The sequence below is a fragment of the Cervus canadensis genome, chromosome 27 (assembly GCF_019320065.1).
Source record: "Cervus canadensis isolate Bull #8, Minnesota chromosome 27, ASM1932006v1, whole genome shotgun sequence".
Classification (NCBI taxonomy): Eukaryota; Metazoa; Chordata; class Mammalia; order Artiodactyla; family Cervidae; genus Cervus; species Cervus canadensis.
Window position 1 is genome coordinate 33,133,832 of NC_057412.1, and position 72,089 is coordinate 33,205,920.

The 72,089-nt window shown below is 36.8% G+C and overlaps 1 protein-coding gene across 2 annotated transcripts; it reads left to right on the forward strand.

Annotated features, from left to right (window-relative positions):
* Window positions 1-19,957: 19,957 nt before the first annotated feature.
* LOC122428826 (casein kinase 2 subunit alpha' interacting protein) lies at window positions 19,958-56,794 on the forward strand. 2 transcript variants are annotated; one of them, XM_043448952.1, is made up of 2 exons: window positions 19,958-20,087; window positions 54,078-56,794. In XM_043448952.1, the coding sequence occupies exon 2, from the start codon at window positions 54,362-54,364 to the stop codon at window positions 56,531-56,533; it is 2,172 nt and encodes a 723-aa protein (XP_043304887.1). In that variant the 5' UTR covers window positions 19,958-20,087; window positions 54,078-54,361; the 3' UTR covers window positions 56,534-56,794. The 2 variants fall into 2 exon arrangements, with proteins under 2 accessions (XP_043304887.1, XP_043304886.1); XM_043448951.1 differs by lacking the exon at window positions 19,958-20,087 and adding an exon at window positions 43,751-43,883.
* Window positions 56,795-72,089: the final 15,295 nt, after the last annotated feature.

A 72,089-nucleotide genomic window follows, 5' to 3' on the forward strand; every position in this document is an offset into this window, starting at 1 on the left:
ATGGGGTCGCAAAGAGTCGGACACGACTGAGCGACTGAACTGAACTGAACTGAAGCACTCATTTATCTATCTTGTATATTTTAATCTGTGTTCCATTAGGACAATGGTGGTGGTTTAGTTGCTAAGTTGTGTCCGATTCTTGTGACCCCCATAGACTGTAGCCTGCCAGGCTCCTCTGTCCATGGGATTCTCCAAGCAAGAGTACCGAAGTGTGTTGCCATTTCTTTCTCCAGGAGATCTTCCTGACCCGGGAAGCAAACCTGGATCTGCTGCATTACAGGCATATCCTTCACTGACTGAGCTATGAGGGAAGCCCTATATTCCATTAGGAAGCTTGTAGAATAAGAAGAGCCCCTGGAGAAGAAAATGGCAACCCATTTCAGTATTCTTGCCTGGAGAATCCCATGGACAGAGGAGCCTGGCAGGCTACAGTCCGTAGCGTTGCAAAGAGTTGGACATGATGTGACTTTGCATGCACGCACAGAGTAAGAAATATTTCAAGACTGAAAGTCTAAAGTCTGGTGTCAGCTTTGTCATCTACTAGCTGTGTGATGGTAAGCGGTCATTTATTTTCCCCTGAACCTCATGTTTTTCTTTTTCATTTGTAAAATGAGGAAGGTTATATTAGTTGATTCTAAGATTATCTTCTGGATTTAAGATTCTGCAATTTCATGAAAAAGCAATGTATAATATTTTAATGCCAGTGATTGTTCAACATTAGTCTATGCTTTTTCTGACTTCATATGTATTCTGACTTTTTACGAAAAAATCATTACCTTTTATATGTAAAAACTTAAAATATAAGAAAATAAACCCGAATGACTTTAAGATACAAAAACGCTAGTATGCATATAAAAACACAAAATAAAAGGCTATCATTATTATGTAGCTTGGAGTTTGAAACGTAAACAGTAAAATTCTATTCAAAATAGAAGCAGAAGAAGAAAGTTAAGTGTCGATAGTTATTTAACGCACATTGATTATATACACTTTGAAGGTTTAGATTCAGTGAATACAATTTACTTATATTTTCAGGCATGGGATATGGAAAGAGCAGTTGCTTTCAATGTTATCTATAAAAGGTTTCGCTGTCAATTTTGAACTTTTCCATTTCATTTTTCCCTTATCTCTTTAGAAGTGAAGAGGTAATTTTTTGAAACATACAACATTCTAAATGGGGGAAAGAGGCACTCTACATTGAATGTTCAAATCTCAGGGAATATTTTATCTGTATTTTAGCTGAAGGATATAACACTGAGTAATTTTAAGATGAGTTTTTTTGACCATTGTTTCATTGGACCTGATATTAAAATACCAAACCAATAATGTGATACTAATATTTCCAAATAACACTGCATTTTCCTTTAGCTGGAAGGTGTTTTCTTTCAAAGAAGTCAAACAAATACACCTGTGCTATTAAAATTCTTTATTTTTGAGAGTCCCTGAAAAGAAAAAAATTTACGTAGTGTTTAATATTTAAATTCTATACTGGAGGCAGACCCACGCCGCCATGCAATTGGCTACAGAATTCAGTTTCCGTCACGGAATTCGCCCTGTGGAGATCCTGAGCAGCTCCACTCTCCTGCGGCTGACAGCGAGGTGAGGGGGAGTATTGCATTTGCTTTGCTTTGGCTCTGTCTTAGGAAAATTGCTCAGGCAATTGCTCTTTGTAGCATGTAATGCTATTAGTTCCTATCCCACTGCTAACAGCCTTCCACCCCCGAGTAGACCACAGAGCAGATGGAAGAAAGGAAAACTACTACTTCTACTAACCATATTGGCCCAGGTACCAACAGAGAGCAGCAGCTTTCCAGTCCCGCCTCTTCAGACTCCGTATGGGTTTGAGGCGCCAGCATGGAAGCATGTAGCCCGTGTTGAGCCAGGTATTCCCCAGCACGGTGCCAGCGTTCTTTTCCTAGTTCAAATAGATTGTGAGTTTCAGAAAGAAATAAAGTGAAAAGTTCAGAAAAGGTAGGAAAAGGAAGGGAGAGATTCTGAACACACATTTATGTATTTCTTGAAACAGTTAGTACGCTGAATGTGTGAACATGCATATTTTATGTTTTAAGGATTGATACCAAACAAGATTGTGCTCCTAGATTGAAGCCAGCAAAAGGAGGAACTGATGCTGATATTTGATCAGCTGCTTGGTGGCATGTATAGTGTTGACAATAGTGTCTTCCCATTCTGGCCTCTCAGTCACCGCATCTGATGGCGGTCCGTGTGTCCTGTCCACCCATAGCGCAGATGGCCACGCAGGTGGCCTTGCCGGCTGAGAACTTGTACTTTAGGTTTATGGCTTAGGGCCTCTTCCGTAAGCAAAGCTTTATTTACTGTAAAGATGATATCCTTTGGAAGAGATTCAGGGAAATACCATGGAGTGGATTTATTTTTATATGCAATGGATTAATTTTCACATGTACATTAAAGCAGTGCATTTAGTAGGACAGAATGAGAAAGCAATTCATTCCCAATACTAAATTCACTTCTTAATGGGCAAATTGCTCACAGATAAGAAATAGAAAAAAGGGAGCAGTCAGTCTTCAAATGTTATGCCGATTTCTATAGCTGTCACATAGGCAAGAGGGTGAGAGATATGTGAATTTTTCCTTAATGAAATGTAGATAATAAATGGAGGTTTGCTTATTTTTATTGTTCACCACAAGTCTGACAATGCTCATTTAGCTTCTAATGGTTTGCTTTTTTGAACTCAGTAATGAAGTTCAGTTTCCTTGTCTATCAGGCCAGCTTGTTTTTTCCCCTCAGACTTGACCTTGTGGAAATATAAATCTCTTAAGACTTTGTGAAGATAGAGAAAAAAAGAAAGGTAAAGACTTCCCTACTAAATCAGTTGAATACTCTTAGGCAAATAGTATAATCAAATAAAATTTAAATTTGCCTTGATAATTCAGAACCAAGCCAGTGCCTGAACATGCCCTCAAAACTGTTATTCACATAAAGAAAAGCACCTGTTACTTTATTTTAAATGAAATAAAGTGAAAGTGTTAGCCCCACAGTCGTGTCCAATTCTTTGTGACCACATGGACTGTAGCCCACTAGGTTCCTCTGTCCATAGGATGCTCCAGGCAAGAATACTGGAGTGGGCAACCGTTCCCTTCTCTAGGGGATCTTCCCAACCCATGGACTGAAGCCAGGTCTCCTGCGTTGCTGGCAGATTCTTTACCATCTGAGCCACAAAACACTCCATTAACTGTAACATACAGGGGAGACGGTTAAAATTCTCATCTTCCAAAATGTATATGTTCAAGGTTGACCACTGTAAGGGGAGCTACTGTGATCTGAGAACTGCTCCCATCCCATACCAGACACCTCTTCTGTTTTGAAATCAGGCCAAACTATTTATCTCAAAGATCAGAGCACATAACAAGTTAACTGGTGGGACTCCCTTTTGTTTTAATGTTTTGGTGGATTCATTATCAGAACCGGTTTTCTTTAGCAAACATATAAATTTATCATAACTTCAGACCCCTGAAAGTGATTCAGAATAAATCAGCCATGACCATTACTGCCAACTGAGACCATTGGAAAGGGGCCCTGAAATAGTGTAATTAGTTGCCATTATGTGGCTGCAAGCCTGCAATTTTCCTACTGACTCTGACCCACTGCCTTGCTTAAGTAAGTATTTGCACGCAAACTCATGATAATTGATCCCCTTCTGTGTCAAGTGTCTTCATAACTTTAAAAATTAAAGATGCAGAGTGTCTCAAGTGGTTTGGGTAGGCAATTTTATTCCAATTTTATTATCACAATGGGTCCATAATACGCATGGAGTGTCCCTTCTGATTAACCATGCCTCAGCAGTTATCCACTTTATTTCCATATTTGCCTGTCTTTCCCTCCTCTGTTCTTCCTTTGCTTCCACTCTAGGCTTCCCCTCATTTTCTGAGAAAATGGAAGAGGCTGCTTGCAGAAATTAACTAGCTATTCCAGTTAACTGTCCAGAATCAAGATTGGCTAAGGCAAGGTGGTGTTCCCTGCCAAATAGCTGCCTCTAATACACATGAAAATGATTTATTTCTATCACTTCTGAGACTAGGGTGGCGGTGGGGTGGCCTCAGTGGCCAGGTACAAATGAAAACTTTTCTCTAATTATTGGAATGTATTTTAAAATTCTCTCTGAACCAAATTTATGGACAGTGAGTGTTTTGTGTTCATCTCAGCTTATCAGTGGTGGTGAGATCAGCTAGGAACGCCTGGGGTGCTCACCTGAGCTGGCACTGTTTGTGGTGAGCCCCCCACAGACAGTTCTCTGTCTAAAGGTGCTGTGGCTGGTCTAGGCCTTGTAATAGACACTCCTTGGCAACAAACATCAAGAAACTTTAAAAAGTTTTCTTAATTCACACACGTGTCCTGGAGGGTACATGGCATACCTGGGTCCACACAGATAGAGAGCTTGCGGATCTGGAGCTCTGCCTTTTTTGGGACCAGGGGTAGGGTTCCTCAGATTTCTTCAGTTTACTCTTTGATAAACTTAAGACATAAGGGCTGGAATTAAAGTGCTGAAAGAGAAAAACAAGGTCACTCAAATGGTCAGTTTTCTGAGTCACCTGAGGGGAGCTTCCTGGGTGGGGCAGCCTGACTACTTATCTCCTTGTGTAGCTGGCAGTATGTTTATTTAAGATGGATGTCTTTGAAGTAGATGCCCTAGCAATCAAAAGCTTACTGTCAGACACTTACATCACAATCAAAAAAGTAAATTTTCAGACACTTACACTACAGTGAAGCAAATAGAAAAAAAAAAAATTAGCTTATTTAACAGACTGTTAAGTGACAAAAAATTATTTTAAAACAAATTGTAGCATACATGATCAATATTATATACAGGTTGAATGCAAATAAAGAGTAGTTGATTAGAGGATCGTTTTGTTTTTTTTCTTTCAGGTTCTTTTTTCATATTTCTTTTTTTGTTTCATTTCCTAGTAAAGACTACAATCATGTCTTTAACTATTTATAAGGATGTGTTTTGTTCATTTCATTGGTCACTAATAAAATGAAACACTAAAAACTCAAATCATCCTTTACTACAGGAACAGTTTTAAAATCAACAATAATATCTAACTTCCCTAACCAATGCATCAGGGTAAAGTATTTTTAGCTGCCCTAGGGTTATTATCTGAACTTGAATTGGGACCATTCTGTGTCAAAAGAGGCCTTTTTACTGAACAGTAGTTGAGAACTCCTATCTGGACTGTCAATAAGTCAAACTCCAAAGTCTTCAATAGAAAAAAATCTAAATTTCATCACAAAATGACTAAAAACATTTGGGCATTCATTTTATTTCACAGGCAAATGTGGCTCACTGATATAAAAAAGAAGGCTCTGTGAATAAAATCATGAAAGTTGCACTGGGGCAATAACTTAAATTCCAAAGTTTAAAATATCCTGAAGATGATTTAGACAGCATATTAAGAATTAGAGATATTATTTTGCCAACAAAGTTCCGTCTAGTCAAGGCTATGGTTTTGCCAGTAGTCATGTGTGGACATGAGAGCTTGACCATAAAGAAAGCTGAGCACCAACGAATTGATGCTTTTGAACTGTGGTGTTGGAGAAGACTCTTGAGAGTCCCTTGGACTACAAGGAGATCCACCCAGTCAATCCTAAAGGAAATTAATCCTGAATATTCATTGGAAGGATTGAAACTGAAATGCCAATGCTTTGGCCATCTGATGTGAAGAACTGACTCATTGGAAAAGACCCTGATGCTGGGCAAGATTGAAGGCAGGAGGAGAAGGGGATGACAGAGGATGAGATGGTCGTATGGCATCACTGACTCAATGGACATGAGTTTGAGCAGGCTCTGGGAGTTGGTGATGGACAGGGAGGCCTGTCATGCTGCAGTCCATGGGGTCGCAAAGAGTCAGACACGACTGAGTGACTGAACTGAACTGAAGATGACCCACTCCCATGTATTTCCAAAATTGGGAGGGTCTTCTTTCATGTAAAAATTTATTTATATAACTGTAAATGGAAAGGGTCTGTCCCTTGGTAGCACATGAGAAAATCAATGACAGCATGTGAAAATCAGATCCATACCTGAGATCATTGGGAGGCTGACATTTACAAAGATCTGTACCTGCAAAATCTCATGCTTTCCTTCCGTGATTTGTGGCAGTGTGACTTGCCAGTCCATTCAGGAAGCTCTCTTACCACTAAAGTCCTTAGAAGGAACTTCCCTTTTGTGGCTATCAGATAGACAACTGTTCAGGAAATTTTCAAAATGATTTGTTCATGAGATTACAGACATTGGTTAGTACTTCTGAAACTTGTTCAAGTCAAATATAAATTGTTTAATACAAGTTTAGTTATTATATCTTATTTCTAGTCTCCAATCCCTGTTATTGTAAGATGTTTAATCTAAATATGAGTTTAATTATTGAAAAATGCTGCCATTTCATTACTTCCTGGCTCTAATGATAAGTCAGCTTCACAATGAGTATTCAGGACAGTGGTGGCTTGTATGAATTTTGGTGATAAACACTTGACTTCAGTGCATATGATTACTCATCTGTAAAATACTTTTGTTATGCTCACAGAAATGGCAATAGAATAAAATGCTTCTGTTGTTTTTAAAAATAAAGCTGTTTTGCATTCCAACTGCTGATTTCGGTGATACATGTTTAATGTTTAAAATTGCAAATATTTGTGGTATAGTATTACAAAATAAATTTTATTGCCTTTAATTATTTGCTGTAAATTTTCTTATAAAGACAATTGAATTTATTTATTATTACTAATTTTTAAATAAATAATAAGATAATTTTTCATCATAATTAGAATGAGAGTTTTCTCTTTATTAAGACTAATGAGATCATCAAATGTTGAGGTAAGATTAAAAATGCGTTTTAAAGGTATAGATTTTTGTGGAGCTCAGAACAAATCTGTTTTCTCCTAGTTTTGAAGACAACGTAAGCCATGTTGCTCTTTTTAATTTCAGATATCCTATAAGGTCTACATACAAGTGATGTGAAATTTACCACACATTTTAGTTTATATCTATCTAAAATGATACACTTTGTATCTGTGATAAATGATATCATCTATCATCATTGTTTCTGCCTTGTCTCCTCTAAATGATTAAGTCCTCATGAGAGTGGACTATGAGTTTCTATAACTACATAATAAAGTGCTAAAAAATAATGAGATTCCAAATTGAATATCTGATTAGCCACTAAGCGGATATGGACTATCTAGACTGTCCTGTCTAATATTATAGCATTGAATCTCATGTAATGTTGAGAACTTGAAATATGGATTGTGTGACTGAAAAACTGAATTTTAAATTTTATTTAATTTTTATTAATTTAATTTTAAAACTGATACTTTATTGGAAACTTTTTAAGTTTGGGAAACGACTATGTGAATCTTATAGATTTATTAAATCTCAATACATAGAAAATATTGCTGATAAATATTTAGTATCTGGAATGAGAAGTTTTGTAAATGTAACATACACTCCAGATTTCAAAGATTTAGTATTATTGGAAGGAAGTTTCAGGCCTAGTTGGCTTTTGTTTAGTGATTTATGAATCAGAAATTATCCACTCAAGAAAACAGACAGGTGCTTCAAAGGTGAGGTCAAACAAGACAAAAAAAAAAAAAAAAAAAAAAAAGAGTTGTGCAAAGTAAGAGGGTTTTATAGACCGAAGTGAACAGGAACCAGGAAGTTACACTAGTGATTTGATGATTGGTTAAGGCAAAATTACTTTATTTGTGTGGCTCAAAAGGAAGTCTTGAAGCTGGTCCTATATAACTTGAAGCTGGTCAAGCAGTGGTTGGTTGACCTAGGCCTTCCATTTCTGGGAGAGCTGAGCACAGAAACAGTTAAGTTTTGGTTTGCTGATGTGGGGCTAAGTGTGAAGAGTCCATGTTGATCCTAGTCCAAACACTTGAACAGTATGAAGTATGAACACCAAACAGTATGAAGAAAGAATGTATAATATTTCATTAAGTGAAAGTGAAGTAGCTCAGTCGTGTCAGACTCTTTGCGACCCCATGGACTGTAGCCCACCAGGGTCCTCCATCCATGGGATTTTCCAGGCAAGAATACTGGAGTGGGTTGCCATTTCCTTCTCCAGGAGATCTTCCCGACCCAGGGATTGAACCCGGATCTCCTGCATTGTAAGCAGACGCTTTAACATCTGAGCCACTGGGGAATCTTATTAATCTTATTAATATTTCATCAATAATTTATCAAATAAATGTTGTAATGACAATATTTGGAAAGGTTGGGTTAAGTAAAATATAATATGTTATTAAAATCAATTTCACATTTGTTTAATTTTTTTAATATGGTGACTAGAGGGTTTGAAATAATGTACTTGGTTTGCATATGTTTCTGTTAGATAGCACTGCTAGGAGAATACCCCAAGAGAAAAGCCAATATTAAATGCCCTGTATATAAAAATAAATTTCAAATGAAATAAAAAGTGGTATGAACAAATAAGTAATAACAACTAGATGATAAATATTCGTCTTATTTTTGGATGGGTGATACAGTTTTATTGGCTTCCCAGGTGGTACAGTGGTAAAGAATCCGCCTGCCAATGCAGAAGATGCAAGAGACGTGGATTTGATCCCTGGGTTGGGGAGATCCCCTGGAGAAGAAAATGGCAACACACCAGTATTCTTGCCTGAAAAATTCCTTGGCTAGAGGAGCCTGGTGGGCTACAGTCCAGCGTGTCACAAAGAGTCAGACATGACTGAGTGACTGAGTACACAGTGGTTTTATCACAATTAAGGAAAAAGAAGAAATTATACATAATGTATTGATTGCTTTGACCATATGAAATTAATGACTTGTCTGTTTCTGTGTGTGGTATTTTAAGAATAGGTCATGAATAAATTAAAAACTAACAGTTTACTATGTTAGGGAAAGGTCTCCTGCTCATTTGGCAGAAGTGAAGAACACTAGATCATCCTTTTGAATCCTTCTCCTAGAGAGGGAATGTCTCACTTCATTCTAATTGCATCAAAGATCATCTCTCCTCTTATGAATTGTTCTTTTTCTTTGCTTGGAATAACACATTGTCTTTCTCCATTTCTGTTTTGTGAAAAGTTGCAGTTATTAGAAAATATTTAAGCATGCTTGAACAACTTGCATATGCAAATCTACTTTTTCAATTGTAAATTTATGTAATCTGTATGAATATGAGTGAGGAGAGGGTTACATGGTTTGTCAAGTGTTCACCCACTGATGGATGAAATTTGTACATTTCAATGGGCAGAAGCAGATATCCTTGTTTTGGCTTTTGGGCCAAGTTATAATCTTTTTTAAAAATTTAATTAGGATATAATTAACATTTTATAAGTTTAAGGTGTACAATGTGTTGATTTGATGTACTTATATATTACAATATGATTGCAACCATAGTGTTAGCTAACACTGCCGTCACATCATATAATTTATCATTTTTTTAAATGAGAACTTAAGATCTAGTCTCTTAGTAACTTTTAAGTATATATTCTTTAATCTAGTTTTTCTGAGGAATGTTTTGGATAATGAGCTTGATAGTATTTTAACCCCAATTTGCCTTGTGTGGCTCTGCTTTAATTTAATAAACAGTATGTGTTAGTTTCTTAGTTGTGTCTGACTCTTTGTGACCCCATGGACTGTAGCCCACCAGGCCCCTCTATCCATGGGATTCTCCGGGCAAGAACACTGGAGTGAGTTGCCATTTCCTTCTCCAAAAGGAACTATAGAAAGAAAGAAAGTGAAGTTTCTCAGTCGTATCTGACTTTGTGACCCCATGGGCTGTAGCCTACCGGGCTCCTCCAGCCATGGGATTTTCCAGGCAAGAGTACTGGAGTGGGGTGCCATTTCCTTCTCCACTAACTCATGATATAATACATTGGGAAGTAAGTCTAATCTTCTATGCAGACTCTTGTCAGATATGTTTGACTTAAATCTAATGATGAGAAAACAGATGTACCTGACAGACACATCTAGAAAATGGGATGTTCTACAGGTTCACTGACCTGGACCTTTTGAATAGTCAACATTAGGAAGGACCAAGGAAGGGAAGTATAGCTTGTCTAGATTGAGGGAACTAAAGACATATAATGATCAAATGCTATAAACTACTGAATCCTGAAGAGAGATTTTGAGGGTAGTTGAGAAAATTTGTGCATGGATGTTGGATAATACTGTTGTTGATTTTCTTAGTTGTGGTAATGATGTGGTTTCATAGGAAATAATGTTCCACTTCTTGGGAGATGCATGCTGAAGTATTGAGGGGTGAAATGTAATGATATCCACAACCTACTTTGGAAGGATTGAAAAAAGGTGTGTGTGTGTGTGTGTGTGTGTGTGTGTAGCAGGTGTGTGTGTGTGTGTGTGTAGCAGGTATAAAAGGATGTTAACAGTTGGTGAATCATGATGGTTTCTCTGTGCTGCTTTTTCAAGCTTTCTGTGGATTTAACAATTTTCAAAATAGAAAATATACATAGACAACATTTTCTTTGTAGTATCGAGAATAACAAATGTGATTAATAATTCTATAACTACAACATAAAAGTGACAAATATATGCATATATATAACAAATGGTTAATAAAACCAGTATGGAAGAAAATTTTAAGATCAATAAGAAAAATAAAATCAGTCAAATAACATGAATAGGTTATCAACAGAGAAATAAAGACAAATGGCCAACAGACTGACCAAAATATTTATCATTAATAATCAAAGGGAAGGACTTACATACAATACTGAGTTGGAAAAACTCAGTTTTCTACCTGCTTTTCTCTCTTACTCTTACACGGAACACTGCACTTTGGTCATTAAATGTGTGGAGACTTTTCCCCACAACCAAGTGGTTCTCTGCAACAGTAGTGGGCTGGCCTTTAAATTAACTCAGTTCTGACACTGAAGGTAGTGTCAGAAACCACAGGCGAAGGGCTCCGTCCCACAGGACTGCTCCCACCCGATTTCAGGTGCTAATCACAAAGTGCTAATCCGGGGACTAGTAGGTTCCCAGATTAATTTGCTAGAGTGGTTCACAGAACTCTGAGAAAACACTAACGTTTACCAGTTTATTAAATATGATAAAGGATACAGATGGACAACCAGATGAAGAGGTCCACAGAGCAAGGGTTGAGAGGATCGGAGTGCAGGCGCTTCTGTCCCTGTGGAGCTGGGGTACATCACCCTGTTAGCACGTGGATGTGTTCCCAACATGGAAATTCTCCGAGTCCTCTACTCGTCGGATTTTCCTGAGGTTTCATCATGTAGGCATGATCAGTTATTAACTTCATTTCTAACCACTCTTTCCTGTCTGAAGGATGAAGGGTAGGGCTGAACGTTCCAAGCATCTAATCATTGCTTGGTCTTTCTGGTCACCAGCCCCCATCCAGGAGTCCACCCAGAGTCAGAGTCATCTCAGTCTGATGCTCCTAGTGTTCGCATCATTTAGGAATCACGAAGGTTTTAGGAGCTCTGTGTCAGGGACCGGGGGCAGAGACCTGTGCATGTATGTTCTGTTATCTCCCAAATACCAAGGTAGTAATTTTGCCTCTCCTTAGGTAAAACATTTTGAAATTTTATAGAATACGACAGTCAAAGGAAAAAGATCCTCTCGAACTGTTGGCCAAAGTGTAACATCTTGCGGAAACTATTTGTAAATTTGTGTCGAGTAACATATCCTAAGAAAATTAGAAAGATCAGTAAAAATGTACCTATGAAGATTTTTTTAAAGGAGATTTTTAAAAGGCAGAGTATTACAGATTTTGTTTCTTCATATTTGGAATGGAAAACATTTAAAATGCCTGCCTCTGCTAGAGTTGCAAGATTCACCTGCTTTTGAGAGTCACATTAATATACAGAACCTGCTTTACAAGACCCAAAGCCTGACCCTGGAGGTATATTTCCTTTGTCCCTACAACATGAAGTGAACCACTTCAGGAGGTGTGACCAGCTGAGAGTGTAACATTTTCCCTTTAGACTTTAAGTTCCACTGAGGTGTCTTCCCATGTATGCCAGAATTCAGAAACACGGAAACCAAGGTGAACCTCATTGCCCTCTAGAAGGCTTGGATGAAACAGGGCGATAGAGGCTTCAGTCAGCCACAGAGGAATGGAAATCAGAGGGATAAAGAGAATGGCATTTGTGTTTGCACCTTGTTTGTAACTTTTGCATCTTCCTGTTGAACCAAATTGTTCCCTAAAGACACACAGGCCTGAGTTCAGCATATAGCTGAGATAAGAAGACTCTGGTCGCATTTTCAAACTTCGGATAAGCAGATCAAGATAGCATTAAAATTAAGAGACAGAGAAATCAGTAATAAATTGTTATAGCTTTGAGTTTGGGTGGAAATTATTATACTTCTGCAGCATCTTTGCTCCTGAGACACTTGCTATTCCATATCACTGAATCATAGACATTTATCACCCTTAATACATTTACTCCTTGTCAGCAGCTTCTGGGCATGGGGAAAATGATGCTCAGTTTAAGACAACATAGCTGTAAATCCTAATCCATTAATTTACATTTTATCATGATCAGTTCTTGCAATTCAAATTGCTTGATTAAAAAGCTGTTGTCTTATCATTCAAAATAAAAGTAGCTTTTCTTGTTTGCTTAATTTCCAAATAGTATTTCTCCTTTTTAATTGCTTGTGCTAACAATTTCAAGTGTATGGGCACATATGGAATAATACAGCATGAAAATAATTTATATCACTATGAGTGTCATTCTGAATTCTCCCCAGTTTAATGCATTATTAAACATTACATAAATTATTCAGTGTCCTTTATATCAAACATATATTTTTCCTTGCAAAAAGGATAAAAACTAAGTGGCATTACTTAGGATTACTAGGCATCGATAATATAATATCTTTTTTTTCAAATAAAAAAAGGCTTGCCTTTAATTTATATACTTCACCGATTGAAGCACAGGGGAAAATGAGATGACAGAAAAATAGGGAGGCAATTTAGTTTATTTACACAATAAATAGCCACATTTGTTGGTATTTAATGTTTGGTTTTTCAACTGCCTCTGTGCCCTGAGATAAAGATTTGAGCATGTACTTTCTTCTTAGTTATCTGGTCTCAACAGAAGGTTGCCTGGGAGCTGGAAGGGTAGGCATTTAAAAACCCAAATATTTAATTATGTCTCTGGCCTGGTTAAGAAGGCAGAGAATGTCCTTTAGAGAAACAAGAGTGCTTCAGCTTGGGCTGGTGCTTGGTTGTGTCTGAGAATGAATGTTTGATACTCTTTCTGAAATGGAGCAGGACCCTATGGCCCTTGCTCCCTCATGTCTTCAGGCTGCCCTTTGTCTGAGAATAAGTTTAATCACAGAAGTGAGAAAATGTAGAAACAAAGGGAAACAGTCAGAGGAGACCAAATAATAATAATTTACCCATTAAGATTGCCTGGTGGCTCAGTGGTAAAGAATCTGCCTGCAGTGCAGGGGTCCCAGGGTTTAATCCCTGGGTCGGGAACACCCCCCAGAAAAGGGAATGGCTACCCACTCCAGTATTCCTGCCTAGAGAATCTCGTGGACAGAGGAGCCTGGCGGGCTACAGTCCATGGGGTCACAAAGAGTCAGACACAACTCTGAGTAACGCTTCCACTTTAACTTTTCACCCATTAAGCAAAGTCAGGGACATTTAGTTCCTTCGTAAGGGCTATAGATAATTTTCTCAGCCGTATCCTGTGAGCTCTGTCTGCCCACCCCGCCAGTTGCCAGCATGTGAAATAAAGCAAACTTTCCTTTTCACTAACCTGGCCTGTTTATTGACTTTTGTCTGGCAAGCAGCTGGACCCCCAGCTATTGGTAACACATCCATGGGATGAGAGAAGGCTGAAAGCATATCAGCTTTATTCTACTTCATATTTGTAGCTCTGATGTTTTCAGAGATGGTGAATTCTCAAATTGGACATACCATCAACTACAAGTAATAGGTATGCTAAACAAGGCACCCAATTTTTGTCAGATCTCATTATTCATTCTATTCATATTGATCTCAAAATTGCTTCCATGTAACTGCCAGCCACCCTTATGGCAGAAAGTGAAGAAGAACTAAAGAGCCTCTTGTTGAAAGTGAAAGAGGAGAGGGAAAAAGTTGGCTTAAAGCTCAACATTCAGAAAACTAAGATCATAGCATCTAGTCCTGTCACTTCATGGCAAATAGATGGGGAAACAGTGGAAACAGGGGCAGACTTTACTTTTTTGGGTTCCAAAATCACTGCAGATGGTGATTGCAACCATGAAATTAAAAGACGCTTACTCCTTGGAAAGTTATGACCAACCTAGACAGCATATTAAAAAGCAGAGACATTACTTTGTCAACAAAGGTCCGTCTAGTCAAGGCTATGGTTTTTCCAGTGCTCATGTATGGATGTGAGAGTTGGACTATAAAGAAAGCTGAATGCCGAAGAATTGATGCTTTTTTAAAATATATATATATTTATTTAATCAGAGGCTAATTTACAATATTGTAGTGGTTTTGCCACACACTGACATGAATCCACCACGGGTGTACATGTGTTCCCCACCCTGAACCCCCCTCCCACCTCCCTCCCCATCCCATCCCCCTGGGTCATCCCAGTGCACCAGCCCCGAGCACCCTGTCTCATGCATCGAACCTGGGCTGACGATTCGTTTCACATATAATAACATACATGTTTCAATGCCATTCTCCCAAACCATCCCACCCTCTCCCTCTCCCACAGAGTCCAAAAGGCTGCTCTACACATCTGTCTCTTTCACTGTCTCGCATATAGGGTTATCGTTACCATCTTTCTAAATTCCATATATATGCGTTAGTATGCTGTATTGGTGTTTTTCTTTCCGGCTTACTTCACTCTGTATAATGGGCTCCAGTTTCATCCACCTCATTAGAACTGATTCAAATGTATTCCTTTTAATGGCTGAGTAATAGTCCATTGTGTATATGTACCACAGCTTTCTTATTCATTCGTCTGCCGTTGGTGACCAGGTACTTGGTGAGCGCAGAGCCCCCAGTTGGAGGGTGCGTCTTATCGCCTCCCCCGTCCCAGCCGCTCCGTTTTCTGGGTGTACAACGGGCGCGCCTTCTCAGGTGTGCCGTGTGTCTCTTCTGGGGAGCTGATCTCTGGCTGCAACCCTCCCGGAGGATGTCGACCATCCAGAATCCCAAAAAGTCTTGGTTAGCAAGGAAGCCTGCTTGCAGTTTTGTAGATGATGCCTCTCTGGGGCTGCGATTGCCCCCTTCCGGCTCTGGCTGCCCTCCCCTGCCTGTCTCCGGCGGGGCATGGGCCGATCTGCAGCCGGCTAACTCTGTTCCTTTGTGCTGTGAGCGGACAGGCAGTGTCTTAGGTTAGGGCTTTTTGTGGATTAGCTATCCCATAATCTGGGTTGCTATCTCAAGTTGGTTTCCTCCGATTGCTTTCAGGGCATTCAGGCCCGGTCCTTACCCTAAGCAAGGCAGCCCGCGCCTCCCTGCCCAGCCCCCGCTTGCCAGTGGTAGATGCGAGCATCTGGGCTGCTTCTCCGCTGGGAGTTGCCTTAAGCACATAATCTGTGGGTTTTATTTATTTATTTATTTTTCCTCCTGGTTATGTTGCCCTCTGAGATTCCAAGGCTTGCCACAGACCGGCCAGAGACAGTGTTTCCTGGTGTTTGGTAACTTCTTTCTGTTTTAAGACTCCCTTCCTGGGACGGATCTCCGTCCCTACCTGTTTTGTCTCTCTTTTTATCTTTTACATTTTGTCCTACTTCCTTTTGAAGACAATGGGCTGCCTTTCTGGGTGACTGATGGCCTCTACCAGCATTCAGAAGTTGTTTTGTGGAATTTGCTCAGCGTTCAAATGTTCTTTCAATGAACTTGTGGGGGAGGAAGTGGTCTCCTCATCCTATTCCTCCACCATCTTAGGACCACCCCGAATTGATGCTTTTGAACTGTGGTGTTGGAGAAGACTCTTGAGAGCCCCTTGGACTGCAAGGAGATCCAACCAGTCCATCCTAAAGGAGATCAGTCCTGGGTGTTCATTGGAAGGACTGATGTTGAAGCTGAAACTGCCAATACTTTGGCCACCTGAGGTGAAGAGCTGACTCATTGGAAAAGACCATGATGCTGGGAAAGATTGAGGGCAGGAGGAGAAGGGGATGACAGAGGATGAGATGGCTGGATGGCATCACTGACTCAATGGACATGGGTTTGGGTGGACTCTGGGAGTTGGTGATGGACAGGGAGGTCTGGTGTGCTGCAGTTCATGGGGTCGCAAAGAGTCGGACACGATTGAGCGACTGAACTGAACTGAACTGCCAGTCATTGGTTCTGATTCTTCCTGAAGCAACATAAAATAACCCTTTTTCTTTTCTATGCCATTGCTGTTTGTTATTCAGTCTCTCAGTCATGTTCGACTCTTTCCAAGCCCATGGACTGCAGTACACCAGGCTTCCCTGTCCTTCACCATCTCCCAGAGTTTGCTCAAACTCATGTCCATTGAGTCGGTGATGCCATCCGACCACCTCATCCTCTGTGTCCCCTTCTCCTCCCGCCTTCAATCTTGCCCAGCATCTGTCTTTTCCACTGAGTCAGTTCTTCACATCAGGTGGCCAAAGTATTGGAGCTTCAGCCTCATCATCAGTCCCTCCAGTGAATATTTAGGACTGATTTCCTTTAGGATTGACTGGTTTGATCTCCTTGCAGTCCAAGAGACTGTCAAAAATCTTCTCCAACACATTTCTATTTGACATTTTCTATGACCCATGAAATTTCACGACAGGCTGTGCAATATTTTGATGTGTTTTTTTATGAAATCATTGTTTGTTTACACATTTATATTATAGTGTTAGTCTCTCAGTCATCTCTGATGCTTTGCAACCCCATGGACTGTAGCCCACCAGTCTCCTTGGCCATGGGATTTTCCAGTCAAGAATAGTGGCGTGGGTTGCCATTCATTTCTTCAGGGGATCTTCCCAACCCAGGGATCGAACTCCAGTCTCCTGCACTGCCCACAGATTCTTTACTGTCTGAGCCATGAAGGAAGCCCCTATTTTATAGTAGAGGGTGTAAAATTATTTCTTAAAGATCAAAGCTAATTCTTCTTGAGATCTAAAATTAAACATGTAAAATATTTTCAAATTAGTGATATTTAAATCACAGCATCTTTGTGTCATTGTAAAATATTTGGGAATTAGTGAATAGTGATTACATATTAAAGAAATTTGAGAAATTGAGACTGTAATAGATCCTGTAGTTGTGGTTATAAAGAAATATCTTGACCTAACTGAATATAAAGTATATCTTTAGGGCATTAGAATTCTTATGAAATCAGAATTTATCAGTAATTCCTTTGGAATGTGTGAGAGAGGGGGTACATGTCACTGGGGTGATGAGAGATGTTTTGATGAAAGCCAGTGGAATATTTCCTAAAGAATTTCATTTTAAAAGAAAAGAAAAAGACCATAATGCAGTTAACATATTGCATGCCTGTCGGCATTTTACTCTTAAAGCACTCTCCACACAAGAGTAATTTTAATAATTAGGACTGTCATTATGCTACCGCTGACAACTTCCAAATGTCTATAGGGAACCCAAGGTCAGGGTGTGTGTGTATGTCCATTTGGGTACCTTTATCTTCTGCTCTTCAGCAGCATTAGTCTGGCATAAAATCAGACTTCACTAGTTATGATTAGCCTTAATCCATGAGGGCAAGTGATGGGAAAAGGAAGTAAAATTCTAAGATTAATGCTACTTGAAATTACTCATTTAGTTCACTTTTATTGTTTCTTTATGCCTAAAGATTTTTTTCTCTTGAATATGGAGCAAACATGGCAAAGATAATTTTATAAATCACTATAATAAAATAAATACCAACAAAAAATCTTTTGCTTTAAGTGTCAGTTCAGACCCTTTAAAGTATCCGTTCCAAACCTTTTTGGCACAAGAGACTGGTTTTGTGGAAGAAGTTTTTCTATGGATGGGGGCAAGGAATGGGGGATGGTTTGGGGATGATTCAAGCCCATTGCATTTATTGTGCACTTTGTTGCTCTTATTACATCAGTTCCACATCAGATCATCAGGTACTAGATCCTGGAGGCTGAGGAGCCCTGCTTATGGTCTTGTTTAAGATTCCTTTTAGAGAGGTTGAAAGGACATTCTAAGGTCCAGAAGGCTCTACAGTGGTTATGAAGGATCAAGGCAGAGGGAAAAACCAAGACCCTCTCACTCCCACCTTCACTGTACTAGAATCACCTGGAAGATATTTTAAAAATACTGATCATGCTCAGAGAGGTTCTGATATTATTAGTCTTGAGATGGAGTTTGGGCACTGGTATTTTTTAATATCTCCTTAGGCGATGCTAACCTTGTAGTCAGGAAGTGGAACAACTAGTCTACTTTAGAACATCATAGATGTAAAACTGGTACTTGGCAGATTCCAAGCTTGAATTAGGCACTTTCATCATGGAGATTCATCTCCGTGTCTCTAACTAGATGTGATGCTTTATTCAGTAACAAAACTATGGTTGTTGGTTAATAAATGGTTCACTTAATACTATAGCCATTTATCTTATGCCTGGCTACCACTTATCAATAAGACAAAGTGGCTAATCTGTCTTGCCGAAACTGCTACTCTACCCTTCCCACACTCAAGGCAGGCATTCTTAATGGTCTTCTATTGCCAATTAGCCTAAATAAAGCATTGTGATCTTTCTAAATACAGCATTCAAAACAGCCATGACTAAAGGGTTAGAGTCGCCATGTGATATGTAATCTTTATAATCTGCCCAAAAGTGAAAGCTCTAGGCATTTCTCAGACATTTGAAATGAGATTTATGTATTCACTGATTACAGTATATATAATAATAAGCTAGGATTTTTCATTATTTTTTATAAAATGAATGAGAATAAACATTCATAAAATTCTACAGCAAAAAAGTTCAATTGAAAATAGATATTTATTCATGTGGGTGACATCAGATAATTTAGAGTGAGAGTGAAATACAGAATTCTGGAAAAGCAAGAACAGTATTTTAGTTATATTCAGTTCAGACTAAGGACTATGTTCTTGGGAATGTATGTTATATAAATTATGATACACAAATAGGTATGACAGAAAAGGATGAATTAAGAATATTACATGATTTTGTAGGAATCAGTGAAACAAATGTTTGTTTGGTCCAATCTGAAGTGATCTCTTGTTGATTTATATAGTATCCAACTTATGTAATAGGAGTTGGGCACAAAAGTTATATGCAAAACATCTGACATAAAGATTAAAATACTTTAAATAAAATTATTATTAAAACTCCTACATTTAAATACTGGGAAATATATGTAAAGACAACACATGCAGAATAAATTTGTGCAGCATACACTTAGAACTTATTTATCATGCTCTTTTTTCTTCCTCTTGTCTCAGAAGAAAGGTGTCCTAGCTTTTTTTTTTTTCTCCCACTTTCTTCTTTGGTGTACATCAGATTCACTTTGTTTGCACTCTGTTCTTTATATCTCCAAAATTTATATCCTTAATCAATGAGAAAAAGCTCTTCTTATAATTATACCCGAGGTCATTGTGTCCATGTCCTGGTTCCCCCTTCCAACATTAACGATACCTGTGAATATAGTGAAAGTGAAAGTGTTAGTGCTCCGCTGTGTCTGACTCTTTGCAAACCCATGGACTTGTAGCCCACCAGGCTCCTCTGTCCATGGAATTCTCCAGGCAAGAAAAATGGAGGGTGTAGCCATTCCCTTCTCCAGGGGATCTTCCAGATCCAGGAACTGAACCCGGGTCTCCCACAGGCAGTTTCTTTGTGTGTGTAGGGAACCTCTCTATTATCAAAAAGCATGGTAGTTTCACAAGGCAGCGCTGGCTCTCAATATAGCAATAGTTTTCTTGCTACAATCAGTTTCTGTTTAGTTTGTCTGACTTTATTTCATATTTTCAGTACTTTAACGTTATTTTTATTTTACAGAAAGACAGCACTTCCCTCCTTCTATCAAGAAATTGAACTCCACCAGCATATCAGGACTGCCCAAAACCATCTGGATTTGCCCTTAGTTGTGTTGTAAAGCTTATAAGGATATAAGGACAACTTTTAACATAAATCACCCCAGAAATAATTTCATTAAAAGGTCTGTATATTTTTCTTGGAAAAAATGTAAATATTACTTCAATGATATTTAAAACATAAATGTAATAGTGTAGCAGTGCTAAGAATCCATTTACTATTTATCAGTTTGTAAAATGTTATCTGATGGCATAAGTATCTCTGTATTAGGTTTTAGAGTTTTTCTTTCTATTTCTTTCTATACTTGAGCATATGTCTTTGTATGTACGTTTCTTTTCTCTGCACAGCTCTCTGTGGGTTAACTTTTGAAATATTTATAAGGATATTTATGTCCATCTATTTATATCTGTATCTTTGACCTGCTTGGTCCTGCAGTGGACAGAGCGCTCATTTCTCTCTAACTTTCTATATATTCATCTGTTGGACATTGCTTTGTTACCCTTTATTCATGTCATTATCATTTTTCTTTCTTCCTGTGTATCTTTTTTTGTCTAATTGAAAAATGTTTTGATTTCTACTCTTAAATCAGAGCAAGGATATATTGGTTAATTGTCTTTCTCTTAGAAACAAAGTAATAAACATCCCACCAGTTCTTTACTCCTCTCCTAAAAGACAATGTAAATTTAGTGACCCTTTTCTTTTGTGGCTTTGTTTTTGTTGTTCTTTTAGTTGCTAAGTTGTGTCTGACTCTTTTGTGACCCCATGGACTGTAGCCCACCAGGCTCCTCTGTCCATGGGATTTCGCAGGCAAGAATACTAGAGTGGGTTGCCATTTCCTTCCCCAGGGATCTTCCTGACTCAGGGATTGAACCCACTTCTGCACTGGCAGGAGAATTCTTTATGGAATCTCACTGAACCATCAGTTCAGTTCAGTTCAGTCACTCAGTCGTGTCCGACTCTTCGCGACCCCATGAACCGCAACATGCCAGGCCTCCCTGTCCATCACCAACTCCTGGAGTTCACCCAAACCCCATGTCCATTGAGTCAGTGATACCATCCAGCCATCTCATCCTCTGTAGTCCCCTTCTCCTCCTGCCCTCAATCTTTTCCAGCATCAGAGTCTTTTCAAATGAGTCAGCTTTTTGTATCAGGTGGTCAAAGTATTGGTGTTTCAGCTTCAACAACCATCAGTAGGATTTTTTTTCACAGAGAGAGAAAATAAAGATTTTCTCACATCCATGACCTAGAAACCGTCCTACGAAAACATAACAAGCCAAAACAAAAACACAAATATAGCCTTGGAATTAAACATTTAAAATATTAGCTTAACTGATATGTTAGAAAAAACAAACTAAATATATTTCAGAAAAAATAGTTGTTAATCTGATATAGGTAAATTTCAGATTGTTTTCATTTACATATCTAAGAAGCAACAAATATTTGGCCAATTGTTCCTTCCTTATTTTCTTCTTCTGTTACTGAATGAATGGAGGCAAGAAAGCTATCCTACAGGCTAACAGCCCCTGGAGCATCTTTTAGGTCACAGGTCTGAAAAGTTAGTATTTCTGATCTGTGTTCCTTCCAAAGTACAGGCTGCAACAAAGTTTATTAGACATATTTTTCACAAATAACATTTATAAGACTTGTAACCATTTGAAAGTAGATTTAAAACAAATAATAAAATAGTAGGAAAAAAATACAACTAAAGTTTCATTTATCTTTGAACCTGTAGTACAGAAATGCAAATTTTTGGATTTAGTTTTAAATAGAAGTGGATGATTCGTTTAGGCAGTAAACACCTTGAGAGCAGGGGATTGTGTCTGCCTGGTTACTGCTTATTTTCTGATATGTAACACTTATTATCATCAACTCAGTTGAGTAGGTGCTCAATAATTATTTGTTGAACAAATTCAAACATTTGAAAAGCAATTTTCTTGTTAATCTTCAAGATATCACCTGTAGAAGAATCTTGAAATGGAGTAACAACAGGTCTAATAATTGTGGTCCAAAATAATTGTGGGCAGTATTTAGTTTTCTATTTTGGGACTTTATATATTTTACTAAAAAAATTAGAATGGATAAGAAGAGGCACATGTAACTATCCATAGCATTACCTTTTCTCACAGAATAGTCTCATCATGTCACAATTAACTTCCCACTGGGATATTTCTTTCAAGTGAGTTTTAACCTTACCAGCATTTTGGTGAAGCTGCAATTGAAATTATTTTTAAATTTTCGCTCTATTTTTTCCCCCTCCTTAGTCCTGCCCCTCACTCTTTCTCTTGGAAAACTTTAAACTACTCTTACTATTATCTGACTGGTTAGGGTGCTTTCCTTGTGGATTTTAATGGATAACTCATGGATATACATGAGCTGGTATAGTAAAATTGTATTATCATTCTCAAGTACTTATGTTGTTTTAGTTTTGTATTCTTGAAGCTAGGGCTAAAATAATTTTACCTGTCCATCTGACTCCTTATACTTTGGACATGTCAAGTGAGAAAAATTTTCCTTAGAATAATACATCTTTGAGATGATGATGCAGTATATCAGCTGTAGCCGCTAAAGGAGGAGCCAAGACTTCACCAGGCAGTGAGAGGCCCTCTCAGCAGAACTGAGAGTAAAACACATGGGGGAGAAAACTCTTTTAACAAATTTTGACTTCAGTGTTTCAATAGGAAATAAGGAAGAGGTAATAGGAATTGCATTGAACTTGTAGATCAATTGGAGGGAACGGCCATCTTGAAAATGAACATGGAGCCTTTCAATCCATGAGCATGAAATATGTCTCTATTCATTTTGATCTTTAACTTTCCTATTGATGTTTTGTACTTAGTGTTCAGTTCTTACCCATTTCCTGTCTAATTGATTCCTACATATTTTATTCCTTTTGATGCTATTGCTGATGAAATTGTTTCTTAATTTCATTTCCTGATTATTCATCACTGGAATATAAAAATAAAATTGATTTTTTTACTAATTCTCCATCCTTTGTCCTTTTTAAACTTGTTTATTAGTTTCAAGTAGTTTATTGTGGATTGCTTGAGATTTTCTGTATAAAGACTTAACATGTTTGGCAAATGGAGACAGTTTTCCTTCTCTTGGATTTCTGAATTCTTTGTTTATTTACAGCACTGTCTTGAGTCTGCAGACAATGTTAAAGAAGATTTATTTTTGTGGATTCTTGTTTCTCTGTCACAATAAAGAATTGAATTAATTCTGGAAGGTATTTCATATTCTCAAAATTTGATGTTGGGTTTGGACTCAAAATTCAGTTGTGTAATCACACGACTTATGTTCCATATAAACTTACCATAAACTCTCATTTCCCTGTGAAACATCCCAGTAACTTTTAAAGGGTTTTTTGTCATAATCACTTCTGATTTTTGTTTCCCACTTCCTCCAAATTCTTTTTTTTCCTAGTATCTTGTAAATTTTACTTTGTGGCTTTTATTGTAGCTGTCCACTCTTCCTTTGACCTAATCAGTATAAAAATGAATCTTGTTAGTCACTCAGTCATGTCCGACTCTTTGCAATCCCGTGGATGGGGGCCCACCAGGCTCCTCTGTCCATGGAATTCTCGAGGCAAGAATACTGGAGTGGGTAGCCATTCCCTTCTCCAGGGAATATTAATGTCCTAACTCATTGCACCTCACAACAATTCTGAAACAATTGCTCTTATTATGACTTGTACATATGAGGAAACCGAGGCACAGAGAACCGAGGTAACTGGCTAGGCAGCAATAATGCTGGGAGAATGTGTCCCCATGGACTGTAGCCTCCCAGGCTCCTCTGTTCTTGGGATTTTCCAGGCAAGAATACTGGAGTGGGTAAAAATGAATCTTCACGTCTATTATATAGAACTTGTATTTCTTCTCAGGGAAAAGGATTATACATGTAATTCTCCAGCAAGAAACAAGCAAAAAACTTAAAATCACATGCTAGAATCTTCGTTGTTAACATCCTTTTGCTCCTTATTATAGGGGACTTCTCATTGACTTTATTAATATATGCAGCCTGGCTACTGTTACCATCTTGATGGTCCTTTTTCCCCATTTCAACTCTAGTATGTTCATCTAACTCATCCTTTAAATTCATACTCATCCATTATACAGATAATTTCAGCCCTACCTGTCCCTTCTTCCAAACTTAGTTCCAACCTAAATTTTCCTGTTAAGTGAACTTCACATTGTTTAATTGAGTGAATGTATGTTTGCTGAGTTTATAATCCTTGAAAAAGACTGTGCTCTGAAATATTTGTCTCTTTGTTAAATTGTCCTAGCATTAGTTGGACTACATGTTCACATGGTGGAATTCCATAGAAATAACTCTGACGAGCTTTGTGTACAGTGTTGATGAGCTTGAGTCAGATCAGTTGTAAAATGGAGGTGACTTCACTGTCGAGTTTAATAAGACCTTGTACTAACTTAATATTTTACTTCTCCTCAAAGTATCTGAGGGCAACTCAAAAGGAAGTTATACTTGAGGGAGACAGTTTTTAAAATTTACTAAAACTTCAATATTAGTGATACATATTTTAGAGAATAAAAATATAATGTGTCACAACATCACTAGAAGAACTTTATCACTTCCTTAGTGTCATTTTCTGAAAATACGTGAAGTTCTATCATCGGTTTGTTTGTAGACAGATCACTTACATACAAAATAACTGTTGATTAAGTTTTTATATTTATATTTTAAGTCTTATCAATGAAAGAAGGTGAATTCAGAAACATATATTTATTAGAACATGACTTCCCTGACTTAATGTGTGAAAAAGTAATATTTAGTGTTTATTGGTTATGCCTTTATGACTTATTTACTTCCAACCACAACCTTTAACAAAACTTTTTGCTGCATGTGAAAATCCTGTCACATAAACTTAGGGAAGTATAGTGATATAACATTTTAAAGAGAAGATTACATAAGAAACTGAAAAATGTTTTCAGCTTGAGAAATGAGCTCAAAGAGGTAAACAATGAAGATTTGGGAAGGTCAAATGCATATTTTTAATTTTCTCTTAGAATTAACCTAAAGATAAAATCTTCTTATGAAAATTTGTATACACAGAGGCTCATCATTATTCATTTCAGAGAGACTAGTTAGTTCCAAAATCATTCTCCTAAATAGTTTTACATATTGTATAATTAATTAAGAAAATTATATACCATACAATCATATTCAGAAAATTCACATTTTCTGGAGATTAAAACATACATGATAGAGTTGATTTATATTTGAGAATACTTATAAATGCTGTTTAAATCAGATGTAATTAGGTGTCCATGACATTTAATTATTCTCAATAATCATCTTTTTTCTCTTTTTTGCATCAAGATGGATTAAAAGAAAAGTAAGAGATGATCTTTTCTTTCTAAATGTTAAGTCTGACAAACTGAAATAAGTAATGAAAATAGTTGTAGTTAATTAAAATGTTATACTTTGGTTCTTTAAATTCTACTCTTAGATATTTATGTCACCCATGTTGTATCCAATTATATAAATTGAGATTAATTTTATTCAGTGAACTATTTTTCTGATCATTCTATAATAATATGCAAACTTGACAGTAGAAAATATCTTTTCTCCACAGTATTGTACCTATGTTAAGTGTCTGGGTGACCAAACATAACTAGTTTGTGTGTGTGTGTGTTAGTTGCTCAGTCATATCCAACCCTTTGTGACCCCATGGACTGTAGCCCGCCAGCCTCCTCTGTCTATGGAACTCTCCAGGCAAGAATTCTGGAGTTGGTTGCCATTTTCTTCTCCAAGGGATCTTCCTGACCCAGGGATCAAACCTGGGTCTTCCACATTGCAGGCGGGTTCTGAGTCACCAGGGAAGCCCCTGAAGTTGTTTAATTCCTACAAAATGTCACCAATCCTAGTACCAGTAGTGGTGCTACTAGTGGGAGGAGCAGCAATGTAACAAGCATTTGTATAACACTTTCAGTTTTTCAGCGTATTGACATATTCCTTATCTAATTGAATATTAAGAACATTATTATCTGTATTTCACAGATGTCTGGAGAGAGTTTGCTTTTCCACCAAGATGACTTGGTAGAACTCCAAGCTTTTGACCTCTAGACTTGGATTCTTTTTGTTATGCTACATGTTGGTATAGGGTGATAGGCAAGATTTAACTATCTTGATTTTACTCATTGAAGAAGCTGCAATCTTGAGAAGTTAAGCAATTATCATTCATTTATTCTACATACGTCCTTGTGGGAAATTTGCTAGTTGTTGCAAAAGAACAAAGAATGCATGTACTAAAGTTTTGTAATAAACACTCCAAATATTTTCACATAACAGACACCTTCTTTTAAGTGAAAATAGTCTTTGTCTCAAAAAAAAAAAACCACAAAAGAATTTCTGAGATGTTGTTTTTTAATATTTATGAACAATTCTGAAAATCATGAGTATTTAAAATCTTGCTTATGCTTTTTTGAATTAAGATCAGTGTTTATTTGTTAGGGGCTTCTCTGGTAGCTCAGATAGTAAAGAATCCACCTGCAATGCAGGATATGTGAATGATACCACTCTAATGGCAGAAAGTGAAGAGGAACTAAAGAGCTTCTTGATGAGGGTGAAGGAGGAGAATGAAAAAGCTGGCTTAAAACTAAATGTTAAAAAAACTAAGATCGTGGCATCCAGCCCCATCACTTCATGGCAAATAGAAGGAGACAGGGTGGAAGCAGTGGCAGATTTCCTCTTCTTGGGCTCTGAAATTACTGCAGATGGTGATTGCAGCCATGAAATTAGAAGACAGTTGCTTCTTGACAGGAAGGCTATGACAAATCTAGACACTGTGTTAGAAAGCAAAGCCATGACTTTGCCAACAAAGGTCTGTGTAGTCAAGGTTGTGGTCTTTCTCGTATTCATGTTTGGATGTGAGAACTGGACAATAAAGAAGACAGAACACAGAATTGACAGTTTCTAATTGTGGTGCTGGGGAAGACTCTTGAGAGTCCCTTGGAAAGTAGGGAGATCCAATCAGTCAATCTTAAAGGAAATCAACCCTGAATACTCTTTGGAAGGACTGTTGCTGTAGCTGAAGCTCCAATGCTTTGGCCACCTGATGTGAATAGTTGACTCACTGGGAAAGACCCTAGTGCTGGGAAAGGCTGAGTGCAGAAGGAGAAGAGGGCATCAAGAGGATGAGATGGCTGGATGGCATCACTGATGCAATGGACATGAACTTGGGCAAACTTTAGGAGATGCTGAAGGACAGGGAGGCCTGGCGTGCTGCAGTCCACGGGGTTGCAGAGTTGGACATGACTGGGTAACTGAACAACAACCAGAAAAGTAGTAAAAGTTACCCTAGTAGCCAGAGTTAAAAAAACTTTTTAAGTGTCTATGTTAAGTGTCTCTGTAAGTTCTAGAAAGATTGACTAGTCTATAGCTTTGCTACTTAACATGTGATCCAGGGACAAACAGCATCAAGAGCAGCTAAGAACTAGATAAAAAGGCAAATGCTCTGGTCCTGCTTCAGACTTAATGAATCAGAATCAGTGTTGGAATGTGATCATGAAGTCATTCTTATGCTTCACTTTTCAATGAAGGACAGAGGGACTCAGTTGCTCAGCACTGCACCTTCTAACTAGTATTAACTATTCCCATGAGACGTTTGAGAGGATATTGTATCTACAGAACAAGAACTGCCATATATATGTGTGTGTGTATGTGTGTATATATATATGTGTGTGTGTGTGTGTGTGTGTGTGTGTGTGTGTGTGTGTGTATACACACATATTTGTCTCTTTTGTCAAGACAATGCTCCTAAAAATTATAATGGCAGTTCCCAGAATTATTGGAAGACTAAAAACCTGCTAAAGTTTTCTGTGTTTCCAAAGAAATCTCAAATCTGACTGATAATAGCCTCAGAAGTTCAATGCTTAAGGCAAATTCTATGTCATCAACTCCACCTATAAGGAAAAGTGCTCTTAGGATTCTTGTGTTCCATCTCAGATGTGATCTTACAGATCAGATCCTGGAGGTTAATGAGTAGGAAGTTTCACCTCAAAAATCCGAATTTCAAGTGGGTTCTACTTTTTGCCTAAAATATTCATTCCATCCTATTTCACCCTTCCTAAATGTCTATTGTTGACTATTGTCAAATATTCCCAATATCATTGACGTATCCATCCCTTGTTGTCCAACCAAGTAACACAACTGATTTTATCCTCCACATCAGGGGTTAGAAGTTGAATAGATAATCCTCTTTTGGTAATCCTAGCTCTCTGGACAAAAAATTATATGTAGAAGTGGGCAAGTAATCTGATTCTGGCCAGTAGGATGTGAGATGAAGTTCATTGATGAGCTTCTGGGAAGAATTTAATGATTTTTATGGAAAGAGACATCAAAGGAAAATAGTCTTTTAACTGTCTCTGAATGTTTCCAAGTGTATTTGGGTGAGATGCTAAAAATTATAGTATAAAATCATCCAACTACTAGACTGAGGGTAAACCAACATTGGGAGGGAGGCAAAGTCATATCAGAGAATTACAGAGAAGTTTCAGTGGTTACTTGGAACCACTTGGAATCCACCACCCTATCCACTACCCATATGAAATATTTTCTCATTGCTAACCAGGCAAGTTGGGTTTTCAGTTACTTAGAATCCCTAAAACCATTCTAACTGAACATTCTCAAGGCACATGTGGTACTGTAAAGATAGCCTAAACTTTATTATCACATGGTAGGATTTATAGTAACTTAATGTGGATAGTCTCTTCACCAAATGGCTGAATTAGAAAATCTGGTGTTGTAGGTCCAAATCCACAGGACATCTTGAAACTTATAATTAATGAATGTCTTGAGTCAAGTTTTAGTGTGCAATTATGTATATATCAGGGAAAGTGTGAAAGAGAAAAAAAATGGAAAAAATAGGCGAAAGGAAGGAAATGCAAAATAAGGCAGTCATATTTACTGCAAAATATTCCCTAAAATCTGAATTACTTCATCCAAATTAGCAAGGTGGAACATATTATATTTAAACCTTGTAAACACTTTATGTAATATGCATTACCAGATGCCAGATAGATATTTTGTGAATTTTTAAGTGGTAACATTTGAAAAGATGAAAGGTTAATCAGGTTTTCTGCACTGAAACACTGGATTAAATAAAATTTTAAAAATCAAGACCATTAAGGGAGATTCCAAAATAGGTCTAGTGACATACTACCAAGAAAACTTTAGGATTCAGAGAAGCTGATACAAATTGAAAAAAAGATATGAATGAGCTTTTTTTTTTTTTTTTCTTAAAAAACGTCTTTAATCTAAAAAGCACTTCAGGCCACAGTTCATTGTCAAACTGATGGTTGAATTATATCATGCTAACAGGATGGCTTTCTCATTAAACACAATCCTTTCATGAAATTTAAACAAACTCTAAATTTAATTATAAAATACAAAAGTGTACAAACTCTTAAAGAAAAGAAATTCTACATAAGTTCATAATTAAAATAATTAAAACAACATTGGGTGTTTGAAGCTGATGAGCTATGCTGCGAATGCTATCTGATTATTCAGGAGGAAGGAAAATCCTCACATGTACTGATAGCATGTGGAATTTTGGTGGGTCAGTTAGTTTTCTGGATAGGTACCTGTTGCATTGCAACAACAACAAAAAAGAAAAATCACTAGACTTCATGGTATACTATTGTTATACTGGAAAGATTAACTTCGTAAAATGGTCAGTACTTCAAATTTGAGGACAAATCTGTTTGTAATTGTGTGTGTGTGTGTGTTTCCAGCATTTTTAACAGAAAAGTGTGAGTAACACTGTCTTCCAGTCAAAATTCTTAGTGTTCATGATCAGGAAAAATTTAATCTGGGTTGGAGTGAAGTCCCATATACTTGAAAGTAAAATTTGAGCTAGTCTTTATTTACTTGAAATCTTGAAATTTAATTCACTAAATGTACTATTCATTAGAGCAAAAAAAAAAAATGCAGTGCCTTTTCATTTTCAGGCCTTAACCTATCCTTTTTCAAAATTTCAAGTAAATGCCATGTTTAGTTATTTTTATACACATTTCATTTTCCATTTTTCTGTTTGGTATCTAAGTAATCTAATGCTAATGGTACTGGAGTCTCCCCCTGCTATCTATCTCTCTTCCAAGATCACAGCCTGCTTTGAGGAAACTTAGGAATTTATCTTATTGGAGGGCCATTAACAGAGAACAAATTCAAATCCCATTAATGGTCTTGCTCAATTAGTGGCATATGTTTCAGAATTCATGGCATACTGCTCTCAGTTAAATGGAAGAAACTATATTTCAAGTTCGACTGGAGTTTAGCAGGAACTAGAAAATTGTGCAATGCCTTCATGATTATGGGCCAAAAATGGACACTTTAATCATAAAATCATAGTATTATTACAAAGCTATTGTTAAACACTTTCAATCCAATCTCATAATATATACATGCTATATATTATATTAGATAAAATGAGTGAATTAGCAATTTTTATAACTCAAAATAATTTCCTAATATCAGAAATATGAAAATATTTCAAGAATTTTGGCATAAAAACAAAATCAAGTCCAATCACTGTTATCAAGGACTGCTTTGTTATTCATCTACCTCAGATTAGTCTTAAAAATGGGCTATCACTATTACTTCTTTAATAATATAAATCTCAGTAATGTTTTAACACTTACTGAATCCTTTCTATTTTCTATGTCCTGAGATAAATATGTTCTTCCATTTCACTACTCCTGCAAACAACACCGAGTTTCCTATTAATCCTTCCTAGATTACAAAGGTGGAATCTGGAAAAACAATTACAAATGCTAAGAAAATTGTTCAAAACACACAGTAAACTGTAGAAACTCAAACCCAGATGCGACTCATTTCCTAATCCATGTTCTTATTAATTCTGACCTAGTATTTTTCTCTACTTCACAGCTAGATGTTTGCAACAACTTTCTAAAATGAATTCTACTGAAAATCTACAAACTGCTATCAGATTATCCCAAAAGTGTGTTTGTTGTCAACTTCACTGTTTTACTAGCTTCCCACTGGCTAATGGCTAACATAAACTGATCATGTACATTCACATTCCTCTCTCTATTGTGCTGGGTTCCCTAAGTGGCTCGGGGATAAAGAATCTGGCTGCCAGTGCAGGAGACATTGGAGACTTGGGTTAGATCCCTGCGTAAGGAAGATCCCCTGGAGTAGGAAATGGCAGCCCACCCCAGTATTTTGCTGGGAAAATCCCATAGACAGAGGAGCCTGGCGGGCTATAGTTCGTAGGATCGAAAGAGTTGGACACGACTCAGTGGCTAAGTGCACACACAGACACACACACTGTTGCTCCAAATTCCTGTCTCACCATTCCCGCAGTATCAACTCTTCTTCAAATTCCCTGGATATGATCATAATTTTCTCTCTTTTCTGCTTCACTCTCCAGCATTCTGGTTTTGAAATTGGGTCTCGTTAAAGAACTTTCCCCAAGATAGCATCTTTCTCATGAAATCTCTTTTAATGTCTTTCTACCTTATATCTTTTGACCTCCTCCGACTTCTACAACTCACATGTCCCACACCTCTTTGCCATTTACTGCCTTGTTGATACCAACATTACTGCATATGAGTTGTTTGAATAATGTGATGTCTTACTGATAGGTTGAATACATGATGTGCTGCATGCTTTGTTGACAAAAAAGATTGCATAGCTTGAGAGTTATGAGTTCAGTTTTATTTTGGGCAAAATGAGGACTATAGTCTGGGAAATAGCGTCTCAGATAGGTCTGAGGAAATGCTCTGAAGAGCTGGGGGTGGGGGGCACGGTCAGGATACATGTGATTTTGGTGAAGGGGGATGCACACAGTCAAAGACACATTTTGGCAGAGACTTGCTGCTAGTCCTGAGAAGGTTGCTGCTAGTCATGAGGAGCAGTTGTCTCCACTAATGATTTTAGTGTTTTTCTAGATATGAGAAGATGCAAGAATTTGGGCTCATAAAATCTTCTGAAAACATCTATGTGAAGGCATGTTCTCCCAGGTTTTCCCAGAACACACAGTGCCTCATTCCTGATCTCCACCATGAACTCCTTTCAGGCTGTGCTGTAGGTCAGCAGCAGCAGCAGCAGCAGCAATGATTTCATCTTTGTAGAAGTAGATGGCGAGTGACAAATTTTCTTTGGCACAGTCTGTGCTGCTTTCTTTTTTATAGAACTTATTTTGAGGTCTGTATAAAGAAATGCTGAGTCTAATAGAAGGAAACAAATAACCTGATAAGAGAGAGTCCTATATAATAGTTACTACATTTTTTTTGTAGGTTGCTTTGATTTTAGTTGCTTTTAAAAATCAGGGAAGGGTTGGCACTGTCAATATATATAGAGACGAGGATTCAGTGCTTTAAAAAATTTGTTTTGCGAGAGATACCCAGCCTCCAGTTTAGACTTGAGTAGTTTATTAACTAGGGTGACCTTATGATTTATTCTTTGTTTGTTTTTGTTTTAAATGTATTTTTAATTGGCTTACAATATTGTGTTTGTTTCTGCCATACATGAACATGAACCAGCCATCGGTATACATCGTATGTGCTCTTCCTCCCGAACCTCGCTCCCACCTCCCACACCGTCCCCTCCCCCCGAAGTTGTCACAGAGCCCTGGTTGGAGTTCCCTGATCAGCCAATTCCCCACTGGCTATCTATTTTACATATGGTAGTGTATATGTTTCCATGTTACTCTCTCCCTTCATCCCACCCTCTCCTCCTCCACTCCTCTTGTCCATAAGTCTGTTCTCTGTGTCTGTATCTCTGTTGTTGCCCTGAAAATAAGTTCATCTGTACCATCTTTCTAGATTCCATATGTATGTGTTAATATATGATATTTGTTTTTCTCTTTCTGACTTATTTCATTCTGTATAATAAGTTTTAGGTTCATCCTCCTCATTAGAACTGACTCAAATATATTCCTTTTCATAGCTAAATAATATTCCATTGTATATATATGTATACCACAGCTTCTTTAGACCTTATGATTTACTTTTTAAACTGGGACAGTTTTGAGAGATTACAGGGAATAATTCCATCAGGACAGTCTTGGGATATGCTGATTCCATTAAGCAACTCAGATAGCTCTGAGGAACTGCTCTGAAGAGCCTGGGGTGAGGGGAGTGAGGACACATGTGATTTTGGTGAAGGGGCATACGTGCAGTCAAGCACACATTTTGGCAGAGGCTTGCTGCTAGTCATGATATGGATGATCATAGATGAGTTTTTTAATCTCTGTGGGACTTAGTTTCCTCATCCATAGATGGTAAGATTGAGCTAAATATTTGTGATTTCTTGCAACTCTAAAATTTATGAAATTACAAGGGTATCACAAATTCATTTTAGTTCTTTGTTAATACTTTACTGTCTATTTCATATTTTGGACTTTGAATTCAGGAATATGTGAATGCAGGAAATGATAGTGGCAAAGAACTCTTTCAAAAAATGATGAAATTTAGAAAAGTCTTAGTTGGAGTTAAGGATTTTAATATCCTATTTAGATTAACTGGGAAAGAGTTCAATAGTAGTAAAAACGGCGTAGTTAGTAACACACAATACCCTGTTAGCGATGAATACAGATAGTGAAAGTAAAACAGATATTGAATATAGTCTTCAGGTTTCAAAGAGGAGTTGTGTGGGAGAGGCTTTGGAAATGTCTACATGAGTTCTGGTAGATAAGAAATGAAAACTGCTCCAGAGAATATGCTTATGAAAGCGGGTATAAGAAAAGGGTATATGACTGTTTGGGGAAGGGTAAATTGTATTAAATGTTTTAAGTCTTTTTGGATAATGATCTCTAAGGCTGCTAGAAATCTATTTCCTTAATATTTTTCATCCAAATTAAATATTAATATTTAGTTTTAATTTTTTTTGTTTCTATTAGAAACAAAAAAGTATATCATTTTCTCTTCTCCCTCCCCCCATGCTCTGCCCCTTAAAGTGGCTTTTGAGATGTGTGGTCTGTTTTGATACTGAATACTCTTAATGTCCTTAAGTTGTCTGCATTTCTGAAGTCACCTAGAGATTATCTCAGCATCTTTATGTAGCATATTTATGCAGTCATCCTGTTACCTCATCCCAAATGCCAGGAAATAGCCTGACCAGATGCAGATAAAAATATTACACTCTGTTTTAATGCCATTATTTGAATTTCAAAAAAGACGAAATGTTCCTTAATTGTAGAGTCAGTTGTTATTTGCAGGTGCAAAAGGGAACTCTGGCTGCCTCATTTAATAATCTGTTCCAAGAGTTCAAAGGTGAATTAAAAGGATAGTGAAATTTAATAAATTCCCGATTTAACTAGGTGTTGCCTAGAGAAGTTTATGAGTCCTTCAGGAAAAGAACAGTGCATTATATAGCAAAAGGAACTTCTATTAGCTAATCACACGACATCAGAAAAGTGTAAACCTGTTTTTTTTTTTTTTTTAAAGATATATACCCCAGCTTAGTTTTATATCTCTGGCCAAGAAAATGATTAAAGTTTGTTGTTATTCATGACCTAGGTTTGAAAGATATAAGGGTGTCTGAAATTTGCCTACTTCACATTTATATTCAAATAATTTAACTTCTGCAGAGAGGGATATTTTATTACTGTGGGAAGAAAAATAAAGAAACACAAGGATTAAATGGAATGTTTCTTGGTTTCCTACATTAACTGATTTTGAGGCTATTTCTTCCTTCAGCTGTTGTATGAAGAAAAAAAGCAATAGAAAACTGCATTTTCATAATTGATTATATATGCTGGGATATAAAGGGTAGAGTTTTTCTTGGGGGGGTCAGATTCTTCAGTTTCAATATCCTGATATTTTGCTGAACATTCCTCTACATTTTAAAAATCTGAGTGTATTGGAATATAATCTTTTAGATGGAGAACACCATTTTTCTCTTTAGTTAAATAGAACTGCCTTAAACTTATTGTGAAATTATCTTGCTACATCTAGATACAATAGTTCTGATTTGAATGTAAGGTCTTCCTTTTTCATTCATTGTGAACCAATTCTCTACACCTGGACTTTATTTCTATCCAAATCCATGCTTCAGGTACAACAATTAGAATGAAATACCAGCGTGTGGCTCTGTTTTTACAGGAGTTTTCTGCATCCAAAGTTTAGCACTTTGTTATCATCTTAATAAAATGTAGTAGAAATCTCAGTTAAAAAAAAAATACCGTCTTGCTTAAAACAGAAACAAAGCTAAGGCAAGTTAAAAAAATGTATAGTAATTTGTGAGACTTTAATAATTATCAGTTCTTGAGAAAATCTAAAAATTAAATAGCTATGCAGTAAAGTCAAGAACATTTGGAAGGCAAAGATCCACATATCTTTTGTACACATAGCGTGCTAGATTAAGATATGTTGTTGATGTTTGGGGTTTCCTGGCAGCTCAGTGGTAAAAAAAAAAAAAGTCCACCTGCCAATGCAGGAGATACAGGAGAGGCAGACTTGATCATTGGGTTGGGAAGATCCTCCAGAGAAGGATATGGCAACCCACTCCAGTATTATTGTCTGGGAAATCATACGGACAGAGGAGCCTGGTGGGCTATAGTCCATGGGTTTGCAAAGGGTCAGACATGACTGAGCATGCACACACACACACACACACACACATTCTTACATATAGGATACATACATTCACACACATACCCATTAATTAGGTCCTGTTAATTTCTGTTTGATCTCTGAAATACTTACTGAGTATTCACACATATATCTCAATATACCATTCCTTATACACTTAAATAATTAAAGAAAGCCATCAGAGGTTCCCATAGACAAACACATCCAAATACAAACCAACTGTAGGGTGTTCTGAGAGAGGTATTTACATAATTTGAGTTTCAACTATATAATGGGGCAATGGTAATTATTTTATAATAATGACATTTTATTGATTATATATGCTTTAATTAGACATTATACCAAGTACTTTAACTGCATTTTACATTTATTCTTCATAGAAAAGATATGAGATATGCACTACTGTTGTCTTTATATGAAGAAACTGTACAGAATATAAATAATTAGCCTAAGATCATAGAGCTAGAAAACAGAAAAGTTGATATTGTAATATTGGTTTACCTATAATATTGGTTTACCTAACCTAGATTTTTTTTTAACATACCAATGCTGTAATATTGGTTTACCTAACCTAGATTTTTTTTAACATACCACATGAAAAGTATAAAAAATTTTTATTCCTGATGCATAATTTTCTTCCTGATCATAATGAGTTCTTTTAAAGTCCTGTTATGTTTCTTAGTATAAAGAAACCTGTGTGCAATCAATGAGCATATATTATGATTAATTAATTAGAAAATTGAGATTTTTTTCACAATATAAATAAGCTATGTTCTAGTTTAATTGCTTTCATAACCAATACTTCTGTTGTTTTAAAAAATAGAAGTAATATTATGTCTGCTTTTTAATAATAAAGCTAAAATACAATTCTACACTCAGGTAAATCCAGCTGAAGTTGTGGAAACAATATAGAAACATGATTTTTCAAAATTAATAATTTTAATGCTTTTTATTTCTTACACACATTCAGTATTCTGTCTAGTTATATGAGTTAAAAAATATTTCACCCAGTACGTAAAGATTTGTAAACATATTGTTTATATTAAGTGTCTGTTTTTTCCCCCTCTTTCTATACTTCAATGTCTGGTGTTTGGCACTGATGTTCAATACAAACATCTGGATTTTACCTCAAATACTTAGAATTGTTGACATAGCAATTTTTGATAGTATTATAAGTGAGGAACATATAAAAACAACGAGCTTGATATAAACTATAAGAAGGGTGTAGGAGTTAGGAAAAATGAGTGCAAATTGAGAAAAGTGGTGCAGAGATCTGGGTCAGAGAGAGAAGGTCAGAAAGATGAAGAGAAAAGTCTCGAAAGGTATGTAGCAGATGACTGAAAACAGATGCTGGCAGCAGTCAGCCGAGAGGAGATGATGATTCGGAAGGTTATTTATCCTTTAAAGAAAGAGAAACAGAAATGGCCTTCTATATCCAAGGGAAAGACTGAAAAGGGGTATTTCTCATCCACCTTTGAAGAGAAAAATCATGAAGGCAAGCCCAGTGTGTGTGTCCCACGGGCAGGATCGTTGTTCTTGAAAAAATGCAGTTATTATTAGTATCTACTGAAAAGATTGTAAAGCATTAGAAAGTTACCGTAAAAAGGAAAGACGAAGAATGCAGATGCTCTCAGTTATTATCATTATTATTTCAATATTACTTCATTTGCCATTCCCCCTTTTTCTATGACTAGAAATATTTGAAAAGTAGAGGATTAGGAAATGGTTAAGGGTTAATGCAATTATCCTGATTTGAGATATTTGTGCTACAAAGTTTAAATAGATTTTTCAGTTTTGTTTGTACTTTCAGTGTAATGTTTTAGTAAAAATGGATAGCAAATTTCCTTTTGTAGTATCAGATAATGTCTTCAAGGGAAATATTGAAGAATTGTCTCTTATAGAAAGATTTTAAAATTTATACATTTAAAATGACAGTATTAATTAAATAAGATAATCAAAGATTGATTTATCTTTGATTATAATTTGTTTTTCTAAAGATTATTTGAAGGAATATCAGAAAAAAATACCAGAACTCAGATAAATATCTTTAAATTATAAAATCAAGGTCATAGATTTAAATTTATCTTTTATAGAAGACCTTTTAAGAACTGATCTAAACTAGTGAAAAAAATTTAGCTGAAGGCATTAATAGTAGTTTATTTCAAGAAGTTCTATCAGCTCATTTTCCGATAAGCAAAAGGTTAAGCATTACTCAAATGTGGGAAGTTACAGAATAATAAAATGCTATCTGTCATCATGGCAATATTTCAGTATGTTGTCATGATGAGAAAACTATTTTCTTGGATTTGGAAAAGAAGATTAATATTGCTAGCTACTTGCCAAATACGATATTTTAAAATATCCTATTTCATTCTTAAAATGGTAAACATTATCCTATTTTTCAAATACACAAAGATACAGGAATGTTATGTGTATGTGTCAACTAGTTTAATGCATTTGGTACAAAATCTGCATTACTGAAATCTAATCATTTTAGATACAGACTGCAAAGGGTGTTCTGTCAAGTGAAAAACTTGAATCAAGCAATATGAAGGCAGTATGTAACCTACTAAATTATCCATTTGAGGTTATGGTCTTGATTTTGTTTAAGCAAAATTTCTTGAATTAGACATGAAATGTAATCAACAGGTCTCTTAATGTGTCATGTTTTTCCATAAGGTTCTTCCCTTTGTTTGCACAGCTGCTTTCTAGAGACCTGTATATCACATTTCCCTTACATTATTGTCATTGCTGTTTTAAACCTAGTGACCATTTCCAGGAAGAAAGTTGCTTGCACAAATGTTTGATCTTATGAAAACTTGATCCACTGTTTCATTATCATAGATAGCTTCAATTTTTGTAAAGTCAAGATATTTAGGTTCTTCCATATACTTTTAAACTGTGTCTTCATTAAAAAGGGAGAAATGTTTATGCAAATTTTAGCCATATAATATAGTATACATATATATATATATATAAAACATATTGCAACTGTGTTTCATTCAGTCACTAAAAATATTATGTTATTGGGCAATTGATACATAAATAGATTTTATTGACTTTGAAGAAATAGCTCATATCACAACTCAAACTAATATTTGGCTCCAAAATAAAACTGATAGATAGGCCAATAGTGATGTGATCTTAATGTTGAATTACATGATTGATTTTTGAGTACACGGACCCTGAACTCCTAATTAATCTCCCCTCTATCCTCATGCCCCATAATTCTCTTTGGTAACCATAAATTTGTTTTCTATGCCTGTGAGTCTGTTTCTGTTTTGTAAATAATTCATTTATATCATTTTTTTGGATTTCACACATAAGTGATATCATATCTTGTCTGACTTATTATCTTTGTCTGACTTATTTCACTTAATATGGTAATCTATAGGTCCATCCATGTTGCTGCAAATGACATTATTTTATTCGTTTTTATGGATGAGTAATAAATAATCCATTGTGTATATATCAATAACCTCAGATATGCAGATGACACCACCCTTATAGGAGAAAGTGAAGAAGAACTAAAGAGCCTCTTGATGAAAGAGGAGAGTGAAAAAGTTAGCTTGAAGCTCAACACTCAGAAAACTAAGATCCTACCATTTCTAAAAAAAAAAGAAAACTAAGATCCTGGCATCTGGTCCCATCACTTCATGGCAAATAGATGGGGAAACAGTGGAAACAGTGACAGACTTTATTTTTGGGGGGGCTTCAAAATCACTGCAGATGGTGATTGCGGTCATGAAATTAAAAGACACTTGCTCCTTGGAAGGAAAGTTATGACCACGCTAGACAGCATATTAGAAAGCAGAGATGTTACTTTGTTAACAAAGGTCCGTCTAGCCAAGGCTATGGTTTTTCCAGTGCTCATGTATGGATGTGATAGTTGGACCATCAAGAAAGCTAAGTGCCGAAGAATTGATGCTTTGAACTGTAGTGTTGGAGAAGACTCTTGAGAGTCCCTTGGACTGAAAGGAGATCCAACCAGTCCATCCTGGAGGAAATCAGTCCTGGGTGTTCATGGAGGGACTGATGTTGAAGATGAAACTCCAATATTTTGGCCACCTGATGTGAAGAGCTGACTCATTTGAAAAGACCCTGATGTTGGGAAAGATTGAAGGCAGGAGGAGAAGGGGACGACAGAGGATGAGATAGATGGCATCACTGACTCAATGGACATGAGTTTGGGTAAACTCCAGGAGTTGATGATGGACAGGGAGACCTGGCATGCTGCTGTTCATGGCATCGCAAAGAGTTGGACACGACTGAGTGACTGGACTGGACTGTGTATATATACTGGATCTTCTTTATCCATTCATCTGTCAATGGACACTTAGATTGCTGACGTGTCTTGGTTATTGTAAATAGTGCTGCTATGACATTGGGGTGCACCTATCTTTTCAAAGTACAGTTTTCTCCAGATACGTGCCCAGGAGTAGGATTGCAGGATCATATGGTTCCTCTATTTTTAGTTTCTTAAGAAACCTCTGTACTGTTTTCCATAGTGGCTGCACCAACTTACATTCCCACCAACAGTGTTGGAGGGTTCTGTTTTCTCCACTCCATCTCCAACATCTGTTAATTGTAGGCTTTTTAATGATGGCTATTCTGACTGGTATGAGGTGATACCTCATGGTAGTTTTGATTGGCATTTCTTTAGTAATTAGAAGTATTGAGCATCTTTTCATGTGCTTGTTGGCCATCTTTATGTCTTCTTTGAAATGTCTATTTAGGTCTTCTGCCCATTTTTTGATTGGGTTATTTGGTGCTTTTTTCTTTTTTTTATATTAAACTGACTTGTTCGTGTGTTTTGGAAATTAAGCCCTTGTCAGTAGTATCATTTACAAATATTTTCTCCCATTCTGAGGGTTGTTTTTTCATTTTGTTTACAGTTTACTTTGCTGTGCAAAATCTTAATAAATTTTATAAGGTCCAATTTGTTCATTTTAAATTTTTATTTCTATTACTCTAGGAGATGGATCAAAAAATATTGTCATGAATTATGTCAAAGAGTGTTTCACCTATGTTTTCCTCTAAGAGTTTTATAGTAATTAATCTTACATTTAGGTTTTTAATTCATATTAAATTTTTTATATGGTGTTACAGAATATTCTAATTTCATTCTTTAACATGTAGCTGTCCATTTTCCTAGCATCATTTACTGAAGAGACTTTCTTTTTTCCATTGTATATTTTTTGCTGCTTTTGTCATAGAATAGCTGACCTGAAGTTATTTTCTTGACTAAGTAGATGATCCCAAATAGTGCATAATCCAGTTGCTTTCTAAAAATTAAATTTAATTTCAAATGTACAGAAGAAGAATGATGTTTGAAGTAATCTCTGAAACTGAAATATCTGGTCAATTTACACATTTTCTGCATTTTCAGTATTTGCTAGTGTCTCTGGAAAATGTAGTCTCTGTGCTTCTCTCTTAGCTCAGTTGGTAAAGAATCTGCCTGCAATACAGGAGACCCGGGTTCGATTCCTGGGTTAGGAAGATCCCCTGGAGAAGGAAATGGCAACCCACTCTAGTATTCTTGCCTGGAGAGTCCCATGGACAGAGGAGCCTGGCAGGAAACAGTCCATGGGGGTCTCAAGAGTCAGAAACTTAGTAACTAAACCACCACCACTGGAAAATGTATGGTGAAGGGGATTGGGAGATTGTTGGGATTTATTAGGAAGGATATTAGTTGGATAGGATAGAATTGTCCTCTTAAGCATCCCAGAATTGGGACATTCTTTCACATTTGTGATCTTGAGATCCCGGGTAATACATATACCTCAAGAAACCCTGGATGCCTACACAAAACAGAACAAAGAGGTTTTGTTTGAAGATACTCTTGCAACAGATTATATGAGTATGTCCGACTCTTTGCGACCCCATGGACTGTAGCCCACCACGCTCCTCTGTCCATGGGATTCTCCAGGCAAGAATACTGGAATGGGTTGCCATGCCCTTCTCCAGGGGATCTTCCCAGCCCAGGGATCAAACCCACGTCTCTTATGTCTCCTGCATTGGCAGGCAGGATCTTTACCATGAGGGCCACCTGGGAAGCCCCTTGCAACAGATTTTTTTAGTCACTCATTCGTGTCCAACTCTTTTGCAACCCCTGCCAGGCTCCCCTGACCATGGGATTTCCCAGGCAAAAATACTGGAGTGGGTTTCTATTTCTCTAGAGAATCTTCCTGACCCAGGGATCAAAGCCGCATCTCCAGCTGGGCAGGAGGTTTCTTTACCACTGAGCCACCTGGGGTTGTCTATATCTATATCTTTACATCTTAATTTATATTGCTTATTGCAGACAGACCCTAGATCCTAGCTGACTTTGTGCTGCCCAATTAAGAAACAAAACTGAAAGATTTAAATCTCCTAGCTTCTCTCAAAGTATATGGAGGATCCCTTCTGTTTATGACATTAGGTTTTGATATGTACAGAATTGCAAGATGGAACTGAAAAGTGATGCCCTTTGAATATACTGGTTTTGTATAACAATACTAAGATTCTCTCATCTCCAGACTCCCTTCATACAAAGACACATTGAACTCCAGCTTTTGTGAACATGAGGTGTAAAAACTTGGAGGTTTTCAGCAGGCTTGGGATTTGCCTGGTAAGCCGAATGACGTGAAATAGTTTCTGATGTATCAACTGACACTTAATACTTTGTAGGTCTACTGTACTATCGTACAGGAGGTGGTGAACAAAACCATCCCAAAGAAAAAGAAAAGCAAGAAGACAAAGTGATTATTTGAGGAAGCTTTACAAACAGCAGAAGAATGAAGAGAAGCAAAGAGGGAAAGATACATCCAATTAAACAGAGTTCCAAGGAGTAGCTAGGAAAGACAAGAAGGCCTTCTTAATTGAACAGTGCTTAATAGTAGAAGAAAACAACAAAAGGGGAAAGACTAGAGATCTCTTTAGGCAAATTGGAAACATCAAGGGAGCATTTCATCCACAGGGGGGTACAATAAAGGATATAAATGGTAGAGACCCAGTAGATGCTGAAGAGATCAGAAGAAATGGAAAGAATATGAAGAAGAACTGTATAAAAAATAGACCTTAATGAACTGGATAACTTCGATAGTGTGGTTAGTCACCCAGAGCCAGACATTCTGGAGTTCTAAGTGGGCCTTAAGAAGTACTGGTAAATCTATGGCTGATTCATATCAATGTATGACAAGACCCACTGAAATGTTGTGAAGTAATTAGCCTCCAACTAATAAAAAAAATTAAAAAAAAAAAAAAAAAGAAGTACTGGTGTTAATAAATTCCAGCAGATGAAATTCCAGCAGAACTATTCAGATCCCTAAAGGAGGATGCCATCAAGGTTTTTCATTTATTGTGTCAGCAAATCTGGAAGACCCAGCAGTGGCCGCAGAACTGGAAAAGGTCAGTCTTCATCCCAATTCCCAAGAATGGTAGCACCAAAGAATGTGCTAACCATAAGACAATCGCACTCATTGCTCATGCTGGTAAGGTCATGCAGGCTAGGCTTCAGCATTATGCAAACTAAGAACTTTAGATATCCAAGCTGGATTTAGAAAAGGAAGAGGAGCTAGAGATCAAATTGTCAACATTTGCCGGATTATAAAGAAAGCAAGGGAAATTCAGAAAAATATCTACCTCTGTTTCATCAACTACACTAAAGCCTTTGTGTGGATACTGACAAACTGTGGAAAGCTCTTAGAGAAATGGGAATACCAGATCATCTTAACTGTCTTCTGAGAACTCTGTATGCAGGTCAAGAAGCAACAGATAGAACCTTGTATGGAACAACTGATTGGTTCAAGATTGGGACAGGAGTGCGACAGGGCTGTCTGCTGTCACCCTGTTTGTGTAACCTGTACGCTGAGCACATCATGAGAAATGCCAGGCTGGAATCAAGATAGGAGGGAGAAATATCAACAACCTCAGATATACAGATGATACCACTCTAATGGCAGAAAATGAAGAGGAACTAAAGAGCCTCATGGTGAGGGTGAAGAGGAGGAGTGAAAGAGCCAGCTTAGCACTGAATTTTAAAAAATCTAAGGTCATGGCATCTGCCCCCATTACTTCATGGCAAATAAAAGAGGAAAAAGCGAAACCAGTGACAGATTTCCTCTTCTTGGACTCTAAAATCACTGCAGACGGTGACTGCAAGCATGCTTCTTGGCAGGAGGGCAATGACAAACCTAGACAGTGTGTTGAAAAGCAGAGACTTTACTCTGCTGACAAAGGTCTGTATAGTCAAGGCTCTGGTCTTCCCAGTGATCACATATGGTTTTGAGAGCTGTACCGTAAAGAAGGCAGAACGCCAAAGAATTGATGCCTTCGAACTGTTGTGCTGGAGAAGCCTCCTGAAGGTGCCTTGGACAGCGAGGAGTCAAACCAGTCAATTTTAAGGGAGATCAACCCTGAATATTCTCTGGAAGGATTGACGCTGAAACTGAGGCTCCAGTATTTTGGTCATCTGATGAGCACAAATGACTTATTGGAAAAGTCCTTGATACTGGGAAAGATTGAGGGCCGAAGGAGAAGAGAGCATCATGGGATTAGATGGCTGGACAGCATCGTGGATGTCATGAACATGGACCTGGGCAAGCTCTGGGAGATGGTGAGGGGCAGGGAGGCCTGGGGTGCTGCAGTCCCTGGGGTCTCAAAGGGTAGAACGCGACTGGGCAACTGAACAACAACAACAACCCTTTGTAAGTCAGGGGGAAATTGAGCTGGATGTATGACTACAAGTGATTTTGTTTATGATTTTGAGAAGGGTATATGTAATTTTGCTTATGCGTGTTTCTAGTACAGTGCCCTCTCTGCTCCTTCGACTGGTGGGTGGTGTTCAGACGTTGACAAACTATATATTTCCTAAAAGTACCCCACAAAGAGAATTTTCTTTTGGACTTACCCCCTGCCTTCCTTCCTTCATCCTTTTTAGTATATGTGATAGATCAGAAAAAAGGAAGCATTTTCATTTTTATATGAAAGAGAGCATCTTTGTTTTTTTTAAACTCCTGAATTTGTTCATTGTTGTTTAGTCACTAAGTGGTGTCCGACTCTGCAACCCCATGGACTGCAGCCCACCAGGCTTCCTTGTCCTTCAGTATCTCCTGGAGTTTGCTCCAACTCATGTCTATTGAGTTGGTGATGCCATGCAACCATCTCATCCTCTGTCACCCCTTTTTCCTCCTGCCTTCATTCTTTCCCAGCCTCAGAGTCTCTTCCAGTGAGTCAGCTGTTTACATCATGTGGGCAAAGTATTGCAGCTTCAGCTTCAGTATCAGTCCTTCCAGTGATGGACATTGAAAGTTTTCCATTGTCCAACTAATCCTCCTGTCTCTGGTCTATGTGACATGCCACGACTTTACCTCTGTGATTCTTTTTCTTCTGTATACCAATATAGTTGAGCTTTTCTCTATTTTAACATCAACCAGGCTTCCCGTAAAGATGACATTTTTCAACTGTACTTAACTCTTCAGAGTCAAGTTCCTTGAAGTCAGGCTGATGGTAATGGTTCCTTTTCACACACATTACTCTTTCAGAGCTGGGTTCTCAAACAAGTCTTCAGTGAACTCAAGAATTTGTTCTCAGTCAAAACTCTTGGAATCCTTTTATAATTTAATTCTGTTCAGTGCCACTCAATATTATTTTTTGGACTTATATAAATAAGTTTCCTTTCACATTTGCTTCTTTTTTCACTCCTGTCTTCATCTCCTCTTCTTCTCTTCTTCAGCCTCCTCCCTCTTCCTTCCAAATGTAAGTCACTCAGAGGTTCTTATATATTAAGGTCTGCAATCTTTCCTTCTTTAATTCCTAACATTATCTTTATTCTTCATTTTCCAGAATACTTTCTTCATTTTGCCATGTGTTGTCAGTTTTGTTTTACATCTGCACCTGACTTACTCGCTCTTCTTTCAGGCTCCATGTGTGCCTGCATGCTAAGAAGCTTTAGTCGTGTCTGACTCTGTGTGATCCCATGGACTATTGCCTGCCAAGCTCATCTGTCCATGGGATTCCCTAGGCAAGAATACTGGAGTGGGTTGTCATGCCCTCCTCCAAGGGATCTTCCCAACCCAGTGATCAAACTCAAGTTTCTTATGTCTCCTGCATTAGAAGGAGGGTTCTTTTTTAAAATTAATTTATTTTTTTATTGAAGGATAATTGAAAGAGGAGAGTGAAAAAGTGGGCTTAAAGCTTAACATTCAGAAAACTAAGATCATGGCATCGTCCCATCACTTCATGGCAAATAGATGGGGAGATAGTGGAAACAGTGTCAGACTATATTTTTGGGCTCCAAAATCACTGCGGATGGTGACTGCAGCCGTGAAATTAAAAGACACATACTCCTTGGAAGGAAAGTTATGACCAGCCTAGAATAGCATATTAAAAAGAAGAGACATTACTTTGCCAACAAAGGTCCGTCTGGTCAAGGCTATGGTTTTTCCAGTAGTCATGTATGGGTGTGAGAGTTGGACTGTGAAGAAAGCTGAGCGCCGAAAAATTGATGCTTTTGAACTGTGGTGTTAGAGAAGACTCTTGAGAGTCCCTTGGACTGCAAGGAGATCCAACCAGTTCATCCTAAAGGAGATCAGTCCTGGGTGTTCATTGGAAGGACTGATGCTGAAGCTGAAACTCCAGTACTTTGGCCACCTCATGCAAAGAGTTGACTCATTGGAAAAGACCCTGATGCTGGGAGGTATGGGGGCAGAAGGAGAAGGGGACGACAGAGGATGAGATGGTTGGATGGCATCACCGACTCAATGGGCATGAGTTTGAGTAAACTCTGGGTGTTGGTGATGGACGGGGGGGCCTGGTGTGCTGCAGCCCATGGGGTCGCAAGGAGTTGGACACGACTGAGCGACTGAACTGAACTGAACTGAATTGCTTTACAGAATTTTGCTGTTTCCTGTCAAACCTCAAAGTGAATCAGCCATAGGTAAACATATATCCCCTCCCTTTTGAACCTCCCTCCCATCTCCCTCCCCATCCCACCCCTCTAGGTGGATACAGAGCCCCTGTTTGAGTTTCCTGAAGAAGGTGGGTTCTTTACCACCAGCGCCACCTTGGAAGCCCCTTTACTAAAGCCTTAGTAATCTTTATACTTTCATACCTATCATACTGGCTTTAAAGTAGTTCATTGAATTAAATTCCCTCTTCTTTCTTCTCTGCCATTAAACATTTCAGGAAAGCTATTCGTGTGTGTGTGTCCCCATGGTGCTTTTCTGAATGGACTGCACAGAGATATTTCCTAGAATGTAATGACAATTTGAATCCTGTGGGTGGGAATGGATGAATCCTAGCAAATTGTCTTGACTCATGCCGTGTCTCTGCCTCTCCTCTTCAGTCTCTCCCATTTTCATACCAGGTTTAGATTTGTTGCACCCCATGCTTTTGTCATGGGGGGAGAGGGTAGGTAGGACACTTTTAGTCTGTTAAAATATGTAAGGTTGATGTTTTAACATTGTTCCTGAGGAAATCTTTCTGAAATTATAACCAAAATATATATATATATATATATATATATATAAGAATGAAAATTAATGTATTTTTACAGAGCTTATTATTCTGTAGCCTCTTGAACATATCTCGTGGCCAATCTAGGCTGACTTAGTTATACACTGATGCACCAGACTGGTCTTTCTTGAACTTGCCTGAGAGATGGAGACAAAGGATAGATAGTGTTGTGTGCAGCTGTGGCAGTGATATTTGACTTCTGGATGAATTTCTGTAGAGCTCATGGGTAGACTCCACTAACAGGTCCCTAAGTTTGAGTGACAGCTTGATTGAAGGTGAAAAATGGCAGAATTTGGTCACAGTTTTTTATGGACTAGAGAACTGCAGAAATAGTAGCAATTATACTTAATTATATTTATTTTTAATAAATAAATTTATTTATTCTAGTGCACTATGTTCTGTGCCCTAGAACATAGTCTCCTCTGGATTACTTTTCTTCATAGGGAATGAAGGCGGCATATATCCTACAAAATTGCCTGGCGAGAGAGTTGCTCTAAGAATCATTGAAATAGCCAATTTTAGTGTTCATGAAACTTTTCTTGGTAAAAGGCACTTTCAAAAACAAAAATATGTAGATTGGTGACCATGAATGATAAAAAGAGTTCAGAGAAGGTAGCCTTGAAGTATAAATCTGAGAGATTTTCTCATGGGTTTACATGTGGGAGAAGATGAAAGCTGAACGTCTGAGCTCAAAAGGTGGAAATGTCATGTACTCAGGGCAGGCTAGTGATAAGCCTCGGGTTACAGAGGTTTCTTCTGAAGTCTTCTGCACATCTGAGCCTTCTGTACATGCATTTGTTTCCCAAAAGAGGATTATCCTTTTTGACTGATCGATCCTCACTCAGAATTTGGTGCATTAGTACTTGACTTCCACAACATTCTCTAAATTCAAATCTCTTGGATTGTAAAAATTTTAACACAGGCCTTGAGAGTTTGGCAGGCAGGAGTCAATTTGGTTTAAACAGACCAAACAATTGAACAGATTAAAAACCAATGCTAGGTTACTTCAGGCCAGAAACTAAAATAAAGATTAGATATTACATATTCTAAGTATTAACTCAAGTGGAAATTTTTAGAAAATTAATCTATACACACAGCAAGAATACTGAATATTTTTAATGCTAAACACATCTTCACCAATTTTTAAGGCATCTATGCAATATGTTTTTATTATATAAGTTTCCTGGAGAGAGAATTTATTTCTCTTTTGATGGTTTACTGAGGAAACAAAGCATTTGCCGCATTGTACTCTTTTTGTTTTGGAGGGTCTTACATTTGAGAGGTTGGCTCATGGATCTATTTTTGTTTTATATCAATTCTTTTGTCTATCAGTTCATGAACATCTTGTTCCTAAACACTCATTTGCAGATAAACTTGCTGAGATTGGTGGTAGTAGTATATTGATAAAAGGGTTTACCACAATTTGTTAATCCATTCACCTGCTAATGACCATTAGGTTATTTCCACTTTGGAATATTAAACTAAAGCTTCAGTGAGCATATTTCTGTAAGTCTTTTCATGGAGTATGCTTGCTTTTTGGGTAAATCCTAGAGGTAGACCGGCTGGATTATATGATACATGGATATTTTGCTTTTTTTAAAAAAAAAAGAAGTCAGTCTTTTCCCAAACTTCTTGATTTATTACATACTTTAGCCAGCAGTGTATGAGAGTTCCATTTTCTCTACCTCCTTAATAGAGTTGGCTTAGTATGGCCATCTTTTAAAATATTAGCTGTTCTAATAGGTATATAATTGTCTCTCATATAGTTTCAGTTTGCATTTCCTAATGAATAATAATGTTGAATATCTTTTCATGTGGTTATTTCCCATTCACATATCATCTTTGGAAAGCTGTCCAAATATTTTGCTCAGTTTTTATTGGATTGTTTGCTTTCTTAAGCTCTCTCTATAAACTCTTAATAACAATAATTGCAAATATTTTCCCCAAGTTTATGATTTGTCTTTTTATTTTCTTAATAGTGTCTTATAAATAGCAGAAGCTTTTAATTTTGTGAAATTCAATTTATTCACTTTTTCTTTTATTAATTTTACTTTTGGTGACACATTTAAAAATCTATGCCAAAATCACAAAGATTTTCTCCTGTGACTTTTTTTTCCAGAGCTTTTGTAGTTTTAGGTTTTATGTTAGATCTATGATCCCTTTATGAATTGATTTTGTGTGTAATGTAAGGTATGAACCAAAGTTTATGTTTTGCAGTTGTATACACCTAATTATTACAATGTCATTAGAAAGTGTTATTCTCCACTGGATTACCTTTATACTTTTTTCAAAAATCAGCTATCAATATATGTGTGGGTCTATTTCTGGACTTTCTATTCTCTTCCCTTGATCCATTTGTCTACCTTTATGCCAATACCAGACAGTTTTGACTATTGTTGCTTTTTTAATGTCTTGAAATCAGTTAATGTTGTCCTACCAACTTTCTTCTTTTTCAAAGTTGTGTATTCTAGCTCCTTTGCATTTCAACTCTTTACCTTAGGTTTTGATAGTGTTAACATCTTACATAATCATGGCATATTTATAAAAAAAAAATTTAACATTGGTACAATATTATTAACTGAACAGGTTTTAATATAATAGAACTGCACCAGTTTTTTTCTTTAGTATCTTCTTTCTGACCCAGGAACCAGGCCAGTATACCAAGTTGCCTTTAATCACTATATTCAGATTTCTTCAGTATGTGATAATTCCTCTGTCTTTCCTTGTTTTTCTTGACTTTGGAACATTTGAAGACTGTTGGTGAAATGTTTTGTAGAATTTTCCTCAATTTGGACTTGTCAAGTGTCTTTTCATGATAAGATTGAGTTCATGGATTTTGAAAAGTGTATTATCTTTTTGACATATTTTTTAGATTTGACCTGATAAAATTTTGTTTGGAAATCTTGCATCTATGTGAAGAATAGTGGTCTGTAGTTTTTAAAAATCTAATAATGTTTTTGTTTGAATTTGGTATCAGGTAATAGCTAACTTGCAGAATGAGTTAGGAAAAAATTGTTCCCTTTTAATTTTCTGGAAGAGTGTTTGCAGAATTGGTATTCTTCTTCTTAAATGTTTTGTGGAATGCACCGTGAAGCCACCAGGGTCTTGTGTTTTCTTCGTGGTAAAGCTTTAAGATCCAATTCAATTTATCTAGTAGATATAGGGATCTTCAGGTTTTCCATTTATTCTTGAGTGAGCTTTGGCAATTTTCATCTTTCAAGAAATATGCCCCTTTCCTCTGAGTTATCTAGTATATTGGCATAATATTATTCACAGAAATATCTTCTTATCTTTTTAGATATCTGCAGAGTCCATAATGGGCTTCCCTGGTGGCTCAGAGGGTAAAGAATCCACCTGCGATTCAGGAGACCTGGGTTTGATCCCTTGGTTGGGAAGATCCCCTGAAGGAGAGCATGGCAACCCACTCCAGTATTCTTGCCTGGAGAATCCGCATGGACAGAGGAACCTGGCGGCCTACAGTCCATGGGGTCGCAAAGAGTCGGACTCGACTAAGCATAGTACAGGGTCCATAGTAATGCCAGCTCTCTCATTCCTGATATTTGTATTTTATGTCATTATCTTCCCCTGATATATCTGGTTAAATACTTTCTATTTCATTGATCTCACAAAACCAGCTTTTTATATTCTTGCTTTTCTTGTTTCTATCTTATTTAGTTTCCAATCTCTATAATTTTCTTTCTTCTACTTAATTAAATAAGAAGTTTCCCTGAAAAAGGAAATGGCTACCCACTCCAGTGTTTTTGCCTGGAGAATTCCATGTAGAGAGGAGCCTGGCGGGCTACAATCCATGCAGTCACAAAGAGTCGGACACGACTGAGCAATGAACACTTTCAGTGATAGTGGATATTCACTTTTGGTGATAGCGGATATGCTTGTCTGTTATCAATCTATAATGGGAATAGCTCATATTTCAGTGCCAACTGAATGATTTGATTTTGATTTCAGTTGGAGGTTTTTTTCATTAATTAGTTTTTTCTTAGTAGTTTACTGAGTTTTCTCAGAAATGGACATTGATTATATAAAATTAGTTTTGAACACATATTGAGTTTTTTGTGAATTATGAGCATGACAAATTAAATGTTTCCTAATGATAAATCATTACATAGTTTGAATGAGATGAAGTTGGTGCTAGCAGAGTATTATGTTATTGAAATGTTAAATGTTTTATTTTATTTTGGAGTTTTGCATATGGTATGTGTTATTACTTTCAGTTTTGAACTATTTTTGTTATGTTTTAATATCAGATTTACATATAGCAGTTTCACAGAACAAATTTATAATATTTCTATGTTCATTATACTCTGACAAAGTTTGTATAACATTATAAATATATCTTCATTGAAAGTTGGAAAGGACTCAACTGAAAGAAGAATTTGAGCAAGAATTATTTGAGAATTAATTCTTTCGTAAGTCATAATTATTTTTTCCCATCTTTATAGCTTCATTCAAATCTCCACAATGTCTTGAGTTGTATTTAATGTTTGTATGCTTTAGTTAAAGCATGTTCTTTGAAACAGGAATCTTATTTGCTGAGTAGGTTTGAAAGTGGAAAAAATTCAGAAATGTAATTTTTCTGTCTTAAATTTTTCTTTGTCTTAAATTCTTGTTAGTTCCATTTGTTTTGAATTTCTTTATTCTTTTCCATATGATAGCAGGATTTCCACACTGCATTCTTCTCCTCCCCACTTTTTTTTAAAGTTTCATTGCATCTGGGTGCCAGAACTTGGTTCATCCTTTAATGGTTCACTTTTCAGTGAAATTTTGTGTCAGATGTGTCTTTTCAAATTAGCGTCAGGTTATGTATTCTTAAACCTTGTATTGAAGTTAGGAAACAGGGAAAAATACACATAGAGTAAATGTTAGAGCTCAATTATCACAAAGTGAATTCACCTACACTGGCAGCATCCAGGCCAACAAACAGAACATTATCACCACCCCACAAGCCTTGTGTGCCCTTGTAATCTCCACTTCCCCCAGATGTATTATTATCTTGACTATGAGTACATAGTTAGTATGAACTGATTTTGTACTTTTATACATAAAATTACAAGTGAGTTTTTGTGCATATACTTTTCAATCAGTATTTTTTATGTGATATTCATTCATGTAGTTCTATGATGTTAGATTTTCTGTTAATTTTCATTGTTTGGTATTTTATTGAATGAATATATCACAATTTACTTATATATTCTATTATTGGTTGAAAGTTAATTCTAGTTTGAAGCTATTAGGAATAATACTCCATGAATATCCTAGTATATGTATTTTGGTGCCAATATTCATGCATTGCATGCCTCTTGAGATGTATCTAAGAGTGGAATATAATATATACATATGTATGTATGCATATATATATAATATACTAATTAAGCTATGTAATCACCAGTTATTAGCTTTGTAAGTTTTCATATTATTTTAGTCACATTCTGATAATGTGTAGTAGTATCTCTCTGTAGTTTAAATATGCGTTTGACTGGTTTCTAACAATCCTGAACATCTTTTCATATTGCATTAGTATTTGGATATCCTCTTTTGTGAAGTGCTCATTCCCTGTTTTGCCTGTCATTCTAACTGCACTGCTTATCTTATCTTAGTAACTTGCAGAAATTGTAATGAGTATGAGTCTCTTTTTCAGATATATGCATTCAGATATATGCAAATATTTATTTTTCCCATTCTTTGATGGCATTTCTTGATGACTGAGAATTTTTGATTTTAGTTTATCAATTTTTAATGGTTATAGCTTTCTCTGTTTTAAGAAATCTTTCCATACATCAAGGTCATGGTGTTACTCTATATTACTATATAGATGTTTTTTAGAATGTGATATATATGCAGTAGGGTGTGCTGTTCCCTCCCCTCTTTAAAGTATTGATGTTAAGACACAACACACAAAATCCAGCAATAACAAGTAACTTAGTTGTTACTATTCATGCATGTTGCGTGCTCAGTGGTGTCCAACATTTTGGGACCCTATGGACTGTAGTTTACCAGGCTCCTCTGTCCGTAGGATTTTCCAGGCAAAAATATTGGAATGGGTTGCCATGTCCTTCTTCAGGGGATCTTCCACACTCAGGCATCAAACTCATATATCCTGCATTGGCAGGCAGATTCTTGACTGCTGAGCCACCAGGAAGCCCTATTCATGCAGGCAGAAGCAAAATGAAGAAGTTCTTTGGGTGAGGAGTAACTGTCTCTCACCAACAAGAGTTTGCTTTTGGATTTGTGGCAGAGGAAAGGGAAGAGAGTGACAAAGGTTATGGGGGAAAGATATATAAACATAAATATATTAGTTTAGATGAGATATGCCTAGAGAATAAGTGGAATTGAATAGAAAAAAGAGTATAAGAAATAGTGGAATTGAATAGAAAAAAAGGTGAATTAATATATGAAAGAGATAAAATCAACAGATACTGGTATCTAGATGGTTTTGGAAGGTGAATCTGTCCAGGATAATTTCAAAGATTTTGAATTAGATGACTAGTTTAGGGACCAAGATAGAAGATGCAGAAAAGATGATTTCTTTACAAGGAGCAATAACTTTATTGATTCTTATATGTTGGTGTTTGAATTGTTTTGGAGATTTTGGGGTAGAGTGGGACATGACTGAGTGACTAAGCATGCACACTCGCATATAAGAAGAACTTCCATTTTACTTTAAGAGTCTATTATTTCATGCAATAAATTTATCTCAATTTTTTTAACTAAAGCAATCATTGAAAGAATACCCCAAATAGCTATTACCTATTACTGAGCATCTCCTATATCTTGGGGACTGTTATACATTTTAGGTATATTATTTAGTCTTTAGTCCAATAAATTAAACATTATATTTACCTATTTTACATGTGAGCAGCTGAATGTTTAGAAAATTTTACTCAAAAGTTACACACAGTGACTTTAGATTACACAAATTTTACTCAAAAGAACACAGAGTAGTTCTTTTGTCACTATAAATTGTTTGAGAAAATTAATATCCCTATCAGGCCCTCTCTGAAACCTCTTCACTGTTTTGTTAACAGGTGTCATTTCCTTAAGAGGAAAAAACTCTAGGAAGCTAAAGAGAAGACAGAGAAGAATCTCAATTGGTGACACTTTTTTTCCAACCTCATTTACACCTCAATTTTGAGACACCTATAATATTTAGGAATTAACAGAAAGGTTACAAGACAGATGTTTGACACTTCTTAAGTTATTTGTTTAGAAGTATTTGTTGTCCATGGAATCCAGCTAAAAGACTGTATCAGTTACCGAAACATCCCTGCAAGCCAACTGCTTTCAGAAAGACCTCTATAACTAGCACAAGATGGTGCCCCTAGCATATTATGATCAACACTTCGTGCCCTTAGAACACTCTTACCAACTGGCCGCAACCAGCTCATTAGCACGTCAATATGCAGATGAAAAATTAAATCAACCCAATAACCAACCTGTGGTCAGAGTACAATCCCATAGTAATAACCTTGTAGTGCCTCCACCAAACTCTAGCCAGAAGGTACAGAGATGCTCAGAGTTGCCCTCTGTCACGTCTCAGGACACAATTACAGGGGACTGCTATAACAGGGTTCTAAAATCACCATTATCTCACGCCAAACGTCAGGCCACACCTTCACTACGCCTCCAGCGGAGAACTCCCCTGTGGCCTAATAAGAAAGCCCTGAGCGCGCCTTTGTCCCACCCTAAACCTCAGAACACATCTTCATTTGACCTCATTAAGACATTGTCACCAGAGCCCAGTCAAACAGACTGGAGCTCACAGTTATCCTTTCCTAAACCTCAGAATACATCTTCCCTAGATCTTTTCTGGACATCACCTCCACTGAAGTCTATTCGAAGAGTGTCAAGTTCATCACTATATGTCAATCATCAAGAAACTCCTTCCCCAGACTACCTATGGACATCATCATCTTTGGAATCTAATCAAAGAGCCTTTAGTTCAGCATTACCCCAGTCCAAGCCTCAGAAAGCCTCTTCATTGGACAGCCTGTGGTCATCTTTATTAGAGCGCAATCAAAGATGCTTGAGCTCACCATCTCTCAACTCTACATCTCAAATAAATGACTTGTTTCAGACATCACCTGAAGCCCAGCATTTGGAGCCCAGTCAAATGACTCTGAGCTCATCATTACCTGACCCCAGACTTCAGACACCACCTGTATTGAGGTCCAATTCCAGTGTTCTGAGATTACCACTGTCCAATTCAAAACCAAGAAAGTCACCTTTACCACACTCTGTCCACCAGTCAAAGAGTTTGCCGTTGTTCCAGCCCAAAACACTTGATCATGACTTCAGGACCCCGAGCTCAGCAATGTGTCACTCCAGATTGCAGGACACCACTTCACCAAGTGACAAACACAAAGCCAGAGATCTTTCCTCACCTCATCCCAAACCAAATGTCTCAGGTCAATCGTTATTCAGCTCCAGGCACTCCATGAAGAGCATAGCTGCTTTAACACTGGGCTCCAGACTCCAGCGAAAAAGCAGTTTCGGTCATTGTGAAGAGACAGGACCCAGTAAAGAAATTCCATGGACTTTAGATTACACTCAACCCTGCATTGTTAAAGGTGGAACTGTCCCCAGTGATGTGGTAAATAAAATCGTCAATTCTCTCTCCAAGACCAGAATCCAGAGGGATCTCTGTAGGCAGATTCTCTTTCGAAGGATGAGGGGAAGACCAAACCCTCGTCCTGGCCCCCGCCTTTCATCAAGTTATATGGTTTGCTTGGCCTGTGCTTCCTGCATCAGATCTCATTGCAGCCATCTTACAGGAAGGAAGGACCCCCACGCCGCCACACTCTTTGTCATCCCAACTCCTGAGCTCACTCCTGAGAAAGAGATAACAGTGAAACTAGTTTTTATCCTTTCCCTACCAGAGACTACTTTTTTGCTCCCTGTGAAAGAAAATCAGCCTGATGAAGCCCCTGAAGACAATCTTGAAGGAATGGAGAAGATATCAAACGTTTTCCCTACCTCGGAATCTGATATCACTCTGGGAGCTAATGAGAAGAAGACCTGGCTGACAGTAGCCCCCGAAAAGCAAGCTGTAAGCCAACAGCCCCAGGCTGTAGACTGGCTGCTCTATGTGAAGAAAAACAGTAGCCCTCAGTTCCAGTCCGTACTCCCGTCCTCTTCCTCCTCCACGTCTTTGTCCTCCTCATCCTCTTCATCTTCCTCCTCCTCTTCCTTTTCCACCATAGCCCCCTTACCCCCTCCTCCTCCTCCAAAAGAGTCTGCCGTCTCAGACTGTGTGGTCACTAAGTTACTTAGTTACCACCGGTTGCCTCCAGGGGTCTCCTGGCTTGAGTTTATATGTAGTAAAAATCACCAGCCACTTCCTGGAAAACCACGTCCAAGTCAGTCACCATCTCCCAAAGCAAGGCCTATGAGGAATAGCACCACAGTTAAAAGGAGAAAGGGGCCCAAGACAGTGTTCAAAATTTTCCAGACAAAGTTTCAAAATGAGAGAAATCTTGATTAAATTAACTTTTTGTTTCTTTGAAGGCAGTTGACCTCTTAGTTCTTTGACATTAGTTTGATTTCCTATCATGCTTATTAAAATTCTTAGTATTAACTAAGTGTGCCTCTATATTTCAGCTGATAAAGCAATTAGTTAAGGGGAACTATTACTTTTAAGTCTATTTGAAGAGTCTTAAATAATAGACTTATTAATAGTCTTAAATAATAGACTAATAATAGTCTTAAATAATAGACTATGAACTTCTAGAAGCCCAAAATGGAATCCTATGTTTTTAACCATGTGCCTGGCTTACAGTAGCCACTTGAAAATAATGTTAAATGAATTAATAATAATTGACCACAGACCATAAATATCTTATTTGTCTTGCCTTGAACAGTATCCAACTCACTGTTATCCTCCTTCCTCATAAGGCATAATAGTGATGATATCCTTAAAACAACTTATGCTAATCTGGTTCCCTATCTCAAAAGAAAATTAAGATCATGTTTAACTGTTAATACATATAGGAAGGAATCTTTTCAGTCATGTGTTCCTAGAGAAAATTCTATGGTAAGATCCCACACTCTTAAATGCAACAATTTATTCAACCTTAGCAAATCTCAGAAAAGAATAACCAACTGGTACAGATAACCCTACCTCATGCCAACCGTACCAATATTTAAATTATAGGCTGTAAAGTCACCTGCTCATCACTTCTACTTATACAACATAAATGAGTTAATAAAAATGTTTAAAAAATTGTTTCTGTTCCACTGGGTCTACTAGTAGCGGGAAGAAAAGGGAATTGTCTTACCTACTACCTTAAATAATTATACCTATCCGAAAGAGCTAGAATTAGTTTCTCTTGCAGACACTGATGACTCACAATTCTACCTCTCCACTCTACTTCTTTCTAATCACTAGATTGCATATCATACATTCCAACTGGAACATTGTGCAGGCATCTTAAACTCAACATAACCAACCCAGAATTTATCATCTTTACCTTTACACTTGGCATCTACACATTACAGTCCTTTGTCCTCTGTGTTCCCTGTTTTAGTGGATGTTCCACCATCTGTCATGGAGTCTGTTTTCTCATTGTCCGTCCTCCTCCAAGTCCGTGAGTTCCATGACCTTATTCTCTATAGAATCTAGCTTTTTTCTCCAGCCCTATTGCCACTGTTCTAGTTGTGGTCACAGATTTGTCAGCTGGATTACTGAAATAACTCCTAAACATGCATTTTAACTTTTGAACGTATTTCTGAGATCAAAGTTGATGATACCATTTCACTGTTGGTAACCCTTTTTCATTGCCCATTGTTCTCTTAGGAAAGTCTTAATTCCTTCTGTGATTGAGTCATGATAATTTTCAAGACTGATTTCTTTCTCTTTTCCAGTCTCAGCCACATTAATTTCTTTACAGTGGGAAGCAAGCCTCCTACATTTCCAAATCAACAATTCTGGTGTCCAGAATGATCTTTCCATTTATACATTTTTGCTCTACAGAGCTCTAAAATCTTCTGGGAAGCCTTTTCCTGATCCACTTACAACTGAAGGGTTTAGTTGGCTTTCTTATTACCATGAAACTTTATTTTTACTCTTTATGCTGATCTTCACCATAATATAAACCAATCATTTCTTGTCTGTCTTCACTCACTAGAATGAAAACTTATTTTTCACCATTTTATGTCTGTTTTTTATGTAGTCCTTGAAATACAGTATATTCCCTAAAATATGTATTAAGATTGAGTTAATGCTAGTGAAGCTCTTCATCTTTTTAAAATTCTCTGAAATAAGTAATGCTTCATCTATTTGCTTTTTCCCATACTAGTATTGAATTGTTTTTTGTACCTTTTGTCTTGGTGAGAACATATATAAAAATATTATAGTAGTCATCTTTGTCTTATTTCTTATATTAAAAGTATTCCTTTCTAGTATTTCAGTATTAAATATGATGTTGCATAGCTGACCAGTGATGATGAGGAAGAACTTAGGTGTGTGATAATGTGTTCAAGGATTTCTCCATCCTCTTTAGAAAATCCTTGATATGTGCTTAATTCACCCTGAGCATCTGTTTTGATGACACACATCACTTGTATAATATGTTCTCTACTAAACTGAATTCTATGTGTGGAGATCCTGTGTCTATCATGTTTACTACTAACCTCTTTGGACCTAACGAAACCTGACATATACTAAGATTTCAATAAATATTTATGAAATTAAATCAAGGAGTTCAACTGATTTTTATTTGTTGATGTAATTTACATGTTTGTTTCCATTGTTTATCTTATTCTCTAATCTTTATGCCTCATTGTAATTTTTTATTTTTCTTTATTTTTGAACTATGATTTAATTAATTGTTTTTAACTTCTTTACTGTTTTGCGGGCTTCCCTCGTGGCTCAGCTAGTAAAGAATCCGCTTGCAGTGCGGGAGACCTGGGTTTGATTCCTGGGTTGGGAAGATCCCCTGGAGAAGGGAATGGCTACCTACTCCAGTATTTTGGCCTAGAGAATTCCATGGACTCTATAGTCCATGAGATCACAAAGAGTCAGACATGACTGAGTGACTTTCACTTCACTTCACTTACCGTATTGGCAGTTATTTATTTTGTTCTTAATCAGAACAGTGTCTACTTCGAATATTATTTAAGAGAATTCTGTAACCATATATTTCCTAACTTTTAAATTTGGAAATAAAATCACATGAAACTGAACAGGAAAATGAATGACAATAGCAAGTATCCAACTCTCTCTCCCGGCTTCTGTTGACATACCAAGAGATTTCAAAATACAGAACAACATGTGTTATGTCAGAAAGGTCAAGAAATTTTTGTCAGGTCTTGTACAGATGAGGTCAAGTTTTAGAAGGGTAAGAGGGACTCAGAATTTACTAGATTTAAATAAAGAGATAATTTGAAAATAATTTTTAAAAGATATTAATTGCATCTCATTAGTGTCTTTTTCTCTAAATGGAAAGGCCTGGACATGCAAACAGGCTACATAGCTGTTGGGAAATAGAAGGTGAGTTCTCTGAGTTGTCACATATCTGGATGATAATTTAACACTCTTTTTGTTTTGTTTTTTAATTGGAGGAAATCATGCCCTGATTGGAAGCTGTTGGCATGGGGAAACTGTAGGCAAGGTAACTATAAGAAGGGTATCCACTGTGATTGGTTAGGAGCACATATTTGTGTCTCCCTGATTGGTCCTAAGTTGGAAATGGAGACAAAATTAGGGAAGCTATCAGTTATTAATCCTGTCCTAGCTATTTTGGGTTATTATTTGGTGTCCTAGATTATTACTAGAGAGAGTGGTAATAGCAGACTTGCTTCCTGGGCCAGTTACTACAGATAAAGGTTGGCTTCCTGGGTTGGTTGTTTCAGGTAATAAGCCAGAGTTTATATGTAGTCTGACTGTTGTCTGTTTTTATATTCAAAAAGCAAATTTTTATATTCAAAGCAGATTTGCTTTGTTCCTATTCAATCAGCTACTACTTTTCTTATAAGAAAAATCTCCAACTGATATTAACAAAATGCACAGTGCACCTCCTGTCAAGATTCGAATAGATCCTTCAAAATCTCTCACCAGAATTAATGAACACCTTGTACGTAAAAAACATAAGGTATAATAGAAGATTATGTCATGGTGTCATAAGTTTTTCAAAACCCGTAATAGAAGATTATAAGTTCAAGGATTCATTATCCTTTGTACTGGTCTCTGTAATACATCTATTTTGCTGGTGGGAAAAAACCCAAGGTCTGAGGGTGAAGGTTTGTCCAGGACCTTCAAGCTGTAAACGTTGTTATCCCTTGACACCCTCTTTCTGCTAAGCCTCATATGTCACTAACATCCATTCTAACTGGAAGTAAATGCTTTACTATAGTTATTTATGCAGTGCATTGTTTAGTATTCCACTTGGTGGGTGAAGCTAGCCAATATCTTTTGCCTTCACTTGGGAAGAATGGTTCACCTGGACAGTAATATGTCAGAGCTTTACTGAGAGTCCTCTTATTTTTCACAAATCTTGAAGGCTGATTTGAATGATACAAAGTTTCCTAGGGCTTCTACTTGGTTACACTATATGGATGATTTGCTTCTTCACTGTCATTCTCAAACCTCCTCACAGAAAGATAGCATCCACTTGCTAAAGCTGTTAGCCTTAAAGGGACAAAAGGTCCCCAAGGAAAAATTACAGTTTGCCGAAACCCAATTTTGATATTTAGAGCATCTGCTATTAGAACGAGGACTACATCTAGGTCCAGATAGAAGTCATAGCGTCATAAGTTTTCCAAAACCCCAAATTAAGTGTCACCTGCAAGGTTTTCTCGCTAGCTGGTTATCACCGAAACTGGATTCCATATTTCTCTTATTATGGCAAACTTTGGTAGGTTTTACTAAACAATAACAACCTTGATCCGTTTTTTATAGGAAGACCTAGATGACATAGCATTCAAAGCCTTTCAACTCTTCTTTCAAGGAGTGTTTGATGAACCTACCTGCCCTTGGTCCTTTCAATTATTCCCATTTTCCATTCTGTATATGAAAATGAAAGGAATGCCTTTTGGAGACTCACCCAAAAACGCAGGACCGTCACTAACCCCGGGGGTATTATAGCTGGCAACTGGACCCGGTGGCAAGAGAGCATTCGCCTTGCCTTCCGTCACTGGGGTCACTGCCTGCGTTGTTTTGGGGTCCCCTGTAGCCGTTTCGGTGACTCGTGAAGTTCAAACCCTCCTGAACTCTCATCGCACTCAACATTTCTCATCAGCCCCCTCTCCTGTAAAGTTCTCTTGTTAACTGCTCCTCGTATAGTTCTTTTACACTAACCTGGACTCTGCTAGTCTTCTCCCCTCGGTCACCAATGAAGTCCTTCACAACTGCTTAACACCGATGGATACCTTCCTGACTCCTCATAAAGACCTGCAGGAAATTTCATACTCTGACTTCTCATGGTTCACTGACGGCTTTTATTTACAAAGTGACAATGGCAAATACTGTGCTGTATTTGCTATTGCAACTCCTTTTGATGTCAGCATCAAAAGGCAGCATCTTTACCTGTGGCTACTTCTGCCCAACACACTGAGTTACATACTCTCATACAGGCTTGGGCTTTAGCCAAGTGCAAATCTGCCAGTATTTATGCTGATAGTAGACATGCTTTTAGGTTAGCTAATGACTTCAGAATATTGTGGAAGCAATGTAACTTCCTTACTTCCAGTGGAAATAGAATTAAAAATGTTCCTATGTTCAAGGAGTTACTGGATGCAATACTTGCTGTGTTAGCTATTATTAACATTCTGGGGCATTCCAACTCAGCTCTCTGGAAGCTAAGGGGACTTACCTTCTGACATTTCCACAAGGAATGTTGTCCCTAAAGGAACCAACAACAGCCAAAAATCTGTCATAGTCTAAAGGGATATTTCCCAAAATGATAACTTACAAAACCTGGTTAGAGAAGCCCAACGATTAGCCTCAGAAAAGGAAAAACAAGATTGGAAATTCAACAATTATTGGTTTGATAAAAAGAAAAAGCTCTGGCTTGGACCAAATAACAACCCAATCCTACTGGAGACTCTATAATTCCCACTTCTCTTCACTGTACACACATTAAACCATTGGTTTACTGACAAAATGATAGCCTTCATAAATCAATATTGGCAGGGAACATTAATAAGGCCACAAAAAGTGCCTACCTCCCTGTCCCGCTTGTCTGAAATACAACCCAGGAAAGTCTGTTTGTATTGCTTCCAGACATTTTAAACTGCCTAATGGACCATTCAAGTTCTGGCAAATAGATTTCATACAACTTCCTCCATCTCATGGAGGATATAAATATGTTTCAGTCGTGGTATGCATGTTTTCACATTGGACTGAAGCCTTCCGTTGCAGCCAGTCTACTCCCTTTCCTGTGGTTAAAGTCCTTTTGGAAAAGATTATCTCTGCTTGAGGAACTCTCCTCAAACTTCATAATCATCAAGGAACCTATTTTATTTGTCAGATACTTTAACAAGGTTGTGCCGTTGGCTGGTTTTATAGCATTTTCGCTGTGCGTACCACCCTGAATTCTCTGGTTTGGTGAACACACTAACACTAATGATATTATTAAGACTCCACTTGTCTCTGAAATAAAGACAGAATGTGTCATAAAATCACTGATAGATTTCCACCTCCATTTACAACAGGAGCAGTAGTAATAATTGTTCAACCTTAGTTTTGGGTGTTGCCTTGTAGCTTTAAAGTAAATTTGAAGGATGAACTAGTGGAGATTAAACAGGTATGTATATTTTTTTCTTAATTGTGCTTTTTGTTAAGTTTCTAAATGGTTTTAAAATGCATTTCATTCACTTTTAACATAATATTTTGCCTATTTTAAGCTCACTATAGATGAAGTGTAGATCTTAAGCTTACTACAGATGAGTTTCCATGGTGGCTGTGACAGTGAAGAATATACCTGTAATGCAGGAGACCAGGGTTCAAACCCTGGGGCAGCAAGATTCCCCTGGAGAATGGAATGGCAACCTACTCCAGTATTCTTGCCTGGAGAATTCCAAGGACAAGAAGAGCCTGACAGGCTACAGTCCACGGGGTCACAAAGAGTCAGATACACCTGAGCAACTAACACACACAGATGAAGAAGATGAATCAATGAGAGAAAAGATGGAAAGTTGGGTGCCTGGAGATTCAGGAAAGAGCACTGGGGGAGCATTTCATGAGAGTGGAAATTGAGATGGGCTAGCAGACGAGATTCTCTGTTTCTCCTTCTTTAGCATTCTCAATTAAATTTTGCTTCTGTACCAGTGAGATTGGCTATTTTTCTTCAAAACCAATTTTCAGGTTACTGAATTTTATTGCAATAAAGTGATATTTTCCCCCTTTTCTTCCTTTCTCTCTCCTCTTATATTTTTTTCCTCTTCTGCTTTTTCTCCTTATCTGAAACAATTTATATAAATTGTCAAATAGAAACTTTAGGGGGGGAAAAAAAACCCTCAGCTTCAAAACTCATTCATTGGCTTCTTCCTTTTTCTAGGAAAACTCATCCATTTGTCTTCTAATTAAATGTCAATTTGCTTTTGTTTTTTCAATCCTTCCATCACAACCACAGCTTCTTCCCTTTCCCTCTACCCAACACACACAGAATCAGTGAATTGGTCAACTTCCTGAAAAGACCCTGGGTATGGCTTTACACTAACAAACTTAACAAGAAGGTGGCGCTAGTGGTAAAGAATCAGACTGCCAATGCAGGGGACCTGAGTTTGATCCCTGGGTCAGGACGATCCCATGAAGAAGGAAATGGCAACCCATTCTAGTATTCTTGCCTGGAGAATCCCATGGACAGAAGAGCCTGGTGGGCTATAGTCCCTGGGGTCGCAAAGAATCAGACACGACTGAGCACACATCATGTGATCTGTTTATGTATCTTTAAGAATCTCCCCAGTGTCTCAAAGGTAGAGAACCCACCTGCCAATGCAGGAGATGCAGGGAGTCACGTCCCCCAGAGAAGGAATAGCAAACCACTCCAGTATTTTTGCCTGGTAAATCCCATGGACAGAAGGAGCCTGGTGGGCTGCAGTCCACGGGGTTGCGGAAGAGTTGGACATAACTTAAGTGACTAAACAACAACCAACCATACATCTCTACAGCAAAAGAGTGTACGTTTCCTAGATTTCTTGTATATTTTTGGAGATAATGTCGTCAAATCATAAATTGGAGCTAAATCTGGCTATCTGCTTCATCACATGGGCTGTGATTTCTTTTCTTCATGCTTTTGTTCCAATCTATTCTAAACACTTGTAATAATCACAGTTACTGACATCATATTAATTGAACTGTGTACATTTAAAGAGGGCCACGTAAACCACCATTTAGTTTTTGCATCGCAGAAAGTCATGAAAAATGTGAGGTGCTCCAAAATAAAAAGAATGAAGATGGAACCATAGTCATTTCTTTTTTTTTTTTTTTAAATTGGAGTATAATTGCTTTACAATGTTGGCTTAGTTCCCGCTAAACAACAAAGGGAGTCATCTGTATGCATACATATATCTCCTCCTTCTTGAACCTTCCTCCCACTCCCCCCACAGAGTCACTTTTTGATTCATTCATTTATACATCAAGTGTATACTTTATCCAAATCACGTCCAAGAAAATTTCAATTTCTGGAACATCATCTAAACTTCCCATTCTTAAAACTCTCTCCAGGAAGAAAGGAAGTGGATTATATATCTCTTAGGACTAAATATTTGTTTTTCTTCCAGGTGGACAAATAAAAACTCACTAATGTTTAGGGATAGTGATCAAGTGTTCTGCACTCTTGGGCTCAGAAACTCTGTCACTCAGGCTCTGTCACTAACTGCAGTTTGGCAAATCTTTGAATCAATGTGAAAATCTGTTCCCTTGACTAAGAAGGATGATACAATATAAGGTGAGCATCCAGCGCACAATAACCCTGAAAAATAGCATCACAGCTACACTTATGATTACTTGGTTGAAATTCTTTTTTTCGTTTACATTACAGATCCACTTTATGCTTTAACAGTGACAGTTCAGCAACATAACTTAAACATTGTTTGCTGCCTTTTTAGGATAATAATGACCTGAGATCCATATTCAAGCCTCAGTGACAATACTCTATAGCAGTCTCTCTTCGTGTGTTGAATCTGCATTATATTTTGACCATGGCCACATGGGTCAAGGCTGCTTATTGCTCATTGAACAAAGTCCAGACTCTTCAGCCAGCCGTATAAGGTCATTTATAATTTTGTCCATCTCAAAGCTCTTTCACTGTTTATAATTTTCATAACACTGTATGTCTATAATGTACTTTGACTCCATGTAATCTTCATCTCTAGCAATATCTCAAGTATGCCCAGCGTTTTTCTGCTTCTCAGACCTTGTTCATGCTGCTTGGCCCCATTTAGAACACACAGCATCCACACCCAAGAGCATCAGTGTCTTATCCATTACTGAGTTCAGCTCTGTTAATAATCTATCTGCACCCCTGCTTGCACCTTAGACCTGGGCTTAAGACCAGACCTTGCATCTGACCTGGGTTTCTTTGATTATATTTACATAATCATAAATATCGTAAAATATACATAAATTATATTTACATAATAGGTTCCTTCAATTTACTTATTTAGTTTTCCATTTCACTGATGAAACTGTGAATGCCCTGAAATCCAGACCTTCTCAGCATGTTTTACACTTTACACTGTACCATGTACTGTCTAGCCATCAGAAAATGACTTACTAATAAATGTTTAATTGAATATATGGTTCTAGATAGAAAGCCTGGGGGATGTGCTGAGAGTGATTTTTGTTGCTTATAGAAAATGACTTCTAAAGCAGGTATTAATTCCTACAGTGAGGAGAATGGTGTGTCAGAATCACATTCTGGGTTTTGTGCCAGGCTTACACTATAAAGTGAGAAGGAAAAGGAAATGCTGAAATGTTAGAACCCTTTCACTAAAGAAGTGTTAATTGCAGTGCTTTAGACTATGAAAATGAGCTGAAATATAACCACATGCTGCTCAGTCAACCAAAAAGGATAAGATGTAATATATATATAATAAATTGGAAATGATTATTTTAAAGGTTGAGACCACACCATATTATTCATATTAGTTACTGAGATTCAGGAGGTATATTGTATTTGATCTTATCCATGACTAAACTCTAAATTATCCTTCATCTCTGTGAACACGCTGTAATTATCTTGTTCATCCATTAGAGGAAAACAAATGTATTTATCCTTCATTTTCAATAATACTAAGTACAAAATCACTTCTTTTGGGAAAAAAAATCTTCACATTTTGTGCATTCAAAATTGATCCCATTTCAAATACTTGAATATATTTACTATAAATCTTTCATTCTGAGTGACTTATAGCACTATCTTGAGTATAGAAAATTATCCAAAGCATTTCTAAAGGATTTTTTTAGAGATTTTAAAAGATAAACAACATTATTACTGAGTAACACCTACAATGTTCCATCTCCTCTAGAGCTGCATAGTAATCTTATAAATACACTGAAGAAGAAATGGAGACCCAGAGCAGGCTCATTAGTCTAATACCATGGTTTACATGGTCAAACAACTGTTTTGGGTTTTTTTTTTTTTTTAAGATTTATTTATTTCTTTCTTGGCTTTGCTGGATCTTTATTGCTGTGCAGGTTTTGCTCCAGTTGCGATGAGCAGGGGCCACTCTTCACCAGAGTACAGCGGCTTCTCATTGCAGTGGCCTCTCTCGTTGCCGGGTACCATCTCTAGTCGTGTGGGCTTCGGTAGCTGTGATGCATGGGTTTAGTTGCTCTGCAACATGCGGATCTTCCCAGACCAGCGACAGAACCGGTGTTCCTTGCATTGCAAGGTAGATTCTTAACCCCTAGACCACCAGGGAAGCCCTCAAGGAAACTTTTTTTAAATGTCTAGAACTGCATGTTCCAATGTAGTGGCCGTTAGCTTCATGTACCTATGGAGCACTTGGAATGTGGTTAGTGACAGAGTTTAAAATTTAAAAACTAAAGGAATGTAAAGTGTTTTTCCAGTAAATAAAACGTTAGAGTTTTGGTAAGACTACACTTTCTTTCCCTATTGCATCATTTTAAGATATTATTGTTTTATTTTAGTGTGCATGTTGGGACACATGCCTCATTTCCAATATTGGACATAACCATGTGCACCACAAATCTAGATGATAGTGTATTGATTCAAATGACTTTTTTTTTTACACAGTGATACAATATTGCAGTGTGTTTATTTGAGTATTTTATGTGAATGGCACATGTTACAGTAACATTTATATAACTTGTAATTGTTAATTAAATGAAAATAATAGGAGAATTTTAATTATAATACAATTTAAAAAATTTAGTTTACAAATAAGTATGGACACACCATAAATTTAGAATGAAAATATACAACTGTGCAGAATTATGTGGAGATAGAACTGGTACTATGACTAAAGGAATAGAAAAAAAGAGTGGAAGAAAGTTGGTCAAAAATTTATGATGAATGCCAATTTCAATATGCTGCATCAGAGCAATACAAAAATACTTTATTCATTATGTTAAAAATTAAGATAACATAGTGGACAGTATTAGCAAACATTTCTAGCAAATGAGTTTTCTATCAACAGTCACTGTGTCAATAGTATTAGTTGACTGAAAACAGAATTATATGTCTAACAAAGCATTTTACAATTAATTTTAACAGAATTTTTTCTAAAAACTATTGACCTTAATAAAAAAAAGACAGTCTAGTGATTACTTTGGGAGGTATAACTATAATGTGGTTTTAAACTATTGGCCATTAAAAATATCCAAACAAAAAATTAGAATTAATAAATTTTAAAGCATTTTAATATTCTCGTAATTTAAAAAGAGCAAAGCAAAGATATTGTGCTGTATCCTCTGATATATTATGTGTGACATTAAAGTTTTATGGAAAACTATTTTAAGGATAGAATTGAGGTTATTTATTTCCAAATAATTGAAAAGGAAAAATTAGAATAACAAAAATTTGTCCAATTAAAAGCAGTATGAATGAGTAGGATTATTTAAAGTAGTTTTCAAAAAGCAGATTAGTGAGAAAATATAAAATAGGATGGTGGATCTAAATTAAACAAATCAGTCATTGAAAAACAAGGTACATTGAATAAATAAATTTTCCAGTTCCATATATATTCAAATTAGAATTTAACAATCTAGCTAAATGCTGTTTCCCAGTAATCTGCTGAAAAAGTAAAGGCAACAAAACTAATGTGACAGAATCAGTATTTTAGACTTTGTATTTATTAATTTAGTTTTTAAATATGATTTGAAATTGTAATTTTGGCCGGCTCTAAAATAACTTTGATTTTTGCACAATAAATAAAACAATTTTTATATGAAAGAATGGAAAAATTATTTCAGTTATGGAAACTTTGTTACAAAATTATGAGGAAAGGCTGAAATGATATATTACTAAAGTAAAGTATTTTCAATTAGGCCAACACTCAATGACTTTCTGAACACAAGCCCTTTCTATAAATAAAAAAATCAAATTAATTTAAAATTGGAAAGCTTGCAAACCTTTTTCTTTAGTTGTAGAGAAGTCATGCATCATATAAGACATGGTCCAATCAGTATTCTGGGAGCATTTTTCCTCAGGGGACATTCAAGTTAACAAAGACATGTCATTTAGAAGCATAAAAATAGAGCTTGTTTCTTAAATATTTCTGAATTTTTTCCATCTGCTAAAGATGAATTTCAGTTAGATTATGGAAAAATTAATTTCTGTCCTTATGCATGATCCTTTAGCTAGTTATTATGCTAGGTCAAAATTCTAGATTCATTGCAATTAAAACTGTCGTTTCTCTTATTGTTTCATTCCGTTGTATAATATATACTAAGAATATCTGTGCTCAGTTTTCTGAAGCAATTATATAAAAAGTAAAATGTATACAGTTGTCAAAATTTTTCAGTATATGTATGCAAGAGCTATGAATCACACCAGTTTATGGAAACTGCTGAAATAGAAAAGAGAAAATGAATTTAATGATCTTGTGTTCTTTGCCAATTTTTGTTGGTTGTGTTGTGGACAAATGCTATAAAGATTTACTGTACTGTTAATTGAAAATTTTCTTGAACAAAAAACATGCTTACCAAATGTCCAATAATCTAAGACAGAAAAAAATGGCTGTGTAATTTACATAATTTATGAATATGACACTGCATTTGAAGAAGTGGAATTTGTAGCACCAAAGAAAGAAAAAGCTTATTTGTGATCTAGCAAGACATGTACAGGAATTTATGTTCAAGTGGCAATTCTTCATCATACAAATCAATGATAATATCTACACATTTTTCAAAGGAATCAATATGCAGAATTTAATCGTAATTGACAGGATTATGTAAATCATCCTCTAAATGTAAAAGAAAAGTTTGAAGAACACTTGTACTGAGTTGCCACAATAATGTACTTAACTTGGACAGACAAGTTTTGAAACCAAAATGCTTTTATTACAAAATGAAAAAAAAAATTCTTCTATAAAAGTAGTTTTCTTACTTTGAATACAAATATTAAATAAAAATGATTTTGATAATAGACTTAGTTATTTGAAATCTTGAACTATGTTTAGGCCAACTAAACATAAGTTGTTTATAAGTGTACTTTTTTTTCTCTTGAAAGTTTTATTATCAATGTTTTAATCATCCAGTCAAACATAGACAATATCTGATGAATACTCACTCACCCAGAATCTAGGTTTTCTAAATCTTAACATTTTGTTATATTTATTTAATATTAAAAAAAGTAATGATACTCTTGAAGTATTTGCGTGCCTATTTCTGGGACATATGTATACCTGTGGCTGATTCATATTGATGTATGGCAGAAACCAGCACAATATTTAAAGCAAATATCCTCCAAATGCACTTTTAAAAACTGTGCATTCATCAACTCTAAGTGCAAATTGAATATATCTGACGAAAATTTAGTGTCCAAACTGAGGTGTGTTATAAGCCTAAAATGCACACTAGATTTTAAACAAGATGGCACAAAAAGTGTAAAATATCTCATTAATAATATTTAAGTTGATTACATGTTAGCACAATAATATTTTTGAGATATGATTTTAAGTAAAGCATATTGCTAATGTTAATTTTACCAGTTTCATTTTGCTATGGCTACTAGAAAATTTAAAATTACATGTGTGGCTCACTTATATCTCTACTGAACAATGCTGGTCTGGAATATAAATAAGGCAAGGTTGTTGAATATCTTGAAAACTACCATTTTCCCAGGCCTAAGAGAAATATACTTGGCATATGGTTGGTAGTTAACAAATACGTTTGGGTGGGGGTAAAAGTCTACAGTGTGTTTATCTCTGACAGAAATTTTATAGGATGAGTAAGGACAACTATTTTTTTCCTCTGTCTCTGTGACTCGGTCTCTACTTTTTTCTCATTAAATGTGATTTTTTGAAAACTTCAAAAGGTGGAAGATTTAATATCTGTCTTGTGATGACACGCTGGAGAAATTATTTGGTATGTCATTTTGAATGGGACGCAGCTATTATTCTGTTCTCCCACATTTAAAAAATATAACTGACATCGTTATATACACACTTTGATTTAGCTGCTCCTATTATGGGGTTGCAAGAGTTGGACACTTAGAAACTAAACCACCACCATTCCAGCTTTACAAATTTTGATTGTATAAGTAGTGCGTTCTTGTAAAAATTCAGACAATAGCCAAGTATATTCTGTAGAAATCCAACTCTGTATTTCCCTCTTAAAAAGTAATTTTTAGAAGATTTAATACATTGTCCCATACTTTGTTTAGGCAAATACAAATGTATTGTAGTTGTTTTTTAAAAACAGGTGGAACCGTACTTGCTGTTACCTGCCTTGATACGCATTTGTCCTTTCCGTCAGTCACTGAGGACCATCCATTGCTCTAGCCACCAGCGCTTTTGGCCAGCACTCTCATCCCATTATGGCGTAGCTGCTTTTTGCCCTCCTTCTTACCCCTGCCCAAATACCAAAGTCCCTTCCACCGCACCTTGGGGTAGGACAAGTCTTCAGCAGGATTTCCTGTGTCTCAGGCTCAGCTCTTCCCTGCTCATTCCCTCACAGTGAGCTAGTTGACTGACATCTGAGTCTTTTCTGAGGACACTGCATCTCTTAGTTTTTTTCTACATGACTTATACCCCTCTTTTTGAAATGGTGGGGAGAGGCGTCCACTCATTAATTCTCATCAGTCTTCCCAAACCATTTTCTCTCTCTAATCCCTAACGCCTTCCCTGAGGTTTCAACGTCAAGTCATTAGGTGTTTCCTCGACTATCTCACTTTTTCATCTCCCTGTCATTACTCTCTGAACCTAGTGTCTGAAAGTAATGTGTCAGTCTTATTCAGTAAGTAACATGTCAGTCTTATTCAGATCCTGGCTTACTTTCCTTCTCTTCAATGTTACTCCTGTTAAAACTCATATAAACTACCTACTCTGAGTTCTCAGTTCCTGAATTTGTTCATCCTACTGACCCTCTCCCTCTCATATCCATGGTTAAAATCTTGATCTTCTCATTATCAAACACTCTAAAATTTCAAGTATTCCATTCATTCTTCTAGTGCTCTCACTCCCACCATATTTTGACCCTACCAGGTCCTAAGCTAGCTTTTAATTCAAGTTCATTAAATTAAAAACTGTTACATATACCCTCAACTGTCCTTTCATATCCCATTTTGCAATTTTCTGGCAAGCAGCCCAAACCTAGTTAAATTCTATTATTTTCTACTTCAATCTTCATCCCTGTAGGTAGATATGGCTAGAGAAAAACTCCCTGCTGACAGTCTCACCTTAAACCTCAAATGAGCCTTTAATGCCATCCTAAATCTGAGCATCATCTTGTCCACTCTCCTAGGTAACTACTTCACATCATTTCCTCCCTCACAATTTCAAGACCTTGAATATTCTCTTTCAACAACTGCATGGCTAGGCAGTTTTTTTAGGCACAAATCCTCCGATTTACCTGGAAATATATTTTCATCCTAAGTATTTAGTAAACTTGATGAGTTAGGGAGTAAATTTAA

Coding starts and splice junctions, on each gene's coding strand:
- LOC122428826 (XM_043448952.1), top strand. CDS start 54,362: ATGGTGCCCCTAGCATATTATGATCAACACTTCGTGCCCTTAGAACAC.